The sequence below is a fragment of the Piliocolobus tephrosceles genome, chromosome 5, assembly GCF_002776525.5.
Source record: "Piliocolobus tephrosceles isolate RC106 chromosome 5, ASM277652v3, whole genome shotgun sequence".
Classification (NCBI taxonomy): Eukaryota; Metazoa; Chordata; class Mammalia; order Primates; family Cercopithecidae; genus Piliocolobus; species Piliocolobus tephrosceles.
In genome coordinates this window covers 75,860,283-75,932,371 of record NC_045438.1, presented here as the reverse complement: position 1 = coordinate 75,932,371, position 72,089 = coordinate 75,860,283, and the positions used below count along the sequence as shown (strand labels likewise).

Genomic DNA, 72,089 nt, shown 5'->3' with positions numbered 1-72,089 from the left:
ATATGTTTGTTAGCCATTTGTATATTTTCTTTTGAGAATTGTCTATTCATGTCCTTAGCCCACTTTTTGATGGGGTTGTTTGTTTTTTCTTGCTGATTTGTTTGAGTTCATTGTAGATTCTGGATATTAGTTTCTTTGTCAAATGTATAGATTGTGAAGACTTTCTCCCACTCTGTGGGTTGTCTATTTACTCTACTGACTGTTCCTTTTGCTATGCAAAAGCTGTTTAGTTTAAATAAGTTCTAATTATTTATCTGTTTTTATTGCATTTGCTTTTGGGTTTTTGGTCTTGAAATCCTTGCCGATGGCAATGTCTAGGAGGGGTTTTTCCAATGTTTTCTTCTAGAATTTTTATAGTTTCAGATCCTAGATTTAAGTAATTAATACATCTTGAGTTGATTTTTGTATAAAGTGAGAGATGAGGATCCACTTTCCTTCTCCTATATGTGACTAGTCAATTATCCCAGCACCATTTGTTGAAAAGAGTGTCCTTTCCCCACTTTATGTTTTTGTTTGCTTTGTCAAAGATCAGATGGCTATAAATATTTGGGTTTATTTTTGGGTTCTGTATTCTGTTTCACTGGTCTATGTGCCTATTTTTATACCAATACTGTGCTGCTTTGGTGACTATGATCTTATAGTATAGTTTGAAATCAGGTAATGTGATTCTTCCATATTTGTTCTTTATGCTTACTCTTGCTTTGGCTATATGGGCTCTTTTTAGGTTCCATATGAATTTTAGAATTGTTTTTCTAATTCTGTGAAGAATGATAATGGTATTTTGATGGAAATTGCATTGAATTTCTAGATTGCTTTTGGCATATGATCATTTTCACAATATTAATTCTCTCATCCATGAGCATGGGATGTGTTTCCATTTGTTTGTGTCATTTATGATGTCTTTCAGAAGTGCTTTGTAGTTTTCTCGTAGAGGTCTTTCACCTCCTTTGTTAGGTATATTTCTAAGTGTTTTTTTTTTTTTTTGGCAGCTATTATAAAAGGGGTTGCGTTCTTAATTTGATTCTTAGCTTAGTCACTATTGGTGTATACAAGAACTGCTGATTTGTATACATTAATTTTGTCTCCAGAAACTTTGCTGAATTATTTTATCAGTTCTAGGAGCTTTCTGAAGGAGACTTCAGGGTTTTCTATGTAAATGATCATATCATCAGCAAACAGCAACAGTCTGACTTCCTCTTTGCCAATTTGGATGCCCTTTATTTCTTTCTCTTGTCTGATTGCTTTGGCTAGGACTTCTAGTACTATGCTGAAGAGGAGAGGTGAAAGTGGGCATCCTTGTCTTGTTCCAGTTCTCAGAGGGAATCCTTTCAACTTTTCCCCACTCAGTTTTATGCTGGCTATAAGTTTGTCATAGATGGCTTTCATTATATCGAGGTATGTCCCTTGTATGCCAGTTTTGCTGAGAGTTTTAATCATAAAGGGATGCTGGATTTTGTCAAGTGCTTTTCTGCTTCTATTGAGATAATCATGTGATTTTTGTTTTCAATTCTGTTTATGCGGTGTATCACATTTATTGACTTGCATGTGTTAAACCATCCCTGCATTCCTGATATGAAACCTACTTGATCATGGTGGATTATCATTGTGATATGTTTTTGGATTCAGTTAGCTAGTATTTTGTTAAGGATTTCAGTATCTATGTTCATCAGGGATATTGTTCTGTAGATTTCTTGTTTGGTTATGTTTTTTTCCGGTGTTGGTATAGGGTGATACTGACTTCAGAGAATGATTTAGGGAGGATTCCCTCTTTCTCTATCTTGTGGCACAGTGTCAATAGGATTGGTACCAATTCTTTGAATGTCTGGTAGAATTCTGCTGTGAATCTGTCTGGTCCTGGATTTTTTTGTTGGTAATTTTTTAATTGCCATTTCAAACTTGCTACTTGTTATTGGTCTGTTCAGGGTACCTAATTCTTCCTGATTTAAGCTAGAAGGGTTGCACCTTTCCAGGAATTTATCCATCTATTCTATGTTTTCTAGTTTATGCATGTAAAGGTGTTAATAGTAGCCTTGAACAATCTTTTGCATTTCTGTGGTGCCAGTTGTAATATCTTCGATTTCATTTCTTATTGAACTTATTCGGATTTTCTCTCTTCTTTTCTTGATTGATATTGCTAATGGTCTATCAATTTTATTTATCTTTTTAAAGAACCACCTTTTGGTTTCATTTACCTTTCATAATTTTCTTTTTGTTTCAGTTTCATTTAGTTTCTGCTCTGATCTTGGTTATTTCCTTTCTTCTGCTGGGTTTGGGTTTAGTTTGTTCTTGCTTCTTTAGTTCCTTGAAGTGTGACATTCGATTGTTTGTTTGTGCTCTTTCAGACTTTTTGATGTAGGCATTTAGGGCTATGAACTTTCCACTTAGCACTGTCTTTGCTGTATCCAAGAGATTTTGATAGGTTTTGTCACTATTGTCGGTCAGTTTGAAGAATGTTTAAATTTCTATCCTGATTCCATTTTGACCCAATGATCATTCAGGAGAAGATTACTTAATGTCTATGTATTTACATGGTTTTGAAGGTTTGGAGTTGATTTCCAGTTTTATTCCACTACGGTCTGAGAGAGTGCTTGATATGATTTCAATTTTCTTAAATTTATTGGGCTCATTTTGTGGCTTATCATATGGTCTATCTAGGAGAAAGTTTCATATGCCGTTGAATAGAATGTATATTCTGTGGTTGTTGGATGAGATGTTCTGTATATACCTGTTAAGTCCATTGTTCCATGGTATAGTTTAAATTCATTGTTTCCTTGCTGACTTTCTGTCTTGATGATATGTCAACTGCTGTCAGTGGAGTATTGAAGTCCCCCACTATTATTGTGTTGCTTCTATCTCATTTCTTAGGTCTATTAGTAATTGTTTTATAAATTTGGGAGCTTCAGTATTAGGTGCATATATATTTATGAATGTGATATGTTCCTGTCAAACAAGGCCTTCTTTCACTATATAATGTCCCTCTTTGTCTTTTTTAACTGCTGTTACTTTAAATTTTATTTTGTCTGATATAAGAGTAGCTACTCATACTCACTTTTGATATCCATTTGCTGAAATGTCCTTTTCACTCCTTTATCTTAAGTGTATGTGAGTCCTTATGTGTTAGGTGAGCCTTTTGAAGGTAGCAGATATTTGGTTGATGAATTCTTAAAATTCTCTAATTCTGTATCTTTTTATTTAAATTGAGTTTATTTATTTATTTATTTATTTTTAATTTTTTATTATACTTCAACTTCTAGGGTACATGTGCACAATGTGCAGGTTTGTTACATATGTATACATGTGCCAAGTTGGGGTGCTGCACCCATTAACTCATCATTTACATTAGGTATATCTCCTAATGCTATCCCTCCCCTCTCCCCCTACCCCACGAAAGGCCCCGGTGTGTGATGCTCCCCTTCCTGTGTCCAAGTGTTCTCATTGTTCAGTTCCCACCCATGAGTGAGAACATGCAGTGTTTGGTTTTCTGTCCTTGTGTTAGTTTGCTCAGAATGATAGTTTCTAGCTTCATCCATGTCCCTACAAAGGACACTAACTCATCCTTTTTTATGGCTGCATAGTATTCCATGGTGTATATGTGCCACATTTTCCTTTTTTTTTTTTTTTTTTTTTTTGAGATGGAGTCTCGCTCTGTCCCCAAAGCTGGAGTGCACTGGCGCAATCTTGGCTCACTACAAGCTCCACCTCCCAGGTTCATGCCATTCTCCTGCCTCAGCCTGCTGAGCAGCTGGGACTACAGGCACCTGCCACCGTGCCCAGCTAATTTTTTGTATTTTTAGTAGAGACGGGGTTTCACCGTGGTCTTGATCTCCTGACCTTGTGATCCGCCCGCCTCGGCCTCCCAAAGTGCTGGGATTACAGGCGTGAGCCACCACACCTGGCAATGTGCCACATTTTCTTTATCCAGTTTATCATTGATGAACATTTGGGTTGGTTCCAAGTCTTTGCTATTGTGAATAGTGCCACAATAAACATACGTGTGCATGTGTCTCTATAGGAGCATGACTTATAATCCTTTGGGTATATACCTAGTAATGGGATGGCTGGGTCAAATGGTATTTCTGGTTCTAGATCCTTGAGGAATCGTCACACTGTCTTCCACAATGGTTGAACTAGTTTACAGTGCCACCAACAGTGTAAAAGTGTTCCTATTTCTCCATATCCTCTCCAGCACCTGTTGTTTCCTGACTTTTTAATGATTGCCACTCTAACTGGTGTGAGATGGTATTTCATTGTGGTTTTGATTTGCATTTCTCTGATGGCCAGTGATGATGAGCATTTTTTCATGTGTCTGTTGGCTGCATAAATGTCTTCTTTCGAGAAGTCTCTGTTCATATTCTTCACCCACTTGTTGATGGGGTTGTTTGATATTTTCTTGTAAATTTGTTTAAGTTCTTTGTAGATTCTGGATATTAGCCCTATGTCAGATGGGTAGATTGCTTCTCCCATTCTGTAGGTTGCCTGTTTACTCTGATGGTAGTTTGTTTTGCTGTACAGAAACTCTTTAGCCCATTTGTCAATTTTGGCTTTTGTTGCCATTGCTTTTGGTGTTTTAGACATGAAATCCTTGCCCATGCATATGTCCTGAATGGTATTGCCCAGGTTTTCTTCTAGGTTTTTGTGGTTTTAGGTCTAACATTTAAATCTTTAATCCATCGTGAATTAATTTTTGTATAAGGTGTAAGGAAGGAATCCAGTTTCAGTTTTCTGCATATGGCTAGCCAGTTTTCCCAGGAACATTTATTAAATAGGGAATCTTTTCCCCATTTCTTGTTTTTCTCAGGTTTGTCAAAGATCAGATAGTTGTAGATGTGTGGTATTATTTCTGAGGGCTCTGTTCTGTTCCATTGGTCTATATATCTGTTTTCGTACCAGTATCATGCTGTTTTGGTTACTGTAGCCTTGTAGTATACATTGAAGTCAGGTAGCGTGATGCCTCCAGGTTTGTTCTTTTTGCTGAGGATTGTCTTGGTAATGTGGGCTCTTTTTTGGTTCCATATGAAATTTAAAGCAGTTTTTTTCCAATTCTGTGAAGAAAGTCATTGGTAGCTTGATGGGGATGGCATTGAGTCTATAAATTACCTTGGGCAGTATGGCCATTTTCACTATATTGATTCTTCCTATCCATGAGCATGGAATGATCTTCCACTTGTTTGTGTCCTCTTTTATTTCATTGAGCAGTGGTTTGTAGTTCTTCTTGAACAGGTCCTTCACATCCCTTGTAAGTTGGATTCCTAGGTATTTTATTCTCTTTGTAGCAATTGTGAATGGGCATTCACTCATGATGCGGCTGTTTGTCTGTTACTGGTTTATAGGAATGTTTGTGATTTTTGCACATTGATTTTGTATCCTTAGACTTTGCTGAAGTTGCTTATCAGCTTAAGGAGATTTTGGGCTGAGACAATGGGGTTTTCTAAATATACAATCATGTCATCTGCAAACAGGGACAATTTGACTTCCTCTTTTCCTAATTGAATGCACTTTATTTCTTTCTCCTGCCTGATTGCCTTGACCAGAACTTCCAACATTATGTTGAATAGGGGTGTTAAGAGAGGGCATCCCTGTCTTGTGCCAGTTTTCAAAGGGAATACTTCCAATTTTTGCCCATTCAGTATGATATTGGCTGTGGGTTTGTTATAAGTAGCTCTTATTATTTTGAGATATGTCCCATTTTACCTAATTTATTGAGAGTTTTTAGCATGAAGGGCTGTTGAATTTTGTCAAGAGCCTTTTCTGCATCTATTGAGATAATCATGTGATTTTTGTCTTTGGTTCTGTTTATATGATGGATTACATTTATTGATTTGTGTATGTTGAACCAGCCTTGCATCCCAGGGATGAAGCCCACTTGATCATGGTGGATAAGCTTTTTGTGTACTGCTGGATTTGGTTTTCCAGTATTTTATTGAGGATTTTAGCATCAGTGTTTATCAGGGATATTGGTCTAAAATTCTCTTTGTTTGTTGTGTCTCTGCCAGGCTTTGGTGTCAGGATGATGCTGGCCTCATAAAATGAGTTAGGGAGGATTCCTTCTTTTTCTATTGATTGGAGTTGTTTCAGAAGGAATGTTACCAGCTCCTCCTTGTACCTCTGGTAGTATTCAGCTGTGAATCTGTCTGGTCCTGGACTTTTTTGGGTTGATAGGCTATTAATTATTGCCTCAATTTCAGAGCCTGTTATTGGTCTATTCAGGGATTCAACTTCCTCCTGGTTTAGTCTTGGGAGGGTGTATGTGTCCAGGAAATTATCCATTTCTTCTAGATTTTCTAGTTTATTTGCGTGGAGGTGTTTATAGTATTCTCTGATGGTAGTTTGTATTTCTGTGGGGTCGGTGGTGATATACCCTTTATCTTTTTTTTTATTGCATCTATTTGATTCTTCTCTCTTGTCTTCTTTATTAGTCTTGCTATCAGTCTATCAGTTTTGTTGATCTTTTGAAAAAACCAACTCCTGGATTCATTGGTTTTTTAAAGGTTTTTTGGTGTCTCTATCTCCTTCAGTTCTGCTCTCATCTTAGTTATGTCTTGTCTTCTGCTAGCTTTTTAATGTGTTTGCTCTTGCTTCTCTAGTTCTTTTAATTGTAATGTTAAGGTGTCAATTTAAGATCTTTTTGGCATTCTCTTGTGGGCATTTAGTGCTATAAGTTTCCCTCTACACATTGCTTTAAATGTGTCCCAGAGATTCTGGCATGTTGTATCTTTTTTCTCATTGGTTTGAAAGAACATCTTTATTCCTGCCTTCATTTTGTTATGTACCCAGTAGTCATTCAGGAGCAGGTTGTTCCGTTTCCATGTAGTTGAGCCATTTTGAGTGAGTTTCTTAATCCTGAGTTCTAGTTTCATTGCACTGTGGTCTGAGAGACAGTTTGTTATAATTTCTGTTCTTTTACATTTGCTGAGGAGTACTTTACTTCCAACTTTGTGGTCAATTTTGGAAAAAGTGTGATGTGGTGCTGAGAAGAATGTATATTCTGTTGATTTGGGGTGGAGAGTTCTGTAGATGTCTATTAGGTCCACTTGGTGCAGAACTGATTTCAATTACTGGACATCCTTGTTAACTTTCTGTCTTATTGATCTGTCTAATGTTGACAGTGGGGTGTTAAAGTCTCCCATTATTATTGTGTGGGAGTGTAAGTCTCTTTCTAGGTCTCTAAGGGCTTGCTTTATGAATCTGGGTGCTCCTGTATTGGGTGCATATATATTTAGGATAGTCAGCTCTTCTTGTGAAATTGACCCCTTTACCATTATGTAATGGCCTTCTTTGTCTCTTTTGATTTTTGTTGGTTTAAATTCTGTTTTATCAGAGACTGGCATTGCAATCCCTGCTTTGTTTTGTTTTCCATTTGCTTGGTAGATATTCCTCCATCCCTTTATTTTAAGCATATGTTTGTCTCTGCATGTGAGATGGGTCTCCTGAATACAGCACACTGATGGGTCTTGCCACTTTATCCAATTTGCCAGTCTGTATCTTTTAATTGGAGCATTTAGCCTATTTACATTTAAGGCTAATATTATTATGTGTGAATTTGATCCTGTCATTGTGATATTAGCTGGTTATTTTGCTCATTAGTTGATGCAGTTTCTTCCTAGCATCAATGGTCTTTACAATTTGGCATGTTTTTGCAGTGGCTGGTACCAGTTGTTCCTTTCCGTGGTTAATGCTTCCTTCAGGAGCTCTTGAAAGGCAGGCCTGGTGGTGACAAAAATCTCCCAGCATTTGCTTGTCTTAAAGGATTTTATTTCTCCTTCACTTATGAAGCTCAGTTTGACTAGATATGAAATTCTGGGTTCAAAATTCTTTTCTTCACAAATGTTGAATATTGGCCCCCACTCTTCTCTGGCATGTAGAGTTTCTGCTGAAAGATCCACAGTTAGTCTGATGGACTTCCCTTTGTGGATAAACTGACCTTTTTCTCTGGCTGCCCTTAACATTTTTTCCTTCATTTCAACCTTGGTGAATCTGACAATTATGCGCAGTAGAGTTGCTCTTCTCCAGGCGTATCCTTGTGGCATTCTCTGTATTTCCTGAATTTGGATGTTGGCCTGCCTTGCTAGGTTGGGGAAGTTCTCCTGAATAATATCCTGAAGAGTGTTTTCCAACTTGGTTCCATTCTCACTGTCATTTTCAGGTACATCAATCAGACATAGGTTTGGTCTTTTCACATAGTCCCATATTTCTTGGGGGCTTTGTTAGTTTCTTTTTACTCTTTTTTCTCTAAACTTCTCTTCTCACTTCAATTCATTCATTTGATCTTCAATCACTGATACCCTTTCTTTCAGTTGATTGAATCTGCTCCTGATGCTTGTGCATGCTTTGCATAGTTCTCATGCCATGGTTTTCAGCTCCATCAGGTCATTTAAGGACTTCTCTACACTGGTTATTCTAGTTAGCCATCTGTCTAATCTTTTTTCAAGGTTTTTAGCTTTTTTGTGATGGGTTCGAACATCCTCATTTAGCTCGGAGAAGTTTGATTGTCTGAAGCCTTCTTCTCTCAACTCATCAAAGTCATTCTCCATCCAGCTGTCTTCTGTTGTTGGCAAGGAGGTGCATTCCTTTGGAGGAGAAGAGGTGCTCTGATTTTTAGAATTTTAAGCTTTTCTGCTCTGTTTTCTCCCCATCTTTGTGGTTTTACCTACCTTTGGTCTTTGATGATGGTGACGTACAGATGGGATTTTGGTGTGGATGTCCTTTCTGTTAGTTTTCCTTCTAACAGTCAGGACCCTCAGCTGCAGGTCTGTTGGAGTTTGCTGGAGGTCCACTCCAGACCCTGTATGCCTGGGTATCACCAGTATAGGCTGCAGAACAGCAAATATTGCAGAACAGCAAATGTTGCTGCTTGATCGTTCCTCGGAAGCTTTGTTTCAGAGGGGCACCCAGCTGTGAGCTGTGTGATGTGTCAGTCGGCCCCTCATGGGAGGTGCCTCCCAGTTATGCTATTCAGGGTCAGGGACCCACTTGAGGAGGCAGTCTGTCCGTTCTCAGATCTCAAACTCCACGCTAGGAGAATCACTACTCTCTTCAAAGCACAGTTAGAAATGCAGAAATCATCCATCTTCTGCATCGCTCATGCTGGGAAGTGTAGACTGGAGCTGTTCCTATTCAGCCATCTTGGAACCTCCCTTCTGTATCTTTTAAGTGGCAATTGGGTAATTTATATTCAATGTTAGTGTTGAGATGTGAAGTACCATTGCATTCATTGTGCTATTTGTTGCCTGAATCCCTTTTTAGCTTTTTGTTTTTGTAAATTGTATTTTTGTTTTATAGGTCCTGTGAGATTTATGCTTTAAAGATGTTGTGTTTTGATGTGTTTCCAGAATTCGTTTCAAGATTTAGAGCTCCTTTTAGTGGTTCTTGTAGTGGTGGCTTGGTAGTGGCAAATTCTCTCAGCATTTGTTTGTCTGAAAATGACTGTATCTTTCCTTTATATATGAAGCTTAGTTTCACTGGCTAAAAAATTCTTGGCTGATAATTGTTTTGTTTGAGGAGGCTGAAGATAGGGCCCTAGTACCTTCTAGCTTGTACAGTTTCTGCTGAGAAACCTGCTATTAATCTGTTAGGTTTTTCTTTATAGGTTACCTGGTGCTTTTGTCTCACAGCTTTTAAGATTCTTTCCTTCATCTTAACTTTAGATAATCTAATGAAAATGTCCCTAGGCAATTATCTTTTTATGATGAATTTCCCAGATGTTCTTTGAGTTTTTTGCATCTAGATGTCTAGGTCTCTAGCATGGCTGAGGAAGTTTTCCTCAATTATTCCCCCAAATATATTTTCCAAACTTGTAGATCTCTCTTCTTCTGGAATGCTGATTATTCTTAGGTTTGGTTGTTTAACATAATCCCAGGCTTCTTGGAGTCTTTGTTCATATTTTCTTATTCTTTTTCCTTTGTCTTTGTTGGATTGGGTTAATTCACAGACTTTGTCTTTGAGCTCTGAATTCCTTTCTTCTACTTGTTCAATTCTATTGCTGAGACTTCCCAGAGCATTTTGCATTTCTATAAGTGTGTCCATTATTTCCTGAAGTTTTTATTGTTTTTTATTTGTGCTATCTATTTCACTGAATATTCTTCCCTTCACCTCTTGTATCATTTTTTGATTTCCTTACACTGGGCTTCACTTTTCTCTGGTGCCTCCCTAATTAGCTTAACAACTAACCTCCTGAATTCTTTTACAGGTAAATCAGGGATTTCTTCTTCATTTGGATCCATTACTGGTCAGCTAGTGTGATTTTTGGGGGGGTGTTAAAGAACCTCATTTTGTCCTATTACCAGAATTGGTTTTCTGGCTCCTTCTTCTTTGGGCTGGCTCTGTCAGAGGGAAGGCCTAGGGCTGAAGGCTGTTGTTCAGATTCTTTTGTCCCATAGGATGTTGCCTGATGTAGTGCTCTTCCCTTTTCCCTGTGCATGTGGCTTCCTGAGAGATGAGCTGTAGTGATTGCTATCTCTCCTCTGGATCTAGCAAGCTAGCAAGTCTACCAGGTTCCAGGCTGGTACTAGGGGCTGTCTGCACAGAGATCTGTGATGTGAACCATCTCTTGGTCTTTCAGTCATGGATACCAGCACCTGTTCCAGAACTCCCAAGAGTATATGCCCTTTGTCTTCAGTTACCAGGGTGAGTAGTAAGCTTATCTGGAGAACAAACTTTGCAGACCTGCAGAAATGCTTAGGAATTGGAGGGTGAAGTATCTCTGTTAGTGAAGGTATAAATGACATTCACAGGAAGACTGGATGAAAGTCTCTTATACCCTTCTTCACTCATCACATGCAGAGGTCCACTGTATGCCAGTACAAGACAGAACCATGAGAATCCAAAGATCTGGCCCACAGAGTTGCGTAATTTAGAGCTAACATCACAGCTGAGGGCAAGAGTGAGATGCAATACTTGAAACAGGAGAATCAGCCAAGTCTACATTATGAATGGTGAAATCCTTGTCTCCTTCACCTTGGATTAGAAAACTGACAATCCAGATCCTATCTACCACCCATACTTCAAAAGCAGGAAATTGGAGGATTCCTTTCTTGGGATAATCATCCCTGGATGAAAGACCTAATCAATTCATTTTTGCTAGTGTTCCACAGTGGAAATGCCAATTAGATTACCTTGCAGAGAGGCCACAGTGTACATACAGTCCAATCAACACATGCAGAGAGAGCTTCCAGTCAGTATTCAGTTTCTCTCTCTGAAATGAGGGCAGTCGAGGACCACCAGACTCTTGAAAAAAGGGTGCAGGATGAAGGATAAAGAGCAGAGAAAAGCACACACTGCACAAAAGGAATTTGTAGGAACAGAAAGACTGGATTAAAACCTTTTTGGAAAAATGTAATTAATGTCTTTATAGAACCAAGCTATTGCTTCTAAAATGAGATAAAACAAGAAATTTTAACTGAGGCACCAAGGTATGTAACATCAGATATTAAAATGAGTTAAGGGACAACATCCAGTAGTACTTACACATTTTCCAAGTGGTATGGCTGAGAACTAGTTAGACAACCCTAAAATCCATATGGTGAGTAATAAGGGGTTAACAATAAGACTGGAGAAAGGATTTGGAAGGTGGATTTCTTTGGTGAGAGTTGCCGGGGTGCTATGAGCCAAGGGAGAAAGAGGGACTGCACATGTAAGTGTCGACCCATACCATGGTGTTAAAAGGACACAGGGAACCTTTTCTCTGACTCTTGCCTGGGAACTTCAAGGGGCAAGTACAAGCTGGCAGGCTGCTTTGGTGATGACAAGAATGAGAGACGCTGTGGGGTCCTGGGGGTGAGGAAGGTGTGACTGGTTGAACAGAGTACATTAATTTAAGCCAAGTGAGCTACACCAAGGGGTTTGGTATCCAAAGGACCCATTACTCAGCTCATGATGGGAAAGAAGTCGGCATTAAAGCCTTTCTAGGCCCACTGAAATGAAATAACCTTGGAACAGGACTAGCAGTAAAACGATTGCCTAATTGCACAGAGAGACAGCCAAGGCATTGATGGAATTAATGTTATGACTGAGTGCTGCTCTTCCTTTTCACATAACTTTCTTCAAAGAATGATTAAAGTTTCGTGTCACTTTATGAGAAAGAGTGGGTGACCAAACACTTACTTAGCAGTTATTTATTTATTTATTTATTTTTTGAGATGGAGTCTTGCTCTGTCGCCCAAACTGGGGTGCAATGGTGCGATCTCGGCTCACTGCAAACCTCCGCCTCCGCCTCCCAGGTTCACACCATTCTCCTGCCTCAGCATCCTGAGTAGCTGGCACTACAGGCACCCACCACCACCCCTGGCTAATTTTTTGTATTTTTAGTAGAGATGGGGTTTCACCGTGTTAGCCAAGATGGTCTAGATCTCCTGACCTCGTGATTCGTCTGCCTCAGCATCCCAAAGTGCTGGGATTACAGGCGTGAGCTACTGGGCCAGGCCACTATTCCAGGCACTTTCTATGAACTTCATATTAATTCACTGAATCTTCACAACAAGCCTGTTAAATAGGTAATATTGTTACCATGATTCCACAAATGAGAAACCTGAGGCCCCAAAAGATGAAGTATTACCAAGGTAACATAGCTGGTAAGTGACACAGCCAAGGTTTAAGCACTTTAGACTGCTTCAGAGTCTGTGCTTTTAACCAATGGGTTTTAGAGTTAGCACTCTCACTCTAGATGAATAAATTATTCCCTGGCATACTCTGTTCATAACATGTGATAATAAGAGTATTATGATAGTTTTTCACCTCATTTTAAACCACATTTTAATGAAGTAGAACTCCAATGTTTATATTCCTTTATATTCATTACCTTTCTTCAACAATAGAACCAACAGAATCTACACTACTCAAGGACTATTGCTATCATGGGATTAGCCTGCAGAGTTCAGAAACATCAGCTCCCATATGTTGAACTAAGTCAGTAAGTGCCCTGTTATTTTGATCAACAGTTTTTGGTTGAGATAATATTTAGGTTCAGATGCATCAAAATTTGGAGTTAAGTTTGATGCAGACTATGTTTTAAACATGTAGGACACATTAAAAATAAGTTTGGTTTAAGAGGTCAATAAAAGAGCAGCAACTTTCTCTGAAAGGTCACTTTTTTTAACATGGTTGAGTTTGGTTTGATCTAAATAGTTCCCAATATTCTGAGGTATAAATTTCATTGTTTAGGTCATTCAAGACAGAACTGGCAGACCTTGGGAAAAAAATAAATATTTTTCCATGCCAGCTATCTCTAAAAGGCAACACTGTTAGCATTACCACTTAGATTTTTCAGGCTTCAGAGGATATATCTCACATCTGGTTCATTAAGACAGGTCTAGATTTCCTGATTACCTCTAATTAATTATCATTCATTTATTTGTTAAATTTTTCTTGTCCAGCTACTATATAGCAGGAATATGCTAAACACTGGAAATCCAAAATAAAATAAAATAAATATGGTCTCTGCTCTCATGGAGTTTATACTCCAGTGGTTTTCTCAGGATTACCTAGATATACACATTCCATATACCATCTGAAGCTCAAAAAGTCAATAATTAGGCATGTAGGAATTTTATATAAAACACAGTGAGTAGGCTCTGAATCAGGACTTAAGGAGTTTCCTATAAAATAAAACCCACGGGATTTATGATGCGAGTGTAAACACTGAGATGCTTATTTTGCATTCTTTTCAGAGTGGTTGTTTTTATTTTATGTTACTATCATTTTGTAAGGAACAGTAACCTTTGCCGCATTCATAAATAAAAACCTTATTTCCTTTAACTATATTCTCAGCAAGTATGCTTCTGTTTGATTTTCAGTTTCTCTACATTCGGTCCTGCCTTTTTCTAAGGCAGAAATCAAAGCAAGCAATAGATGAATGAATGCTGAAGCAGCATGCTATCAAGAGATTAGCATCTGGCAACTGGATGAGTTGAAACTAGTAGCTTTCTTGAGCTTCCTAGAATTGAGTTGCACTAATGAGCCTAAGAGATTTTTGTTGAAAGAAATCTCACCAAATTTCTTGGCTCTGATAACAGTTTAGTCAGGCCTAAAATATACTTCATTCTAACATTCAGTCTTTTGAAACAAATACCACAATAATAAAATAACAATAGTAAACAATAATAAAATAACAAAATGAAAGTATTGGCAACCTATGAAATCCTCAATACCAAACTAAATGCAGCAGCTAAGTTAAACAAGCCTCTATATTATAGCCTCTATATTATCTAATGTTCTTTATAAACTCCTCCTGAGGGGTTAGCAGCCTCCAAAGGAGTGTTGCTTGCCAAAGAGCTGTAAGAGATACGCCAAGAGCAGTGGAATCAGATCAACTCCTGTTTCCCTTGACTCAAGGCACTTTCCAAGCCTAACTCACTCCCTAAACCATTTTTGGAGATTCTCTTTCTCCTCATAGTCTCCGAATTTTACCATTTTAAAAAACTTTTTCTTGTTTACCTTTTTCAATTCATTTTACTTTTTATTATTTTAGATACCCATCATTTCTCTTTATTTTCTCTCTTATTTCAGGATCTCCTGAACCAAATTAATTTTTTTCCATGCTGGGAGTGAAATCAACAAGGATTGCTCATCCATACTTAATTTTCTTCACAGCAGGTGCTATGGAGCAGCAGCGATTCTAGACAGAAACATGGTAGGGCTTTTGTTGCAGCTGCTATGCTGGTTACCAGAAGGTCAATAAATGGTTAGAACACCTAACACAGTGAATGATTCCAGTAGCACTGAAATAATGATATAGGAAACCACTTAAAATGCATACATGCACTTGTTCTTTTGCTGTCAGGAACTCAAATTGAACATGCTTAGCACCTAAACAATTTCTGAATATTTTGCTTTAAAGAGTTATAAGGTTGATTAATCGTTTTTGGTTTCTTACTTTGATATATAGATTTGGAGGAAAAGAAAAACAATTTAACTTTTTTGCCAATCAATTTAATCAGGTAATAGGTAAAGAAATCCAGGAAGGGTTCATTTGTTCAGTGTTTATCCATTTAAATGAATTTTTTTATAGCTAATGTTTATTCTTTCTGGAATGAAAACTTTACAATTTTTAATCATTTCAACTTCAACAAAAGTTTTCAGAATTCTCATGTGCAATTCATTCTTCCTTAAACTCTGAATATTGAATGAAATTTCATCTTTTTCTTGACATAAGAGTTTTAGTTACATATTTGCTCTTGCTCTAAATGTGCCTTCAGTTGTAATTGTGGATTTTAACAGCTTCTTCATCTTTCCAAAGTTGACAGGAAATGCCACACAACCTCACAGAATAAATATCATTCAAATTATCATGTCCATACTTGTGCTCTCAACACTGATCAGCTGTCCTACTTTTTCTTGTTTAATCTTCCTTTGATTCGAAGTGCAGAATGAAGAATTCTTTTCTGAGATTCCTTTCTTATCTATCTCTTTTAGATTCTCCATGCAGAATGTACACTTTTTACCCATGTCCTCAAGCTTCCAATTAAACTAGCCACTCTCACTTCCTTTACACTACCTAATACAGTGAGAAAGGAGAACTACCATTTGTCTCAGCAATCCCATTACTGGGAATATATCCAGACAAATATAAATTATTCTACCATAAAGATACATGCACGTGAATGTTCACTGCAGCACTATTCACAATAGCAGAGACAAGGTATCAACCTAAATGCCCATCAATGAGATTAGATAAAGAAAAGGTATATGCATATACATGGTGTATATGTATAGTATCCCATATACACCATGGAATACTATGCTGTCATGGAAAAGAATGACATTCTGTTTTTTTCAGGAACCTGAATGAAGCTGGAGGATATTATCCTTAGCAAACTAACACAGGAACAGAAAAATAAATACCTCATGTTCTCACTTATAAATAGAAGCTAAATGATAAGAACTTAGGAACACAAAGAAGGAACAGACACTGGGGTCTATCAGAAGGGAGGACGGTGGGAAAAGGGAGAGGAGCAGAAAAGATACATATTCGGTACCGGGGTTAATAGCTTGGTGATGAAATAATATGTACAACAAACCTTTGTGACGTGTGTTTACCCATGTGACAAAAATTTACAGTACCCCCAAACCTAAAATAAAAGTTAAAGCATAAAATAAACAAATAAATAGAAAATTGGGCCAAGAGTCTTTAAAGTTCCTGTCTGCTTTTTTTTGTTTTGTTTTGTTTTGTTTTTTAATTATACTTTAAGTTCCAGGGTACATGTGCAGAAGGTGCAGGTTTGTAACATAGGCATACATGTGCCATGCTGGTTTGCTGCACCCATCAACTCATCATTTACATTAGGTATTTCTCCTAATGCTGTCCCTTCTCCAGTCCTCCTTCCCCTGACAGGCCCCGGTGTGTGATGTGCCCCGCCCTGTTTCCAAGTGTTCTCATTGTTCAATTTCCAGCTGTGAGTGAGAACATGCAGTGTTTGGTTTTCTGTCTTTGTGATAGTTTGCTGAGAATGATGGTTTCTAGCTGCATCCATGTCCCTGCAAAGGCCATGAACTCATCCTTTTTTATGGCTGCATGGTATTCCATGGTGTATGTATGCCACAATTTCTTAATCCAGTCTATCATTGATGGACATTTGGGTTGGTTCCAAGTCTTTGCTATTGTGAATAGTGCCACAATAAACATACGTGTGCATGTGTCTTTATAGTAGCATGATTTATACTCCTTTGGGTATATACCCAGTAATGGGATGGCTGGGTCAAAAGGTATTTCTAGTTCTAGATCCTTGAGGAATCACCACACTGTCTTCCACAATGGTTGAACTAATTTACCCTCCCACCAACAGTGCAAAAGTATTCAAAAAAATCCACGATAAACAATAGGGTTATATCCTCTAACCTCCAATAACATAAATGTTGACCAGACAGTATAAAATAGCTATCGTTAGAATAAAAACAGAAGAACTATGAAAGAAGTCAAGACATAATAACAGAAGAAGAATCTATTTTAAAAGAAGAAAATTTTTAAAAGAAGAGAATAGAACTTATAGCTATCAATATCTTCAATTGCTCCTGACTTCCAGTAATTGCAAACAAAGTAAATCAGATCAAGCTTCAGGCTCAGAGCAACTATTAATGCTTGCAAAATAATTTTTTAAAAATCTGTCCTATGTCATTTGAACATTAAAAAGACAGGGGTGAATTAAAAGATCAAGATATTGAGGGGAGAAAATGAAAAAGAAGAGTTCTGCAAATGGTGCCTTTTTTTTTTTTTTTTTTAATGTCCATGCTCATACCAGAAGAGGCACCTGAGAGAATCAGGAGCTTTGCAAAACTTTGAACAGATTCATAGTGCCAAGGGAACAAAAATTGGAGTTCATTGCCTGCCTAGGACAGGTAAGTGGCAAACATCTGGGGCTTTATTTGATTACCTCTAGATAGAAGGAAAGTCATAATGATTGGAAGATGACATGAGGGAACTTCTTGGCAATGACAGAATTTTATTTATTGACCTAGTTACAGCATGTGTTTACTTTGTAATAGTTGGTTGAGATTCACCCTTGTGACTTGTGCACTTGGAGTAGATGAGTTAAAACTGTAAATGAACTGGATGTGATCTGAACAAAATATCCAGAGAGCAACAAGAGGAAACAAAGAGATGGATAAAATGAAAGACAGATTTAAAGACACTATGGCTAGAAAGTCCAGTAACAGTTACAAAAGGAAAGAATTGAGAAAATGAAGGAGGCACTATATTCAAAGAGATAATGGCTAGGGAAATAATAAAAGAAAAGCCAAAAACCTCTCTAAAGTGCTGAAAAAAATAGTCATCAAACTAGAATTCTATACTATGCCAATTTACCCATCAAAATAAGAGTGAAATAAAGACATTTGCACTAATTCATTCATTCACACAGTTTGTCATTGCTCAACAATTCTTATTGAGCACTTACACTGTCTAGGCATAGGTACAAATAACGTTCCCACTCTCACAATTCTAGAGGTCAGAGCCTGAAATGGAGCTCATGGGATTAAAATAAGGGTGTCAGCAGTGCTGATTTCTTTTGGAGTCTCCAGGTGGAGTCTGTTCCTTGACTCTTCCAGCTTTTAGACTTAGTATTCATTGACGTGTATGGCCACATCACTACATGCTCTGCTTGCTTCAGTCATCAATTGTTTTCTCTCTGACTCTGACTTCCCCTGCATCCCTTTTATAAGGATCCCTGTGATTACATTGAGACCACTCAGATAATAGGATAATTGAGAATAATCTTCCCATCTCAATATCTTTAACTTAATCACACCTGCAAATTTTATTTTGTCATATAAGGTAACATTCACAGGCTCTGAGTATTAGGAGATAGACATCTCTGGGGGAAGACTATTCAACCTGCCTCAATATGTATGCATTTCTGTTGGATTTTACCTTGGGGTATAAGACGTTTGTTATGTTCAACATTAGTTAATAATACCAAATAATGTTTCCAAATTGTTGTATTTACTTATATTTCCACCAGCAGTGTTTCACATACTCATCAATACTTGTTTCTGACAGTCTTTTAAATTTTAGCCATTCTGATAGATTTGATGCTGGACAAATATAGACTATAATAGTTTTACTACTAATAACCTTTTGCAGAAAAAACTACTAACAAGTCCACCTAATTTTTTTACAATGAAAAAATGGAACCAAGAAAGAAAGAAATAGTAGATGAAAGATACAACTCAGAGGAAAATAGATGTTAAACTTTGGATAAATTTATAATGCATTTGGGGAGTAAAAAAATAATGGAATAAAGTTTAAAAATTATTTAAGTGGAAAGGTTAAAATTTTCCAAGATTCTTACATTGTTTAAGAGGAGAGTAGATAAAGCCTAATGAAAAAATAAGAGGAAGAAACTAACTTTGTCAGGACTGAAGAAGAAGGAAAGGGTATTTCAGAAAGGTAAAACATTCTTTGCAAATGTTCAGAGCCCTGAAAGAATCTGGCACATTTCCAGAAAGGCAACAATGTGGCATGTGGCTGAACGCCAGCCTTCATGAAGGGTGCTGAGAAGATTAGGCTGCAATCGGGACACTAATTTGGGGATAGATTGGGTTGGGCTATTTCAGGAGATTTTTCAGAGTCCTACACTTCATTTATTTGACCACTAAGGAGTCATTAACATTTTAAAAACACACAAAACATTTTAAATGATTTTAAAAGCACAACTGGCATCACTTGAATTACATTCAATATAATTATGGTTTTAATTTAAATATCTTATAAAACGTAAACTGGAATCCACAAAACAGTTAAATAGCAATTGTAATAATCCATGTATAAAGTGGCAATTTAATATTTCACTTCAAGGTACTATGCTATGTATATCTGTCGGTATAAAAATTAATGACATTGGCCAGGCACGATGGCTCACATCTGTAATCCCAGCACTTTGGGAGGCTGAGGTGGGCAGCTCACCTGAGGTCGGAAGTTCAAGAGCAGCCTGACCAACATGGAGAAACCCCGTCTCTACTAAAAATACAAAATTAGCCAGGTGTGGTGGCACATGCCTGTAATCCCAGCCACTCAGGAGGCAGAGGCAGGAGAATCACTTGAATCTGGGAGGTGGAGGTTGCAGTGAGCTGAGATCTCACCATTGCACTCCAGCCTGGGCAACAAGAGAGAACGCCATCTAAAAACAAAACAAACAAAAAAACTAATGACATTGTACCTAAACCCAAGTAACATGTAAGTCAAGTTGTTGGTGGTTGCAAAGAGAAGGGAAAGGAAGTGAAGGATGTCAGATACTAGAGGAAAAGAACCTTTGGGATTCAGGAAGTGCTAGGAGATTCCCCTGGTGGTTGGTTCTCCTGCATACCTAGCCCCTGCCCAACACACACACACACACACACACACACACACACACACACACACACGATGTCAGTTTCCATTATTTGGCTCGTATGTTATTGAACAAATATCTTCAGGAAAAAAAGAGTCTGGATTTAGAACATGATTTCATGCTGCCTGTTGAGAGTATTTCCCTCTCTCTCTCATTTTGTCTGTCTGTCTGTCTCCTCTCTCTCTCTCTGTCTCTTTAAAGACAAGATCTCACTCTGTCACCCAGGCTGAAGTGCAGTAGGCTGATCATGGCTCTCTATAGCCTTGAACCCTTGGGCTCAAGCAATCCTCCCACCTCAGTCTCCTGTAGCTACGACTACAGGCACATGTTACCATATCCATATCCAGCTAGGTTTTTGGGTTTTTGTTTTGTTTTGTTTTGTTTTTGTAGAGATGGGGGTCTCACTATGCTGCCCAGGCTTGTCTTGAACTCCTGCCCTTAAGCAATCTTCACTCCTTGCTCTCTCAAAGTGCTGGGATTACAGGTCTGAGCCACTGTACCTGGCTTTCCTTTTTTGTTTAAGATGTTAAAGTTTCAAATTTCTGAAATCAATCCCATAAATAATTAGTAATACGTCTAAGACTTCTAAAGATGTTTTTATTTCATGTTGGTTTTTTCTACCAAATTATCCAAAGAAAGCTGTTATAGACAGAAGTTAAATGTGTCAACCCCTATACCCTTATTATGACTTTTCCTGGTACAGTTACAGACTTGAATCTCAATCCTGCCTCTAGTATTGGAATCATGGGTTCAAATAGAACCACTGAATCTTTTTCCCACTATATTCTTATCTATTGTTACATGTATCATTTGTTTGAAAGATGATTGTCTCATATTGCAAAATAGCACAGATGTGCCTCCTCTTTCTCAGTTATAATGATGAAAATCCCCAGTAAGCAATTACTTTGTGAATGAATTTTATGGAATGCCAATTCATGCTGCAAAACTAATTTATCCTTCTGTTAACAACAATCATCATCCAAATGTCTCCCCACCTGCCAGAATAAGTACTATGACAAATACAAGATTTTTAAAAACAACATGTTTACCAAGTTCTGAAGAAGTATTCAATCATAGCAGTATTACAGATTTTTATGAGGAATATCCATTAGGGTTTAATATGTTGCAGTATATCACAATCTAGAACATTATACTCTTACAGTATTTCAAAGAAGCAATCTTGTTATAAAGTTGTTTCCATTTCAGAAAAAGCAATTTCTAACTTAACTTATGAAACATTATGCGTACCTTGAGGAGTTCATTATGTCATTATTGGCCCTTTGTTCCCTGATTCATTATTTATAGCTAAATGCTTAAAGATGTAAAAGAAGCTTTACGGTTGGTTGGTATAAATGGTCAAAAGTTTTTTTTAAAAAACTCAATGTTTTCTATTATATTCTGGGTTTGGCCTAAACTCTGAGTTTTCTAACAAATACAAAATCAGAAAAGTTCTTGATGCATTATTATGTACAAAATGAATAGTCTGTAATTACTTTACCTACACTATCACCACTACCACCTCCACCAAGATAATCAGTGTGCAAACATCTTTACTTTTCTACCCCATGTCTGAAAGGAAGAAATTTATTTTCTGATATCCAAGCTCAGTCCATCTGTATTAGTTCTCTGTGGCTGCTGTAACAAATGACGATAAACTTGGTGGCTTAAAACAGCAGAAATTTCTTCTCTTCTTGCCTCTTTCAGCTTCCGGGGGTGCCAAGTGTTCTCTGGCTTGAGGCAACATCATATCACCTTCTCCTCTTCTGTGTGTCTGTCCTCTGTGTGTCTGTCTTACAACTGTCTCTCCTTTCTTATAAAGATACACATGATTGTGTTTAGGACTGACTCAGATAATCCAGGATAAACATTTCCTCTCAGAGTTTTGACTTTATCCCATCCTTTATCATATAAGGTAAAAATCACAAGTTTCGGGAATTTGACATGGATGTCCTTTGGCACTTTTGCTTTATTTATTTATTTATTTATCTATTTATTTATTTTTTGAGACAGGATCTGGCTCTGTTATCCAGGCTAGAATGCAGTGGGACAATCTTGGCTCACTGCAACCTCTGCAACCTGGGCTCAAGCCATCCTCCCACCTCAGCCTCCCAAGTAGCTGGGCCCAGCTACAGGCATACAACCCCACGCTCAGCTAATATTTGTATTTTTTGTAGAGACAGGATTCGCCATGTTGCTGAGGCTAGTCTCAAACTCCTGAGCTCAAGCAATCCACCCACCTTGGCCACTGAAAGTACTGCAATTACAGGCGTGAGCCACCATGCCCAGCCTGGTGCTATTTTTTAGGCCACCACACTGATATGGTTTGGATTCATATCCCCACCCAAATCTCGTGTGGAATTACAATCCCCAGTGTTGGAGGCAGGGCCTGGTGGGAGGTGATTGGATCACGGGGCTAGATTTTCCCCTTGCTATTCTCATGATAGTGAGTGAGTTCTCATAAGATCTGATTGTTTAAAAGTCTGTAGCACCTCACACTTCCCTCTCTCTTCCCCCTGCTTCAGCCATGTGAGACATGCCTCCTTCCTCTTCACCTTCTGCCATGCTTGTAAGTTTCCTGAGGCCTCCCAAGCCATGCTTCCTCTACAGCCTGCAGAACTCTGAGCCAATTAAATCTCTTTTCTTTATAAATTACTCAGTCTCAGGCAGTTCTTTATATCAATGCAAGGATGTACTAATACAGAATATTGGTACCAGAGAGGTGGGGCATTGCTAAAAAGATACCTGAAAATGTGGAAGCAATTTTGGAACTGGGTAATGGACAGAGGTTGTAACAGTTTGAAGAGCTCAGAAGAAGACAGGAAGATGAGGAAAAGTTTGGAACTTCCTAGAGACTTGTTAAATTGTTGTGACAGTGAAGTCCAGGCTGAGGTGGTCTCAGATGGAGATAAGAAACTTATTGGGAACTGGAGTAAAGGTTACTGTTGCTATGCTGTAGCAAAGACTGGTGGCATTGTGCCCCCACTGTAGGGATCTGTGAACTTTGAACTTGAGAGAGATGATTTAGAGTATCTGGTGGAAGAAATTTCTAAGCCGTAAAGTGTTCAAGAAGTATCCTGGCTGCTTCTAACTGCATATGCTTATATTCATGAGCAAAGAGATGGCCTGAAATTGGAATGTATATTTAAAAGGGAAACAGAGCATAAACGTTTTGAAAATTTGTAATGTGGCCAAGTGGTAGAAAATAAAAACTCATTTTCAGGGGAGTAATTCAAGCTGGCTGCAGAAATTTGCAAAAGTAAAGAGGAGCCTAATGTTAGTAGCCAAGACAATGGGAAAAATGCCTGAAAGGCATTTCAGAGAGCTTCATGGCAGCCCCTCCCATCACAGGCCCAGAGGCCTAGGAATAAATAATGGTTTTGTGGACCAGACCCAGGGCCTTGATGCCCTGAACAACCTTGGGACACTGCTCCCTGTGTTCCAGTCACTGCAGCTCCAATCATGGCTAAAAGGGCCCCAGATATAGATAAGGCCACTGCTTCAGAGGGTGCAAGCTGCAAGCCTTGGTAGTTTCCATGTGGTGCTAAGCCTGTGGGTGCACAGAGGGCAAGAGTTGAGGCTTTGGAGCCTCTGCCTAGATTTCATAGGATGTATGAAAACACCTGGATATCCAGGCAGAAGTCTGCTATAGGGGTGGAACCTTCATGGAGAATCTCTACTATAGCAGTGTAGAGGAGAATTGCAGAGTTGGAGGCCCCACACAAGAGTCCCCACTGGGCAGTGCCTAGTGGAGCTGTGAGAAGAGGGCCACCGCCTTCCAGACCCCAGAATGGTATATACACCAACAGATTATACTATGTGCCTGGAAAAACCACAGGCACTCAACACCAGCCTGTAAAAGCAGCTGAGGTGACTGTACCCAGCAAAGAGATAGAGGCAGAGATGTCCAAGACCTTGGGAGTCCACCCCCTGCATCAATGTGGCCTGGGTGTGAGACATGGAGCCAAAGGAGATTATTTTGGAGCTTTAAGATTTAATGACTACCCTTCTGGGTATTGGACTTGCATGGGGTCTGTAGTGCCTTTGTTTTGGGTTGATTTATTACTCTTGGAATGGGTGTATGTACCCAATGCCTGTACTCCCATTGTATACTGGAAGTAAATAACTCACTTTCAATTTTACAGGATCATAGACAGAAGGGAATGCTTTGTCTCAGATGAGACTTTGGACGGTGGACTTTTGAGTTAATGCTGGAATGAATTAAGACTTGGGGGACTGTTGAGAAGGGAGGATTGTATTTTGTAATGTGAGAAGGACATGGGATTTGGGAGGGGTCGGGGTGGAATAATATGGTTTGGATGTGTGTCCCCACCCAAATCTCATGTTGAATTCTAATCCCCAGTATTGGAGGCAGGGCCTAGTGGGAGGTGACTGGATCATTGAAGAAGATTTCCCCCTTTATACTCTTGTGGTATTAAGTAAGTTCTCAAGAGATCTGGTTATTTAAAAGTCTGTAGCACCTCCCCCTTCCCTCTTTCTTCCCGCTGCTTCAGCCATGTGAGACGTGCCTCCTTCCTCTTCACCTTCTGCCGTGTTGCAAGTTTCCTGAGGCCTCCCAAGCCATGCTTCCTGTACAGCCTGCAGAACTTTGAGCCAATTAAATCTCTTTTCTTTATAAATTACTCAGTCTCAAGTAGTTCCTTATATCAATGCAAGAATGGACTAATATACACACCACCTATCTATGACTTTACCCCATACTTTTCTGCCCCCCTCTGATATTTTCTTGCTCTGATCCCCACCTCTCCCCTGCCTCCCTTTCCCTTTTCCTTGTATCTTTGATTGCTCACTCTTCAACAGTTCTTTCCCCTCATCACAGAATCACATGAGTTTGCTAGAGCTACCATAACCAAGTACCACAGACTGAGTAGCTTAAACAACAGAAATCTATTTTCTTATGATTCCAGAGCCTAGAATCCAAGATCCAGGTGTTGGCAGGCTTTGCTTTCTTCTGAGGTCTTACTCACTCCTTGGCTTATAGATAGCTTTCTTCTCCTTGTGTTTTCACGTGGTTTTCCTTCTGTAGGTGTCTGTGTCTTAAGCACATCTCTTTATAAGCACAACAGGCATATTTGATTAGAGTACCCTAATAACTTCATTTTAACCTACTTACTGTTTAAAAACCCTATCTACAAATATAGTCACATTCTGAGGTACAGGGAGTTAGGACTTCAGCATATACATTTGGAAGGACAGAATTCCATCTATAACACATAGCATTCTTCACCATTCTGGAAAAAAAAATCATCTAAAGAGCTACTACTTCAAACTACCAGCTATATCAGGCATTTACTACTTATCAAATGATCTGTGCTCCCTGACATTTCTCAACTCTCTTGCTATAAGGTGAAGCCCTGGGACTAACTTTGGGTTGGTAGTACTACATTTTTAATGGACCAGGAGGGGCTTATACTATGAAAACACCGATGTAAAAAAGAAAGGTAGTTTCACTTTAGAATCACAGTCTGATAATATTGGCAACAAATGGATTATACTTTTGTTTTCACAAAAATTAATTGATATACTATTCTCAGAGGCACTTTATTCTCATGCCTCTTTAACTTTCATTAATGAAGACTATAAGAAACAGCTTTATAAAGTCAATTAGGAAATGTACTATAAGAAAATTATTTTGCATATCTCCAAAACTCTTTGCTTCCTCAGAGTACTCCATTTAAGATTTTTGTCAATGACCTTTTAACTCATATATTTGTTTGGTTAATTTTTGGTTTTGGTCATTTGTTGTGCCTAAAGCCATGAGTGGGGATGCATATGTTACAACTACAATATAATGTAACCTCAATGAGATAACAACTGGGGCAATTGTAGTCATCCATGCATTTCCTATGTCTAGAACAGGTTCTCAGTAAACACATTAGCAAACTTTACAGGACTATATAGGCTGAATATCTGCATTGCTACTTTTTTCTAACCTTGATGTTCTTTTCTTTCTTATATTTTTCTATACCTAATTATTTTATGTGTCCTTGATAGAATAATTAGTTCTATTTCAATAAAAATTCTGAAAATATATTTAATAAACATTTAACTAAATGAATTATATGAATTGATATATATAGTGTCTGAAATTTTGTGAATGAGGCAATGCTAGGGGGACCCCTAGCAAGAGACTTTCTGCATTCATCTTAAATCAAGTCAGCAGTCATCACAGAATGGGTTAAAGCAGTAATTTTCAAAGTGCCAATCAGGAAACTCTGGTGTCCCCAAAATCTTTCAAGGGATCTGTGAGATTAAATATTATTTAGGTGAACAGGCATTTACTATTTTCATTTTCAATAACTATTCTAACATTTTTCCATTTTAATTTAAATATGATCAATATTGATAGATATAGCCATAGGAACAAAAGCCCTTTGGGGGTCTTCAGAAGATTTAAGACCACAAGTTTCTCAAAATCAAAGTGTGAGAACCAATGGGTTAAAAGAAGGAGCTCATGCCTCTATGTTGTACAAAAAGAAATAGTTTCCTTTTCACTATTCCATTGGTTCACTAATCACAGAAAAGACCCATGATGTCACAATTAGGTACCACTGTGAAACTTTAAAAAACCACTCTATAAAATGAGAGAAATCTGAGTAATGGCTACCCAAATAAACAATTTATAGATCTAAGGACCCAGTCCCAAAGTATGTTTTCTTTTTTACTTCCATCCTACATCTACCTTAAGTCCAAACCAGAATTATCCACTCTCAGTTATTGGCTCCTGAGAAATTAGGATCTCTCTCTGTCTTACATTCCTGACATACTCCATCAGTGACCCTTATATTTCTGATGCCACTGCCCAGAAGTCTTTTTATTAGGCTATTTTCGGGGCGAGGGTGGCCTTACTCTGGAATGGCAGCTATATTTCTCATCAAGTGCCAACTCTGACATATTAATAACAGCTGTCTGAAACATTGTTTGAGAAGGATTCCGAAGCTGTTTCCTGGCTTAGCAAGACAAACGCCATAATTGATTAGAGGTCTACCCTGGTTACAAGAAGGAAGAGTGTTAGCTTATGTGCTGTGTATTTGCTGACCCTGTGAAATCAATTGGAATTGCAATGGTCAAACAGATGTAGAGCAAGACCATAAATGCCTAGTCCATGCAAAAATTACATAGAAATATAACTACTCTGATGTATAATAATGGGTATCAGCAATAATCGCTTCTTCATAAACAAACTCTATCTGCTTAAAATATAAGCATTAAGTTTTATGATTAAAAAAGCAAATAAATACATAAGAATATAAGAATTGCCTTGAAAGTTTGTAACAACATAGCCTGTATATCTATGTATCTAAGTATCTGAAAACACTTTTAACTTGCACATTAACTAGGATAGATGCCAACTACCCTTGATTTTGCCTCTTTTAGGAACTTGACCAGGCTTTCCTGCAGACACAATCTTCTCAGAATGGAATCCAGGCAGGTGAATTTTAGGGATACCAACTGTGGCTCTTGACAAATTCCAGATGTCACTGCTGTGGCTAAAGTGTGGCATCTGCTGAAAGTATTACATTTCTTTACAACATATCATCTTACTGGCATAATTATTAATGCATAAGGAAGAAGATGGGGAGGTGAAAGAGAAGGAGAAAAAGAAGGAGGAGGAAATTGTGAAAGCAGGAGGAGGACATGGAGAAAGAAGAAAGAAGATGAAGAAAAGAAAAGATATAAGAGATAAAGAAGGATACAAGTCGATTCTAGAGTAAGAGATAAAGAAGAAGGATACAAGTCACATCTGGAGATTTGAGCCAGTCTGGGTTTTTCCTTGCTTGACAGGAAGCATAGATATAACTATATATTTCTTTAGAATGTGTTCTTGTGACTATTTGCTCTACAGTGACACACCACTGTTTAGCAGTGATACAAGCTGGCAATATATTCCTTTGAATCACATTCTGTTGATGAAATAGAAGACTTTTCAGCTCCTCTGAGAATGGAACCCAAGCACTGACAAGAACACTCACTTGTTCCTTTGTGAATTTGCCTTTTTGTCATTTTGCCTGAGAGTTATACTGTGAAGAAGTAGACACAAGAAAGCAAGAGATGCCTGGGGCTGATAAATCTGGCTCTAAATATAATATTGTGAAGAGATTGAAAAAAACAGAGCCAGAAAAGACTCATATAGTATTTGCTTTCTTTGGAACAAAAGAATATACGTAGTGCTTTAAAATAAACAAATAAATATATTTGTAGCACAATGTTCACAAAAACGTGGCTCTACAATGGAATTCTGATAATATAATCACAAGTAACATTAATGAGAAATAAGTGGGGCAGAAATATATATAAATGGAGAACTTTATAGTTTACAAAGCATTTATATGTATTTGACTTCATTCGTCAGACTACAAACATGATGTATAAATGATAAAACAATACAAAGCAGAAATGATGCTAGTTGTTGCTTTACTGCTGCAGGGCAAGGGTCACAGTGAGCAGAACCTTGCTCCCTACACCCCGACAAAACCCAGAAATATCAAAAGGGATGTTTAAACCTTGTTTAAAAGTAAGAAGAAAAAGAAACATATAGGAAAGCAGGAAACATTCTAAAACAAATGATTAAATGGATGGCTTTGTGGGATTTAGGTTAAGAAAATGATGATTATTAGGAATCAGTATGAGTTCCTTTAAGTCTTGAAAAATTATTCCCTGTAAAACTGATAGATTTGAATTCTAAAATTCCACAAGCAAGGCAGCATTCTGTGATCTTCCCCTGGGACAAAAAGAGAAATATGGTATTTAAGACAATCAAACTCTAAGTTATATATTAACTCTCTTCTATAAAATAAATGCATCACACTGTTAAATGTTCTCTATATCCAAAAACTTTTAAATCTAGAATCCTAATGATTCAAAATCACCACCTTATCACAATATGTCCTTGAATTTTTATTAATCAATCTTGTTATTAATTAAGTAAAGATATAATCATATTTATGAAATTTATAGATGATTGGTGATGCAGAAATAACAATGTTGAATATTAGCTTTACATTTTGAAATGATCTCAAATTGTTCACCTAATTGGAATAACTTGTACTTTGTGGTAATCTCAGGGCATAACAAAGACTGCCACACTGCTGACCTCAAAAAGTATTGGTTGAAACAATTAATGAATAAATGAATGAATAGGTCAAAACTAACAAGGTAAAATTTATCAAATAAAATTAATTTTTTCAGCTACAGACTAGACTAAACCTGGTTTGATGGTAATTTAGATAAATACCAGACAGGTACAGTTCATTACTGGTTCAATTTAGGCCGAGTCCAATTAACAAGGGTAAAATATCTAACAAAATTAATCTCACTGTCTGTTATCTGTTCCAGTCAGACTACATGTAAAATACAAAATTCCTTCTGGGCATTACTTTTTAAAATTGACACTGGCAAACTAGAGTTCAACAACTTTATTCTGATTGGGCAGCCAGCATATTGAGAGGTCTGACAATCTTGTCAGGACATACAATTGAAGAATCTGGGATGCTTAACTTTAAAAAAGAAAACAGGTAGGAGGGATATGCTTCAGATATTTGGAGGGCTGTCATAGGAAAGATATATTACAGTCAATCTGTTTATCACTTAAGGAAACCATATGGGAAACAGACCTTGTTTTAGCAGTACAAGGAAGAAATTTCTAAGAGTTACATCTGTCCAAAAACAGATTCATTTACCTTGCTAAAAAGGGAACACTTCATCACCTTAAGGATCCAAGCAAAAATAAATAATCTTCCAGGAGCTTTGCAAAGCAATTATTCCTGTGTTAGGTAGAATACTAGCATAAATAACTTGAAGAGCCTTTCTGGGTTTAGTATTCTATTTTTCTATGGCCTTGGAGGGTCTTGTTGCCTCCATCTTCAACATTATCATAACATTTCTTTTCATTAATGTGTCTTCTTCCAATTTAATACCTGATGAGGTCTATCTTTGTTCTAAGCCCCCATTGTTCTTAGTTGCTAATGAGGTAGTCCTTCTGTGACAGTTAATTTCATGTGTCAGTTTGACTGGGCTAACGGATGCCAAGATACCTGGTAAAACACTATTTCTGGGTATGTCTGTAAAGGTGTTTACAGAAGAGACTAGTATCTGAATTGGTAGACTGAGTAAAAAAGATGCTCTCACCCATTTGGGTGGGCATTATACCATCCGTTGAGGGCCTGAATGGAACAAAGAGGCAGAGAACAGTGAATTTGCTTTCTACTTGAGCTGGAACAGCCATCTTCTCCTCCTCTCGGACATCAGCACTCCTGGTTCACAGGCCTTCAAACTCCGACTGAATTACACCACCAGCTTCTATGGTTCTCCAGCTTGCAGATTCTGGGACTTCTCAGCCTCCATAATCACATGAGCCAGTTACTATAATCTCTCTGTTACTCTGGAGAACCCTGACTGTTCTGGAAAGGGCCACCATATATGCAAAGTCCCCCCGAAATGCCAGAGGAGCTGAGAAATCAAAGAATGAGGTAGAAAAATCCAGTTTGTCAGTAATGGAGGTAACTTACAGATGGAAGTGTGGTCTTGGGCAGCAGCAAGACAGATAGATCTTTAAACCTGTTACCTCCCAACCCAGAGCTTATATACTACAGTGAAAGGGTGTAAGTGCTCTCTACGCAAGACAATTAAAGGCAATCCTCCAGAACAGGCAACAATGCTATATATTTGTCATAGCCTGTAAAATGTGGGATAACATCAAGGTTGACATGCTTTTTTCTCCAGGGACAGTAAATAAAGCAGGAATCAGGAGGCATTCATGAGACTGAGGATACTCAAAAATCATTATAGCAGATTACCATTTCAAGTGGAGTCACTTTTGTCTCCATACTAATACAGCTTCTTTATGTTCCTACAATCTGACTTCTATTGCAACCATGGCAGGAAAAAAAAGAAACAATCCCCTGTTAAAAGTCACAGCCTGGCTGGGCACAATGGCTCACACCTGTAATCCCAGAACTTAAGGAGGCCAAGGGGGGAGGATCACTCGAGGCCAGGAGTTTGAAACCCGCCTGGGCAACAGAGCAAGATCTCATCTCTATTTTTAAAAATAAATAAATAAATAAATAAATAAAGTAAAAGGCATAACCTTTTTGCTGTAATAGCCAGTGGTCCCAAATTATTTTCCTTCTCCTTGACTCTGTAGAGTTATTGTTAACTATCCTTCCTCTATAATTTTTGCTTCTCTAATTACTTTCCTCTTTTTCAGTGGCCTTTTTCCTCTCCTTCCACTCATGAATCATAGTGTTTTCCTAAGGCACTAATACTTGCTATGTTTAGATTTTCACTACCATTTTTGATTATGGGATTAGAATAATTTTTAAATCCTTTATTACAATAGGATAATGTCAGTGATACAATTAACACTATGTCTTCGTAATTTCCCTATGTGACAAACAGTGAATACTGATTTGTTTGACAATATCCAATTGTAGTTACTTAGTTTTATTTTCCTAGTTGACCTGGGGAAAGAATTTCAAAGTTTACAGTTGTATTTTCCTGACAGACAAGGAGAAAATGCTTCAAATTTTATTTTTTTTAAGTTTATCGTGGAGGAACTTTACCAGATCACACTTGATAAACTATCAGGGTGGCCATCAATTCAAATTATACATGAGGCAATACTTTATTGCCCTTCATATTTTAAAGTGAGTCTAAGGATAGTGTCACAAATCATGTACAGAGCGCAGCTGAAGACATCATCAATCCTCCCCCATCATCTACATATCAAAATTCAACTTAAGTTTGTAGACACAACCACAACTATTAGAATATTTTGTAGAGAATGGAAGTTCTATTTCCCAAGTCTACACAAAGCTTGCTCTTCAAAGGAATCTCTCATCTGTTATTAAATAGCCACTTGGGATTCTTACCATTATTCTAGGCATGCACTGTATTTATTAAAGCTCTGCTTAATTTCAGATATTAGCCAACACTGAAATATCCTCCACTCAAATGCTTATTACCCATTCAAAATAACTGAAAGTGTAGTTAGAGTATATGGTTGCCAGGCGGAGATATTTAAGTTATATGATCTCTGAGTCTGAACAAATTGTGCGTCCCATCAATGGTCTAGACCAGAGCTGTACAATAAAACTTTCAGTGAAGATGAAGATATTTTTCTAAACTATCCCATATGATAGCCATGAGGCACACATGACTACTGAGAATCTGAAATGTGCCTAGTGCAACTGAAGGAACACATTATCAATTGTATTTAATATTAATTAATTTACATTTAAATAGTTTCATACGGCTATTGAGTACATATGGGATGAAACAAGCCTAGTCTCTAGAAAATATAACCATCAATTATTCTTACAGTTTCCTTTCTTAGGAATAAATGTACATGTTAGTAGCACTAACATAGTAGTATTGTACCAAAGTATACTGCTGCACCAAAACATCTACACTGACTTACTCATATAAAGGACATTCACAGAATACAACAGGTACCATGTACTAGTTGTCATGCTAAGTGCTGAGGAACTTTCAGGAGTTCCTTTAGGAGCTCAGAATATTGAGAGATGCAGTAAATAAGTTAATATATAAACTACAATTCTTGCTATTAAAGTCATCTAAATAAAGAATTGTGGAAACACAACATATAGAATAACTCTGTAGGAGTTTAAAAGGTTTCCTTGAAGACTTTTAAGCTGGGACACCATGAAGAAATACGTTGCAAAATAATATGCGGGGATGAGGGTTGGGGGGGATGAGGAAGTGGACAGGCATTCCAGTAAAGACATGGGGTCCTGAAAGGGCTTGGGGAGGCTAGGATATAGAAGACTATTCTCTATGTGTTGTGCAGCAGCAGAGATATTGCCAGAAAGTAGGCTCCAGTGTGATTGCGAAAGTCTTATATCGGAAGCAAGAAGTTTGGCTGCCAAGCGGTCACATACTGCCCTAAACTTCCCCTACTGTTAGAATTTTTACACTTTTATTGTACGTACTTATCTTTTTAATCTGCTTCATTAGATTTCTAAATTGTTATGGCCAGACCATATCTTCCTTATCCACACTGTGCTCCATGGCATCTGATAGAGAATTAATAAATACGTGTTTTAGGAATGAACGTTTCTGCTTGTTTTGAAGTTTGATTCTCTCCGGAACCACACTACCTACCATCTTCCAAACTACCTCTTTGACTTCTGGTGTTTTCCCTCTTGGTCCATAATCAGGTAGCCACTGTCATTTTCTAGCAGTACTTAATGAAATGTTTTATGACTGAGTTACCTGTCTTTTAAATAAAGCTGGGGAATTTAATAGACAAATACGTTTATGGCATTGGATTTGAGTTGCCCACAGTAATGTACTTAGATGGAAAAGAAATTGAAATAACTCCCCTTTACCAACTCTATCAATATATGATTAAAAGGAGTATTTTTATTTTCGTTTTTATTTTTTGTGGCTACATAGTAGGTGTATATATTTACGGAGTACATGAAATATTTTGATACAGGCATACAGCACGTAATTATCACATCAAGGTAAATGTAATATCCATTACCTCAAGCATTTCCTTTGTGTTACAAACAATCCATTTGTACTTTGTTTTTTACAATGTACAATTGAATTATTACTGACTATGCTTCCAGAAAGGTGCCCCAATCCAGACCCCAAGAGAAGGTTTTTGGATTTTGCACAACAAAGAATTGAAAGCAAATCCATAAAGTGAAGCAAGTTTATTAAGAAAGCAAAGGAATGAAAGAATGGCTATTCCAGAGGCAGAGCAACGGCTTGAGCTGCTGGCCTAAAGATACCTACAGTTATTTCTTGATTACATGCTAAGCAAGGTGCAGATTATTCACAAGTTTTCCAAGGAAAGGTGTGGGCAATTGCCAGCGCTGAGGGTTCCTCCCCTTTTTAGACCCATATAAGGTAACTTCCATAAGTTGCCATGGCATCTGTACACTGTCATGGCACTGGTGGGAGTGTCTTTTAAGATGCTAATGAGTTATAATTAGCATATAATGAGCAGTGAAGATGACTAGAGGTCACTCTCTTCACCATCTTGGTTTTTGGTGGATACACCAAAAAAAATAAAAAATTTTAAAAAAAAGGTGGATACCGGTTTTATCAGCAAGATCTTTATGACCTGTATTTTCTCCCTGCAGACCTCCTATCTCACCCTGTGACTAAGAATACCTAACCTCCTGGGAATGCAGCCCAGTAGGTTTCAGTCTTATTTTACCCAGCCCCTATTCAAGATGGAGTTGCTCTGGTTCAAATGCCTCTGACAACTACAGTCACCCTGTTGTGCTATCAAATACTTGATATTATTCATTCTTTCTAACTGGAACAGTATTTTTTAAATAGTAAAGAGTGAAACATATGAATTCCAAATATCTGAGACAGGTCCCAATCAACTCAGAAAGTTTATTTACATTTTAGGGAGACATGGGACAGCAATCAGTACAGGTAAGATAAACATTGGTTTGAGCTGGAAAGGCAGGACGACTCCAAGTGGGGAGGAGGGTTTCAAGTCATAGACAGTTGCATTCTCTGATGAGCCTTTCCAAAGGAGGCAATAAGACATGCATTTATCTCAGTGAGCAGAGGGGTGACTTTGAATAGAATGGGAGGCAGGTTTGCCCTAAGCAGTTCCCAGTTTGACTTTTCCCTTTAGCTTAGTGATTTTGGAGTCCCAAGATCTATTTTCCATTCACAGATATAAAAAAGAAAGAGAAAGGTACATCCCAGTCAATATCTACTCAACAAGGAAGCAGGATACGTGTTCTCTTTGCTTTCCCTGTTTCCTTGATAGCCATGCGCACTTATGTTTATTTTCCTCATTGTTTGATGAAGCTAATCATCGAAATAAATAGGAAAGACTCTAGAACTCCACAGGAAAGCAATTATACAGCCTTTATGACATGCAAATTTATTCACTCTGCAAAAAAAAAAGTAATTACTTTCTGTAGTGTCTCCCATGTATCTCCCAAAAGGCACATGTCTGGGTGCATGTAAAAATTAACAAGAAACCCTATACAAAAAGGAGTTCTCAGATTTAACAGCTAGAGAAGAGAGGTGCCAATCTTTGCCACAGGATTATCCCTCCGCACCCTCCCCCAAAACAAATGGCAGACAGAAGAAAAAAAAATTGTAGTTACTACAACTATTACTCTACGGAAATATTAGGGGTAGTGAAAACAAAGTTCTGACACTAAACTTTACTGAGCCCTGCATCCTGCCCACGACCCCTTAGCCACCCATCTAGCTGCTCGCCACCCATCTAGCTGCGCACCACCCACCTAACCGCCGCAGCCCCATCAGCCGGGAGGAATCCCCAACGCCGCGACAGGACCAAGGCACTTCGGCGCGCCTCCGCACCTCGGAGGCGCAAGCGTTTGGTGTTGTCTGCGTCGGGGGCGGAGCCTCTTGTCCCTCTGCGCGTCCCGTTCCGCCTTTCTTTTCTCCCACCGCCTGTCGGCTGACGTGTCTGCAGTTCCTCCGCGTCTACTGCGAGTCAGGCCGTGATGGCGGACGCCTGGGAAGAGATTAGGCGGTTGGCGGCCGACTTCCAGCGGGCGCAGTTCGCCGAGGCCACGCAGAGGTGCCTGACCCTCCCTCTCTTTTGTGGAGCCCAAATTAGGCCGTGGGCGGCGGACACACCTGTATCTGGGACTTTAGACCCGCGGCCCTGCATCCCGGATCTTCTCATTGCTGGTCACCATTCCCTCCTCCTCCCTCCGCCCCGAGCCTGGATCGCAGTTCTAAGTCCAACGCTCGGCGGGCAAGTCCGCAGCTAGGAGCCCCCCAGCCGCAGCGAGACGCTGGCGCGCCCCGCCCACCGTGGACGGGGCAGGTGATTTCGAGGTGCCTTTATTGAGCGTTCCTGTGACCCTCCCTCACCCACCAGCCATTAAATCACTGTGACATCTTGGCTATTATACACTTCCTGATCTAGAATGAGCTCCAAAGGAGAGGCTAATTTCCCACCACCCCCCACCGCAGTACAGTACGTGGCAAATAGTATGTTGACCCTTAAAAGTTTTTGCCTTTTTATCTCTCGTAACAGACCTAGGGCTAGACCCATGACCCCATCTGTCATTCAGGTCACTGACATTTTCTACCAGCCCACTAACCTTTGAAGGATGTGTCCAGAGCAGCCTAACTCTGCTTTTTTAAAATAACGCTAATAGAAGCCTTTCTATTCTTTGACTACTTCCTACCTGCGATGTTTTATTCCTTTTGAGCCCGAAGACAGCAATCCCCTTATGCTGTATTTTCTACCACTGATAGCAAACTCGTAACTGCATGGGTAACTTAACAGTAGCAGTTATGGTTTCATTAGGCCACATCCCCGGCCTGCTTGCAGACCGTGTGTGTAAGTGAGGCAATTAGGCACTTAATTTAAAAGAAAATTGTGATTAAACTGGAAATTAAAGTAGGGCATTCTTTTTGTTTGTTTTTTGTTTTTTCTTTTTTCCTACCTCAGCAAATGTCTTCAATTTTCTATTCAGATTTGAAGATTGGAAGCAGGCCTGTAAGAGACAACAGACTTGAAATTTGTGATAGGATGATGTGTACCAATTAAATAAATGATTTAAGCATATGTAAACCTACTTACTCTGAAAGGTGTTTTTGTAACTTATTGAATCAGTTAGTGAAAAACATAGATTTTGTGATGTAGAAATTAGTGACTACACAAACTTTTTAAAAGCCAGTTTTCATACATTGTGTTAATTTTATTGAGCACTAGTGTATCAAGTGGACTTTTGAAACTTAACTGTTTTTCTTTCCCTCAGGTTGTCCGAGCGGAACTGCATTGAGATTGTTAATAAGTTGATTGCTCAGAAACAGCTAGAAGTAGTTCATACACTCGATGGAAAGGAGTATATTACTCCAGCCCAAATTAGTAAGGAAATGAGAGATGAGCTACATGTCCGAGGTGGTAGGTAATTCTTTAGTGTTTTTTTTTTTCTTGAATTTTTGGAAGGGGCAAAACAAATAAACAAAAACCTGTAAACATGTCATTGCATACTAAATTATAGATTGTAAGATATCCTTTTCAATTGTTGATAATCAGGCTTAATATTTTTGGGGTTCATGTAAACATGGTCATATAATTTAAATGAACTCAAATATTATCACTTAACAAAATATTTTACCGTTTTGAGTTATGTGTACTATATGTGAATTGTTTCTTTTTACAATTCCTTAATTTATTGCATGACTCAGGGAAGAGTATTCAGCTGCTTTTAAGGCTTACTTGTACTTACAAATTAACTCAATCCAGTGTGGTACGACGCCAATCATATTGTATGAAATACTATTAAAAGCATATGCAAAGTTGGTTTCCTTTGTCTTCTTAAAATTTGAACAGACTACCAGGCATATTTGAATACTATTTGATTAAAATAGAAGCAACTATGAAAGCATCTTTTCATATTATCAGAGGGTAACATTGGTCTTTGTTTTTTTTTTTTTTTTAATCAATTTTTCTTCATAGTCCCTTTAAAATATGAGCTATAATTTGAAATTCTTAACAGATATTCTTATGCTGATATGTAGAAACCTAATGTTTGGTATCAAATAAATGAAAAAAGTTCATCTTAATTTAGTGATCACAGAAGATAAATTCTGAGTTGTGAAGAGAAATGAATACCCTCCATAGATACAGCCAATTTGTGTGCCAGTTGGTGCTCATAATTGGCCTGATGTTATTTAAAAAAAAAAAAAATTTTTTTTGAAAGTAAATTATTGCTTATGGCTTCAGCCATGAAGACTTACTCAGCCATCAGCTAATGGTGTGTATTTGAAGACATTAATTACTCTGACTCTGTTCTATGCAGAAGGACTTCAACCAAAACTTAAATGTTAGAATTTATAGCTTTGGGTTGGTATGTATTCATATGTCATTTAAAATAAATGAATGTCTTTTCTTCAAAGGTCGAGTAAACATTGTTGATCTACAACAGGTAGGTTTTAAATTTATAAAATTTTTGCTTTAATTTCTCAATTTTTTGATACTGTGAATTTGTTCAAGTATTCACTAATGCTGGTATCATATTTTGTATAGTGTTTGTAAAGAAATAGTTATATAAGTCTCACTGATACACTGAATTGATTTAATAAGTTCTGATATATTGAAATGATTTAATAAATTTTGATTTATTGAAATTATTTAATAAGTTTGCCTTATTAAAGAGTTGGCCAACTCTTCCCCAGTTGGCTTTCTTATTAATTTTTTACCATATGAACTCATAGTTATCATCTTATGTAAGTTTATGTAATTTTGGGAGAAAAATCACCAGTTTCAGGTTTATATGTTTTTAGTATATGAAACTAATAGAGAAATATTTTTAAAAGCAGAAGCTACTTTCAAAAAATACAAATATATATGTCATTACCAAGGTACACTATAAACAAGAAGCCAGAAAATTTTCTGTAAAATGCTGTCTGTTATATAAATATGTAATTTACTGCTTTATATAAACTTACTAGCAAGTGACAGTATAATTCTTTAGAACTAAAAATAAATAAGCAATACACCTCTAATTTTTTATTTGGCCAATGCTTTTTGTATTATTTCAGATTGATTCAAAATTTAAGAATAAGCAATTTCTTTCTTTTTCTTTTTTTTTTGAGACGGGGGTCTCCCTGTGTTGCCCAGGCTGGTCTCAAACTCTTGAACTGAAGGGATCCTCCCGCCTCATCCTCCCAAAGTGCTGGGATCCAGGCATGAGCCACCATGCCTGGCCAGCAATTTCTTTAAAAATATAGTTCTAAGTTTATAATGTCAAACTTAAGAAACAATACAAACTTATCACTAATAGAATTTGTATTTGTTTTCCAGGTAATTAATGTCGACCTGATTCATATTGAAAATAGAATTGGTGACATTATTAAATCAGAAAAGCATGTTCAGTTAGTGTTGGGACAACTGATAGATGAGTAAGTATAATAAAGTACAAATTTAGGAGCACTTCGTTGATTTTCTTTTTTTTTTTTTAATAGTGTTTAAATTTAGGCCAATTCGGAGCTTGCAGTGAGCTGAGATCCGGCCACCGCACTCCAGCCCGGGCGACAAAGCAAGACTCCGTCTCAAAAAAAAAAATTTAAAAAAATAAATAAATAAATAAAAATAAATAAATAAATTTAGGCCAATTATGGCCAGTTAGACATTTCATTTAGAACTCTTACAGTGCTGATTTTCATGATAAGGTTTATTTCACTTAAAGAGTAAGTGCTTAAGCCACATGTGGTGGCATGTACCTGTAATCCCAGCTACTCAGAAGGTGGAGGCTGGAGGATTACTTGACCAGGAGTTTGAGACCAGCCTACGTAACAGCAAAGATCCTGTCTCAAATTAAGAAAAAAAAAAAAAATTTAGTGTTAATGTATGGAATACTTAGAAATAATATAGACTTCTGTGTTTTTCTTAAGAAGAAAATGCAAAACATAACTTTTACATTCTTTCCCATGTAATCTTAACTCTGAAAGCAAATTTGTTCCGAAAATGTTAATGAAAATCAAATACAAATTTCCACTTAAAAAAATCCCAGCATGCCAGCCTGACAACATGGCAAAACCCCATTTCACTAATTAAGTTTACTAATTAAAAAATTAGCCAGATGTGGTGACTCGCACCTATAGCCCCAGCTACTCAGGAGGCCGAGGTAGGAGGATTGCTTGAGCCCAGGAGGTCGAGGCCACTGTAAGCCATAATCATGCCATAGCACTCCAAGCTGGGTGACAGAGTGAGACCTTGATGCCAAAAAAGAGAAAGAAAAAAAAAATGTATTGTTTGATTAACCTTACGTTTAGTTACACTAATGAGAAAAAAATATTTTTTAAAATATGAGTGATGAGTGGTGTTCATGTACACACACATTTCATTACTTTCGGGGCATACTTCATTTCAACGGAAATTAAACATAAAACGAGTCAACAGAAAAAACATTCCTAATACTTTTTTCTATTCTTTTCTTTTTTTCACTATTAGGAATTACTTGGATCGGTTGGCAGAAGAGGTAAATGATAAATTGCAAGAAAGTGGTCAGGTCACCATATCAGAACTGTGTAAAACCTATGATCTTCCTGGAAACTTTCTGACACAGGTATTTTTTTTTTTTTTTCTTAATAATACAATATGTCTTTTTACCAAAGGATTTTAAACAAAGACTTTGAATGGAAGGGGAAAAAAACGAGACTTCCTTACCATCAGTTGATTTATTGCAGGTGTCTGACTTGATATATGTTGTAGCAGTATATTTGTGGGGTACTTCTTGTACATTAATGGTTCTGAGGAGGCACTTTAAAAATGATTGTAATCTTCCTGAACCGAGAGACATCCTGAAACTAATTTACAGACTAAGCTGTAGGGCTGCTTTGATGCAATTAGCAAATGTATAATAAGTGCATAGATTTATTTAATGCTTTTGATACCAGGTATATAGAAACTGTAACCAGACGATTAAATTTCTGATTGCCCAGTTAAATTTTAAGAAATAATTGATGGAGATAATAATTTATATGGGGTACTACTGGCATCTTGTGAGTAAAGGTCAGGGATGCTGCTAAACATCCTACAATGTACAGGATATCCCCCCAACAAAGAGTTTTTTTGTTCCAAATGTCAGTAGTGCCAACATCTTTTGATTTCACCATTTATCCTCTTCTAAACTGTCAGAATGATGGGAAGAAGAACCAAGGAATCTGACATTCTCTTAACTTTAGGTATTTGTGTCAATACTCAAATATCTTATGTGTAATAACAATGCTGCTTGAAAACGTAGGCTATTTTCTTGTTTACTTTTTTCTGTTTTTTTGTTTGTTTGTTTTTTTAGAATCATAGAAATTCATTTGGTAGAGTGGAAAGGACATAAGCTTTTCAGATTTTTAAAAGACCTTGATTTGAATACTGTCTGTACCACTTCTTATTTGATATTAGGAAAATCATGTCATCTCTTTTATGCTTCACATTACATATCTGTAAAACAGGAAATACTGTCTTTTTTATAGGCTTCATTGAAATCTAGTGAGATACCTAACACAATGGAGAAACTAAATAATGCTAGTTCTGTTTTATATTTACTGAAACAAGGGGAAATCCAAATCTCTCTTTAGGTATCTATCACTTTGAGAAATTCCAGCTTGCAAAATTTGCCAAACCATAATTGCATGAGATTAATTTATAATACAAGCAGATTTACTTACTCATATTAAGAAAATGAGCTTCCCTAACTCCATTTAAAATACTGTTTATAGTATAGATCTGTTTTATATAGTATTTCAGGACCTGAAGTTCTATTTTACATGAACAAACATACGTTAATCACAGGACAAAAAATGTATTTTTAAAATACTTCTTTAAAGTATCCAGCTCAAATCCAAATGATTTCTTATAAAACTGTTTCTGAATACATTTTAGTAACGTATCTAGTTTTTAATATTTTTCAGTTCCATTCTGAATATAGCAGTATTCTAAAAGCTCATTAAGTTGTTTGAAAAACATTTTTCTATATCATAAAAATTTGAGTTGAGCTGACTTGAGTAGATTTAACTTAGAATGTGAAATATGTCCAAACTTATTTCTGATGTACCTGATGTCAGTCGTAGTATAGCTGTAGAGAAAATTCTGCTGAACTTGAAAGAAGGTTACCAAGAAATCAGATCATCTTCCATAGATCTTCTGGAGAGGCATAAATTTGCATTAGAGAGGATAGCTTTTGAGGTCTTACATTTCCCTATGTTGCAGAATCTGAAATAACATTTATACTTCTGTTAGTATTAGAAGCTCCAGAAAGGGTCTTCTCCAAGACCCATTTGTCTGTCTTGGCTCTCTATATATTGGAGGCTGCCCATATCTAGAAACCGTCATATCAAATCATCATCATATTGATAGTCATTTTTATTTTATATTAGAAATAGCCCTCATTAACAAGAGCTAATATGACAGCTCAACCTTTTAATATGTAAGCAAGCAATTTAACTCATTTCTTGGCTCTGCTATGAGATAGTGAACTTTTCTAGATACTGAATCTTCACTTTAGTTGATATATGTTATAATTTATGCTTGTTGAAATTTCTCAGTCACATGATTGATACCTCAGCATGCAGCATGACTTGAGTATAACTATGCAAATGCATATGTGTAATTCTTTTCTTTTAAATTAATAAAAATTTACATCTTTACCCACAGGCACTAACTCAGAGACTTGGTAGAATTATCAATGGACATATTGATCTTGATAATAAAGGAGTAATTTTTACAGAAGCTTTTGTAGCTCGACATAAAGCACGTATCCGTGGACTATTCAGTGCCATTACCCGGTAAGTATATTTTAAAGTATATATATTTTCACATTTCTTTGATCATGGTTTGCATTTTTTTCCCAGCAGCTGAATCTTTTTCTTTGTTTTAATAAAGTCTCATTTAGGACCCCGGTTTATTAAACAGATTAAAGGGCAGTTTTTGTAAAATAGAAATTGAGATTCCAGAGTTCTAGAATGCAGCCTCTCTCTCCAGTCCGCATCTCCTTCCTCTCCCTACCTTCACCACCCTTGTGACCCCATGTACACTTCTGCAGAATGCAGTTTAAAAACTGCTGCCCAGATCAGTATATAAGTGTCACCCTTGAATCATGGAAAGAACATGCAATTTAAAGTCAGAAGAATTTGGTTCATAGCTTTATCACATAATAGGCACATGACCTTGAGCAGATAAGTCAGTCACCTAACTTCTTTGGGCATCATATGGGGCTAGAGAATTTTATGACATTTTTTACTTTATAGCATTCTATAATTGTAATGAATAACAGTGATATTTTCAAAATCACTGACTTTTCTAAAATAGAAATTTCTGAAATATTTGAGTCTGTGTAACGGACTCCAGCATAGAATTCAGAAAACCTGTATTCTTAATTATCTCCTCTGTCCTGTGTCATCAACTTCATCTCAGTGGCTATAGGCCCTACCAGCATTTAAGTATGTCCAAAAGTCTCCCATTTTAAAACAAATCTCTCTGAACCCCTTTATTCTATATCATCTATCATGCTGTTTGTTCCCTCCCTTAAAGTGAACCTTCTGGATAGTTGAAATCTACATTCAGTGTCTCTGTTACCTTCTGTCACTTCTTAACCCACCTATCTAGCTTCTGCTACATATATAGCACTCATGTCTCAATATCTGTAAGTCTAATGGATACTTTCTGTTTATTTGGCTTTACAGCAGCATTTAACTCCAGTTACAACTTCCTCCTTGAAATATTCTTTTTTTAAACATAACACTTTAAATTTCTTCTTATCTCTTTTGGCTGCATCTTCTAAGTTACCTTCTCTAGCCCTTTCTTTCACTATCCTTTAAAGTGTTGTTTCACGCCATCTTTTCTTCCCAGTTCTGTGCTGTCATCTTAGGTGATTTCACATGGCAGCCACAGTGATTTCTCTTTTTGTCATTCAACCAATCAACAAGCATTTGTTGAGCACCTAATGCATGTAAGTCACTAGGGTACAAAAGGGAGAAGGTTAGAAGGAGAGGTTGTATTCTAATGAAATGATTTCCTCCCTCCCTCCCTCTGTGCAAGAGAACTATTTTTTCTGACCAGTTTGAGAGGAAGTTGCTGACATGTTCTGTCACCACAGATATTACAATCTGTATTTCCTATAGAAAGGGGCATCATCCTATATAGCTATAATATAGTCATCAAAAACAGAAAACTAACATTGATTGATTACTGCCATCTAGTCCTTGGATCCCCTTTATGTTTTACTCGTTATTGTAATAATGTTCTTTGTAGAAAAAGGATCCAATTCAGGATCACAGATTGCATTTAATTGATCTGAGTCCTTAGTCACTTTCAATCTGGAATACTTACTTGATTTTTCCTTGACATTCATGACCTTGACACTTTTGAAGATCACGGGCCGATTATTTTATAGAATGTTCATTGTTGCTTGTCTGCTATTTATTGGATTATAATCTGCTGTCATTATTTACATGTTCATACTGGCCCTGATGTAGCTAGTGGTAGCGCCTGCAGGTTGGCTTTTTGCATGCCCCCGTCATTCTTGAAACTTTCTTTTCTTTCTGGCTTAAGATGTTCCAGGCTTAGTTCATACTTTCCCTGTCCCAAGCCTCAAATCAGCCATTTCTCCAGAGATCTCTGCTTTCTTTTAGTAGAGTATGGGATTTAGAAACCAAGATCTGGATACTACATTACTTACCACTATTGGGTTCTCACTGCTCCCAGGCCCTCTCAGAGTAGACAAGCTAGCACAAGGGCCCCCAATCCCCAGGCTGCCAACCAGTACCAGTCTGTAGCCTATTAGGAACCAGGTTGTGCAACAGGTGAGAGGGGGCAAGCCAGCATTACGGCCTGAGCTGCTCTTCCTGTCAGATCAGTGGCAGCATTAGATTCTCATAGGAGCGTGAACCCTATTGTAAACTGTGCGTACAAGGGATGTTGGGTGCATGCTCCTTCTGAGAACCAAATGCCTGATGATCTGAGGTGGAACAGTTTCATCCTGAAACCATCCCCTACAACCTGGGTCTGTGCAAAATTTGTCTTCCATGAAACCAGTCCTCGGTGCCAAAAAGGTTGGGGACCGTTGAACTAGGAGTTACACATACACATGTACATACACCCCTCTATACATCTGTATTTCTCTATCTTTATCTATGTGTATTGGAAACTGTGAGTTTGTGCTGATACTTCCAATTCTAGTCCAATACCGTAAGTTTCCTTTCATTCTAGTTTCCTCATTTTCCATGTTTGTAGCTTTCTTCACTGACTAGGAAAAATCTAATTCCTATTATCCTTAATGTATTTAGTTACTTAATTAATTCCCCTTGTGTGACTGGTTTTCCATTGCTACTGTAGCTCCCTTTCTCATGTGGGTGTTCTCTTTACTCCATGTAGGCTCTGACAGCCTGCACCAGATCACCCTTCTAACACGAGAAATGGGCGGTTGTTTCTGGGGAGAGAAACTGGGTAGCTGGGTGATAGGAATGGAGAGGGATTCTTCAGTTTTATAACTTTTTTGTACCCTGTTCATTTATTACTTTGTCAAAAACTAGAAACTAGAAATATCTTTGTTCCTATTTATAAATATTTACCTTTTTTCTTTGACTAATTATTGTGGTGATGGTAATTTTCATCAAAATCAGCTGTTTTTCTCATTCATAGTAGTCCTGAGTTTCGCTATATGGAGGTACCATCAAATAATGAGAGGAAAATAAGTTTTGAGCCTCAGAAGATGTTCTAGGTTGTGTGGCTTCCAGATAGTACCATTTAAGGCACCATATCTTCATATTTGTCTCTTAAAAATAAGGAAACATCCCACTTCTCTAGTCTAACTTTAAAGGAGACACTTGCATCTCAGACTTTTAAAAAGTTTTATTTCTTGTTTTTATGGATATTTCTTGTTGTTATAGATAGCCAGAGAGAAGCACAGGAAGCAGTTAGTGAGAAGAATGATATATGTAGGTATACTAAATACGTTGTATTCCAAATTGAAATAAAAACTCAGCTAGAGTTTCATGATACAAAAAAGCTAGAAATTTTGCACAACTCAATTCATTGTTTATTGAACACCCACAATAAGTTAGGTACCTAGACATTTTAAGATGAAGTCCTTCAAGGAGCCTTCTACATTTTTGTAAGGATGTGTTTGGGTTGAAGGGAACAAAAGACAAAAAAAATGAGCGGTTGTAACAATTATAAGGTAAACAGAGGAAAGCAAAATTCACAGAGGACCTAGACCTTGTTGGTTTGGAGGTTTGCTATGGTTTGGATGTGGTTTGTACCCACTAAAACTTATGTTGCAGTTTGATCACCAATGTGGCAGAATTGGGAGGTAGGGCCTAGTAAGTGTTTGGGTCATAGGAGTGGATCTCTCATGAATAGATTATTGCCCTCCCACCAGGGTGAGTGAATTCTTGTTCTCAGGGGAATGCATTAGTTCTCTAGAGAGTATATTGTTGAAAGGAGTATGTTTTTCCCCTTTGTTTCCTCTTTCACTATGTGATTTTTACCACTGCAAATTGGAACAGCTTGAAACCCTCAAAAAATGTAGCTGCTCAATCTTGAACTTTCCAGCCACCAGAATCATGAGCCAAATAAACCTTTTCTCTTTGTAAGTTACCCAGCCTCAAGGCTTTTGTTATAGCAACACTAAACTGACTAAAGCCCCTGCCGTGCTTCCAGATGCTATAGCTGAAAATTTTGAGTAAAACAATTTAATAAAAAGCAAATTGATCATAAGAATTTGGTAAAAATAATAATTTACTCAAAAACACAGTTTTAAATAGTCAATTCATTTTCATACAACTGTTTCTGCTTTCACAAGTTTGAAGTAGAAAATATTTACAATATCCTAAATCATCAACAATGGAGGATTGAAATGTTAGAATTACTTAAGTCATTTTGTTATATGCATTAAAAATGAAAACAGACTAACCTTAACTAGAAAGAACAAGCATACTGGCTTAAAATGAATAGGAAAAAAAATTGTAATCAGAATAAAAAGTCTAGATTATTTTCTTGTATCCTTTACCTTAAAAAAAAAAAAAAACTATAGGTATTATAAATGAGATACAGTCATAGGGGTCCACCCCAAAGAAATGAAAACATTCATCCATACAAAGTCAAAAACATACATGTTCATAGGAGCATTATCCACAATAGCCACAAACTGGAAATAGTTCACCCGTCTGTCAACTGATGAGTATATAAACAAAATGTGGTATATTCATACAAGGGAATGCTGTTCATCAATAAGAAGGAATGAACTACTGATGCATGTTTCATCATGGATGAATCTCAGAAACACAGAAAGGAGAGCACATATTAATTCCATTTATGTTAATGGCTAGACAGGCAAATTTATAGAGGCAGAAAACAGATAATTGTCTAGATTTAGGAGTGGCAGCAGGAATTAACTGCAGATAGCTATCAAATAACTTTTTGGCTGATGAAAACATTATAAACTGGATTGTATAGCAATGGTTGCACAACTCTATAAATGTGTTAAGATTATTGAATTGTACATTTATGATGGGGTAGATCTCATGTAATTTAAATTATACCTTATTGCAATAAAACTGGTTAACAAAAGAAATGCATAGTCATTGCAGAAAATAGAAAATACTCAAAAGAAAAAAAAAAGTTTTAAATGGATCCCTCTCAGTCAGTCACCCTAATCTAGCCTCATATCATTCCAAACATTTTCAGTGCACATGTGATCTCATTTTTCTTCGAAAATAGAATCATATGACATCCACTTGAATATTCCCAAGTAAGGAACGAGCATCCCAGACAGAAAAAACATTGAAGAAAAACCTAAAGACCAAGGCAGATAGTTATGTATCATGGAAATCTGAGAATTTAGAGGAATGGGAATGTAAACTGATCCTTAATTGCAAGTACAAGTTGATGTCCCTGATATTTTGGTAGCAACATTCCAATTAAGGATTTAAAATTTGGTGTAATTTTTGACTTTATTTTAGTTTTAAGCAGTATTTTTCTTAAATTCTAATTATCCTATTTTTTAAGTTCGCTAATCTATAACACTATAATGAGTAAGAAGTTTTTTTTTTTTTTTTTTTTTTTTTTTAACTTTCCATAAAGGCCTACAGCTGTGAATTCTTTGATTTCAAAATATGGATTTCAGGAGCAGCTTCTTTACTGTGAGTTTGGTTTAAATTATATTTACTTAATTAGCTGCTGAATAGGCTATTAATATAAAACTAACTTTAATGCTTTTTCCTCTTTGTTAATGTAACTAAAATATTTCCTGGTTTAAAAGAGTTTCTGTATCAAGTTTTATATATGTACCTATCTGTGATACTCACCACACATTTAATATTGGTTAGCCCTAGAGGAGTATAATGAAAAAAAGTAAGCATTTATAATGAAAATATATGTCACACACACTATTATACATGTACATATAGAGATTTAAAATTGTAAGATTAAGAATAGTTTTTACTTTGTTTCTTATGAGTTTGCTACATTATCTAATATGAAAGTAAATAATGTTTCACTAACAATTGTTACCAAGAGTTGATAGCAATAAAAGTGTATTCTTATCATTCAAACAACATATTATCTCGAAAATAATCTTTGTTCATTATCTTTGTTGTTTGTGAGGCTCTTGGGAGGTTTTGAGGGTTTTTTAATGCTTTGCTGAAATAATTTTTAAAAGCAATGATTTTGTCTTTCAACTCAGATTATCTGTGCAAATGTAAGAACTAAAATGAAAAATGGAAAAAAAAATCAAGTATTGAACCAAAAATTAATTTTCACTGTATATTCAGAATATGAACTTTAAAATTTTTGTTTGATTGATTTAAAATTAAACTGAATTTTTTGGAATCTATGTAATTAGGGGTTGGTGTAATTTCATTACAATGTAAAGTTCTTCCAATAACAGTGACTTCACAACTTTGGTCAGAATTTAGAATGGATTTACGTTGTACAGTCATATTAAATTGAGGATTGTGTGTTGTAGTCTATTGAGAAATCTGGACTTTTTTGATGTATTCTAATTTACTCAGCATTGCAATTTTAAAATTCATGCACAAACTAATTTTTATTTCTGTTACAGACTAATTTTCATTAGCCTTTCTTTTTGCCAATCATCTTTTGAATGTGCTTGCTGATTCACTTAGAAATAGCTCCCTTCCATCTGCTTTTTCCTTTTTAGAGGATTTTAATTTCTAAAACAAAATGTTAAATGTTATGGTTTAAATAAAGATATAAATTTGGTATTAATGGCAGCACCTTCCACTTCGTGGTGGTGGTGATGGTAGTGATACTTAGTTAATAATTATTATTGAGTCTTTATTACCTGCCAGCTACCATTCCAAGCAATTTACTTGAATACAACAATTCTGTAAGATGATATTGTTATTATCCCCATTTCACAGATACGAAAATGGAGAAATAAGGACAATGACTTGTCTAGTGTTTCATAGCTAGTGGGTGGCAGAGTTGAGGTTTAGACTTAGTCTGATTCCAGAATTGATCTTCTTAACCAAGGCATTATACTGTTCTTATAGGTAGGACTGAAATGTCTTACTTCAATGTAAACAGTGGAAATGTAATAACTCTTTAAAATGCTCATAGTTTTATTTTACACTGCTGGTGCCAATATAGTCTAGGTGTCTTGATTTTTTTAAATATTAAAAAACAGAACTTGTTAACACTAATAATTGTGTATTACCTGTTCTTCAAGTGTTTTATCATGTTTTTAGTGAATCATGAAATAGATAATGACATGCTATGTTTTCCCCAAAATTACTCAAACTAAAAATTTCAGGTTAATATTAACTAGTTTGAGTTACAAGTTCAACACCTTTAGCTAGTTGCCAAAATGCAAAATTTCCCTGAATTTATTATCTGAATATTCTCATAAATGGCAGGAAAATTTTGTCTAAATATACTACCTTTATTTTGCTATTTAAACTTCAGATTGGTTTTCTTAAAGGTTAAGAATAAGTAAATTATGACATAATAAAGTATTTTACTTTTTAAGATTTATACCTGCTCTGATTTATTTGTATTCATGTGGGTTTGTTTTAAGCTGTGCTTGAGGAACTTGTTAATAGCGGACGCTTACGAGGCACTGTGGTTGGTGGGAGACAGGATAAAGCTGTGTTTGTCCCTGACATCTACTCCAGGACACAGAGTACTTGGGTGGATTCCTTCTTCAGGCAGAATGGCTATCTAGGTAACTTTCTTATTTCTTTAAAACTAAAATTTCTTTTTAACACTAAACTCATTCTTCAAAAGTATTGTACTAACCCTAGAGTTCTCCTTTGATCTGTGGGTTATATTAAAAATAATAATAAATAAAAATTTAAAAATGGGAACCCTAGAGTCTGCATATACTGTCCTGTATGAGCAGAAGATGATAATGGTTCCCTTCGAGTATAAAGTAATCACACTGAGTTTCTGTGGGTCTTGGAACTGAGTTTAGTTCTATAGTTACTGAACAATTATAAAGTAAAAAGGCTAAAAGCTGATACTAATTGCTGCCAATCTTCCAGTTACATTTATTAAGATGGCACTATAAACTTAAAAGTATTTTTTAATTCATATAAGTAATTATTATATCTTACATTTTGTGAAGTTGCCCAGTTTTTCAGATATATCATCTTAGAAATATTTTGTTGACTCTCAGATTTACAATGTGTATTTTTATTGGTTACCTAATACTTTGGAAACATTGAAGTTATTCTAAATTCTGTGTCTGAAGTTCTGTCATTTGGATAAATTGGACTGAATTTAGTTATTTAAACAATTAGCATATATATAAGATATATATATGTATATATATACACACACACACATATATATGGCTTAGTTTAATCAATTTTATAATCCAAGTCAAACTGCATAACAGATTACTTTCTCAGTAATAAACCTGTATTTGTCCTTAGTATATAAACAATTTAAACGTATGGTATAATACTGGGTTTTCCTTATGTTTTCTTGACTTCCTAAGATGTACTTTTCAGTTTCTTCAATTATAATCATGGATTAGAACTTTATTATGACTAGTTTTCTTAACCATGATTATTTGGGGTGGAGTTAGAGGAGTTAAGAAGGTAGATATTTCTAATAACTTTATTGGCTGTAATTTTAAGTCTTAATTTTTCACTTTTGTCTTACATGTAATTGATAATTCTAATCCAACTTTGTGATGTATTTGTAGAATTTGATGCTTTATCCAGACTTGGAATCCCGGATGCTGTAAGCTACATAAAGAAAAGATATAAGACTACACAACTCTTGTTTTTGAAAGCAGCTTGTGTTGGTCAAGGACTTGTGGATCAAGTGGAAGCATCAGTAGAAGAAGCCATCAGCTCTGGAACATGGGTTGATATTGCGGTATGTTTTATCTTTTCCTCACTTTTCTTTAAACCAATGACAACTGATATTTTACTAATATTTAACCATTTAGAAATTAGGATACATAAAGATGGTCTTGGCTTTGGAGGCAAATTCTAATCATTGTTATAACAAAAGTAATCTTTAGGCTTAAAGTCTTTAGTGACCTACTACATGTGGACAGTCAACATCCAGAATTCTATAAATCTCAAAACAAACAAGCAAACAGTATAACACTCCTGTTAATTGTGATAAAGAATTGATGAGACTTCTCACATCTTTTCCAAGCATTTACAGCTGTACTGGCATCAGGCATTGTGTAGCATTTGTTTATTCCTTATCCATTAATCTCTTCTAACGTATTAACACAAGCTGCCTTGGCACTGCTAGTGTTTACTTCAGTGTTCAATGTTGACTTGCCCTTCAGTATGCCAAAAAGATAAGTGTAGGTAAAGATAAATAAATGAGGCCAATCCATTATTTTCTAGTCGAGCCCAGACCCTCTTTATAAAGCAGAAATTCTCTGTTTTGGATATGAAAGTCCCAAAGATTCCAGATTTAAGAGTTCTTTTATTCATCTAATAAAACTACCTTCTGTGTGCCAGGCACCATTCTATTAATACTTGTTGGGGATATGGTAGCCAGCCAAGCTTGCTGTCTTTAGGAGGGACACTTTCATTAGGGAGGGATAGTTAAAGAAAACAGTAAGATAATTTCAGATAGGAGAAAGAGTTATGACAAAATACATTTTGAAGGTTATCAGGATATTCTGGTGGACTGTTTGTGACATCGTGAGAAAGACGAACTATGTGTGCCTTGTAGGTTTCGGTGTTGTTTTGAACAATTGGAGATGTCTGTTAGGCATACAAGTGGGTAAGTTAGGCAATAGGATATATGATTTCAGAGCTCAGAGTGGTGATGAAACCAGAAATATAATTTGGAGGTTATCGGCATAAATATGGTTCCAAAAGCCACTGGACTTAATGAGATCACCTAGAGAGATCATATATGTATATAGCAAATGGTTTCACTGCATTATATTGCATTTATACTTTATTTTTATTTTGTTTGTAATTCTAGCCTCTGCTGCCCACTTCTTTATCAGTTGAAGATGCTGCCATATTGCTTCAGCAGGTGATGAGGGCATTCAGTAAACAGGCCTCAGCTGTAGTCTTTAGCGACACTGTTGTAGTCAGTGAAAAATTTATAAATGACTGTACGGAACTGTTCCGTGAGCTGATGCACCAGAAGGCTGAAAAGGTATGCCAGATTTCCTTTTATCTGCTAATCTTAATGATATTTTCAATTTAGAGTTATCTGATGTCTTTTGAAAAATGGGATAAGCAAAAGTGAACACTTGGTATCATTTATTATTTTCCTTTAATGTATCATTCCTTTTTATTTTCTCTCCCAGATTTGTTTTTTCTCTTATTCCCATCAAAACATCTGACTTAAAAGTTGGTGAACTGACTTTATAAATTAAAATAACATAAATGAAATTACACACTTTTCAGTTAAGTTTCCTGAGGTTGGTCCAACTTTAAAACATCAAAATGCACAAAAACAGTATCTGTAGATATGTAGAAATATACAGTGTATTTGTCAATCAATACACAATATATTAATCTAGCAGAGCCTCAGTAGTTTTTCCTATTTGGGGTACACAGACAGGGTAAATTACTGAAGAAAGAAATTTTGTTACCATTTATTAGTTTCTCAGAGCAACTGCTGTCAAAGTATTTTGAAATAGAGGTCCTGCCAAGTCTGTGTTAATGACTCTTTAGTTCATGTTTCTAGTTGGCAGCATCACCTCCTTAAGCCTGCTCTCAAATAGGTAAAATAGGCCTACTTATTTCAAACTGTTAATAAATTTATGAGGGCTTATTAAATATGTAAATTGTTTAGCTGTTCTCCTTCTAAGCTCTTTAATAGTCTAAAAATGAGATAAACTTCTGCATTTAACCTGATAAGCATCAGAGAAGATTAAAAAGTATACATGTTTGATGTCAGCAAACCTGAATTTAAAATGTGTATTCTCTGTATGACTTTGGACAAATAAAGCTCTAGTTTCCTTATCTTTAAAGAAAGGATTATGATGCCTACTATGGAAAGAATAAATATAAATAAGGGATATATGTAAAATATCCATTCCATGTTAACTACCAGTTATTAAATGACTCTTATTTTTATTTGGGATTTTTTACTCAAGTAAAAATTTAACATGGTCATCACTTCTTTCCTTGAGCTCCTCCCTCTAACCACAAAAATAAAATCAGAAAAAGGTGATTATCTCACGTGAACTGTCAACATTTTAAGCATTTTCCTTTAGAAAAACAAAAAGGAAATAATACTGTTTTTATCATAAATGTATACTTCTGTCACTAGAGATTATAGGAACCTATCCCATCAGAAAGAATCAGTATCCGAACTTAGAAATACTTCATCGTTGTTATAAACTTTTGGAAAGCAGAGATTATTAAGAATGAGTCCAGAGGGGAAAAAAAAAAGATTATATGACTTACTATGCAATTCACATATGGTAATTTGGGTGGAGTAGGGGATGGAGGGTTCATTATCTTTAATAACCTCAAGTATCCAGGTGGCATTGGAATTGGGAGTCTCAAAAAACGAAGGAGCATGGGGCATCGATTAAGCTGTGGTAAAACCAGCCAGTAACAGTTGGAGAGGATTGCATCTGATTGCCGCTGTGTAATCAGTTGTTAAGTGGCAGGATAGGATTTCTCATCAGTTAATAATGGGTACAAAAAAAGTCAAGAGCAGCAAGGGAAGAGACCTATTTTGGGCAAGGAGAAACATTTCCCTTAGAGTGACAGCTCTAAAACAAAGCTCTATAGTTCTTCTAAGCAACAAAACCAAACAAGAATAATTAGTGAGTATATAAACAACTTTTATGCTTTTGGAAATGCTATATGTTTTTCCTACCAAAAAAAAAAAATGTTTTGTTTTAGGAAATGAAAAATAATCCTGTGCATTTAATCACCGAAGAAGATCTGAAACAAATCTCCACTTTAGAAAGCGTTAGTGCAAGTAAAAAGGATAAAAAAGATGAACGAAGAAGGAAAGCAACAGGTAATAAATTGTTAACAAGGAATATTCAAAGATAAGTTTTATATTTGCTGCAGTGAACTTTGCATTTATCACATTTATTATGCCCTTTGAAATGCCTTTTATTTTATTGATTTACCTTTAAACGGCTAATACCAACCAAATATTTTGCTAATGTGTTAAATTTTGTATATTAAAATGGAAATATTGGTGATTGTTTTCTGTTTTGTGTGTGTGTGTGAAAACTTAATTTTATCATCATGCTCATCTCTTGTTTTTCCCCATCGTTCCAGCTCAGTAGCCCGTTTTTTTTTTTTGATTCTCAAACTTGCCAGGGTGATATTCACCTCAAAGCTTTTACACTAACTGTTCTTTTTACCTAGAATGCCTTCTCCCAAACTTTAGTAACTGGTTTATTCTTTCATTCAGAGCTCGACTTTAAATGCCACTTCCTTAGAGAGGTCTCCTAACCCTTCTGAGTAGTAGCCACAGTCACTCTCTGCCGCCTCATTTTGTCAATTTATTTGCATCACTTTATCACCATGTTGTGTTTTATTGTTTGGGAACCGTGGTGATCTCATTTATTGTTATACTCTTGCTACATACCCAAAGCACCACTTGATATATTTTAGGTGTCCTATAAACATACTTATTAAATGAAAGAATTTCTCAATGAAATATTTTTATATTTCTTTTTCTAAAGTCACTAGAAATTATTCTAGGTATCACTGGTATGCTTGTAATTTGCATTGGAAAAGTAACATGTATTTCCATAGTTTTTATAGTAGGAATAGTGTTATTAGCGCTTTATTGGAACTGAAGAAATTCAATATTCAGCATTTTTCATTAATAAATACACTCCTAATTCTTTGAGATAGTTTATTTCCTCATCGAAAATCTTTTTCTGTAAAACCTTTCAATAGCATTATGAAATTTCTCTATTCTTCCAGGAAAATTAATAAATTACTTAAATAAATCACAGTAATATTCATAGCTATGGATATTTTATCATATTATTTGAAGATACAGTTATAAATTTGCCTTAATTGATGACTTACGTCAGTATAACTAGTCTATTTAATATTTTATTTCTTACTAAAAGTTAAGGGTCATTTATTGTTTTATTTTCAGTGATAATGCTATTGTATTATAATTGTTTAATTACAGTGTGTGGAATCATGTAAATCATGAATGTCCCCCGCCATAGGAAACTTATTGCCAAATGTAAAAAGCTTGTTCACTTTAGACTTACGCTTTTGAAAATAGATTTTTTTTTATTTTCAAAGCAAGGGAAAATAAATTAATAGAAGTTTAATTCTAGGATATTATGAAATCTAAAGCAAATCTATTTAGAATTTAGAAAAAGATCTTTAGTGATTATTTTATTAAAAAGACTAATCTTATTTTATAGTAATATAATATAGTTGTAATATGTTCAATGGTTTAAACCCATTACCAGTATTCCATTTTGTAGAGTAGATATTTTACATGTAAATATCAAAGAGCAGGGAAATGCTGAAGTAGTATTTTTTATTTTTATTTACAGTGTTTGCATTTGTTTCATTTTTTTAAGTCTATAGTCAATAGGTAATGATACTTTTATACTTAACCAATTAATATTCATTGTCAACATTTATGGAGCACGTGTTATGTTTCAAGCATTTCTGTAAAGAATATATACATTAATGACACATGATCCTTACTCTTCAGAAGTTTATAATCTGGTTGAGTGGCAGATGAGTCAGGATGTCTCCTCTAAAAACAGGTAATAATCTTTCAACCAAGAAGGCAAAATAAGAATAATTAAATTTGTGAAGTCTTGTAATAGAAGGTTATTGATGAGGCTGTGGTAACACAGATGAGCAAAGGAGGACACATTTCTTTTGGGGAAGGTAGAAGAGGAAGTGAAGGAATGGATTTTTGTTAAAATATTGAGAGTTACAGAAAAGAGGTGACATTAGAGAAGGAGAAAGAGAATACATTTAAAGCAGTCAGTCTAAGTAGATTTCTCAAAAGATTTCATATTTTATTATTTTTTATTTATTGGATTTACTGAACTTTTAATACGGGAACTCCAAATTTAAAAAGAGTCTAAAGGTTTCTTTATTTTACCTTTATTTTTTCTGCTGTAAAGTTAAATACAACAATATAGCATCATTATTTTCTAAAAATGATGATTTAGTTAAGTAATGCTAACTAATGTCATTTTCCCACCAGAGGGCAGTGGAAGCGTGAGAGGAGGAGGTGGGGGCAATGCCAGAGAGTACAAAATTAAAAAAATCAAGAAGAAAGGAAGAAAAGATGATGATAGTGATGATGAAACTCAATCATCCCTCACTGGTAGGTAGCTTTTCTTTACTTTTCCTTGGTGTATGTGTGATATTTTTAACATATTTTCTTAAGTATATAATTAGGTATATATGCTAATACAGGAAGTCCTTGTTTTGCAGTTTCAGTGGCACAAATTTCAGTTACCACACTTTAGTTAAATAATATCAGTCCAGTAACAACACTGTTTATCTTAAATACTAGATACAAAGATACTTTCGTACTGAGTATTGTATAAAGTACAGATTTCACTGCCAGCTCTTCAGTCCACAAATCAGTACATAAATAACAGATGCATATCATGATCTGTGACAATCACACCACTCATTTTATAGTTTGTCAGTGATTGGACACTACACATTGGTTATTCTTTATGCACAAACAACAAAGCATGTAGCTGTATTGCCTAATTGTCTCCCAGTGATAAACGCTGTGATATTTTACAGAAATGGATAATCAAAAAGATAATTGGCCAACAAAGATAAAAGCGCAGCAAATAAATGAAAAGTGGTAACACTGAAAATAAAATTGGAATCAAGCATAAATGGAGTTATAGAGGGAATGGCTGACTGTGGGAATGTTGATACTGCCATTGTTCAAGAAAATGAGGAAAGTAGTTATGACAAAAAGGATGAAAACATCTTAGAAGATGTGAAATGGGCAAAAACTTTACAATTCTTGGAGATACTCCAAGACATTGAAAAGGCAAGGGATAAAACATTGGAAGCTGATTCAGAGTTAGAAAGTGGTATAACAATTTATAAGGCATAGGAAAGGTACTTGCTCCATACTGCAAGTTAATTGATAATAAGAGGAAAGCAAACACTGTTCAAACTATTCCTGATAAGTATTTTACACAGAAATAAAACACTTTCATTCTCCATGTTCTAATGTATTAAAATACAGCATATTAAATTATAAACACTAGTTTTACTTTTCATTTTCCTATACATTTATAACCAACAGTAAAAGCTTTTAATGTTTACCAAAAATTTTTAAAGGCCACAGACCAATTATAATTTTTCCCATTGATTATTAAGAAAGCTTTGCATGGTTTCACCTTACCATGATCATTTTTATGGTCTTCCACTGCCATGCAAAACAAGTATTAGGGTATTTTTGAAAAGTAGACTTTTGCAAATTTAAATAGGAAACATTAATTTTATGTACCTTTTACTTTCATAGTAACACCTAACAGGTTGGTTGCTTATATCTAAGAGAGAGAATTAATTATATGCATCTTTCTTTTCCTAGACCTGTTACTGCTTGGCAAAGAAAGTCTGCAAGAGACATCTTTTGTTTTTCTAATTAAAATTAAGATATTTTTAATTTTTCTGTTTAAAAAAGGTAAACTTAATGAAACCATGATACCACCCTCTTCCTTATCCCCACCTAAATGAAAATTAAAAAACAAAACAAAACAAAAATCTTTAAATGATAATAGCTTGAGATTTGTGCTTTCCCTCTTTCACAGAATTCATTACATATGGGCTGTAGCTGGAAGATATAGATATCAAGTGATGTACCTGCAGCTGTTAATGTTCTACTTGCTGTTTGTAAATAGCACAGTTGTTTAAGATGTGTCTTTAAAGTATTCTGCGATAGGTAGAAATAACTGCTGTTCCTCATGTATGTAAAACAGTGTTAATTAAAGGAAAAATATCTTTATAGGAACTACTAGCTTTATCCTTATTTCAAATAGGATTAAGACTATCCATTATGAATATTAATTTTACACTGGTAAATGAATATTCCTGTTGCCCAGGTGTACTAGGCATGTGGGTGAAGAGGCATTACAAAAAAACACTTCTCTAATATCTGTAATCTTAAATAATTGTTAAATGAGGCATGTGATACTCCTTTTGTGAATAGATTATTATTGAAAGGAGCTATAAACATAGTAAAACCATCCTACCTTAAAAATGTAATTTCAGTGCTTTTGAAAAAAAATTTGTGTTGTAATCTCTGAAATGGAGGATGAAATTGGGTTCTCAGCTAAAATATAGGATCAACTCGGTATGAAAGATTACTAGAAGAAAATATAATTTAATAACCTGTAAAACGCATAAAGGAATTAAATAGGGAAATCATAGATTATTTAATGTGAACATCAGGAATGGACAGCAGATCCCAGAAAATAATAGTACTGTCTGTCTACTCTAAAGCTAAGATGTTAACTCCTTAGATTTTTATTTATAGTGAAAATTGATTTTTGAGCCATTTTATTTTTATTTCTAAGGTTTTTGCTTGTAGAATCAATAACTTAAGCTAGAAATAATCACTTTTATACCTTTTCAATTTCTAATGGAAATATTGTTAGCTTGCTTTTGTCTACAACCCATGCTTTCCTAAGTAAATGGGTAGGCATGACATTTGCACAGTTAATTATTTTCATTACAGTAGCTGCATACAAATTTTCCATACTATAGACTTATTTTTGTGAGAGCAAAAATAAATTACAGAATTTTGAGATTTTTTTTATCTATGCCTTTTCTAAAAGATAAATTTTAGCTTAAACAATTATTGGAGTTGTGATTCACATGATTATAAAGACTTTCCAAAGATCTTATTTAAATTATAAGGATTATTTAATATCTAATAAATTTATATTTTTATAAAGGAGGAAAAACTGCCCAATATTCCTTGTTCAACAAAGATAAATTATTCTTTCCTTAAAAATTTGTTTTGAAATACTTGTTTTGATTTCTGGCTATTTGTATCATCCAGGTTTAACAAAGGGGAAAACCCTTTATTATTTTCTGATTGACTTGTAGAAAATAATTTTTAAATGAAGTTAGAAAATGATCACATAAGAAATTTTACCACTTCATGATAAAAACCTTCAATAAACTAGGCATCAAAGGAACATACCTCAAAATAATAAGAGCTACTTACGACAAACCTACAACCAGCATCATACTGAGTGGAGAAAAACTGATAGAGCCATTAAGAACTGGAACAAGGCAAAGGATGTCCGCTCTCACCACTCCTATTCAACATAGTACTAGAAATCCTAGCCAGAGCAGTCAGGTAAGAGAAAGAAATAAAAGCATCCATATTGGAAAAGAAGAAGTAAGATTATCTCTGTTCTCTGATGACATGATCATATACCTAGAAAGCCATAAAGACTCCTCCAAAGATTCCTGGTCTTGATAAACGACTTCAGTAAAATATCAGGATACAAGATCAGTGTACAAAAATTAGTAGCATTTCTATACATCAGTACCTTTCAAGCTGAGAACCAAATATTTTTTTTAATAGCTACAAAAAAAAAAAAAACCTAAGAATACATTTTACCAAAGAAATGGAAGATCTCTACAAGAGTAACTACAAAACACTGATGAAAGAAATTATAGATGACACAGACAGACATCCCAGGCTCATGGAGTAGAAGAATCAGCATTGTTAAAATGACCATACTCCCCAAAGCAATCTACAGATTCAGTGCAATCTTTATCAAAAATGAACATCATTTTTCACAGAATTAGAAAGATACACTCCTGAAGTTCATATGGAACCAAAAGAGAGTCTGAATAGCCAAAGCATCCTAAGCAAAAAGAACAAATATGGAGGCATCATATTGTCTGACTTCAAATTATACTACAAGGCTATAGTAACCAAAACAACGTGGTACTGCTAGAAAAATGGACACATAGATCATTGGAACAGAATACACAACCCAGAAATAAAGCCACATACCTACAATCAACTGATCTTGGACAGGATCGACAAAAATAAACAATGAGGAAAGGACACCCTATTCAATAAAAGGTGCTGGGAAGAACGAAACTGGATCCTATCTCATCATATACAAAAATCAACTCAAGATGGAGTAAATATTTAGAATGTAAGACATGAAACTATAAAAATCCTAGAAGAAAACCTGGGGAAAAAATCTTCTGCTCATTGGCCTAGGCAAAGAATTTATGATAAAAATCCCAAAAGCAAATGTACCAAAACCAAAAATTGACACATAGGACTTAATTAAACTAAAAAGTTTCTGCACAGCAAAATAGCCTTCAGAATGAGGGCAAATATTTGCAAATTATATTTCTGACAAAGGACTAATATCTAGAGTCTACAAAGAACTCAAGAAAAAACCCATTGAAAACTGAGCAGAGGACATGAACAGCTATTTCTCAAAAGAAGAAATACAAGCAGCCAACAAACACATTAATAAATGCTCAACATCACTAATCAGAGAAATGCAAACTAAAACCGCAATATATCATCATACACCAGTCAGATACACCAGGCTATTACTGAAAAGTCAAAAAACAACAGATGTTAGTGTTGATATGGGGAAAAGGGAATGGTTATACACAGTTGGCGAGAATGTAAATTAGTTCAACCTCTATGGAAAACAGTATGAAGATTTCTCAAAGAACTAAAATTAGAACTACTATTTGACCCAGCAATCCCACTGCTGGGTTTCTACCCAAAGGGAATGAAATTGTTATATTGAAAAGACACGTATACTCGTATGTTCATTGAGACACTATTCACGATAGCAAAGTCATAGAACCAGCCTAAGTGTCCACCAATGATTGACTTCATTAAGAAAACGTGGTGTATACCATGGAATACAATGTAGCCATTAAAAACAATGAAATCATGTCCTTTGCAGCAACATGGATGCAACTTGAGGCTGTTACTCTTAAGTGAACTCACTTGGAAACAAAACAAAATACCGCATGTTCTCACTTATAAATGGGAGCTAAACAGTGGGCACACATGGAAAAATAATAGAAGGAACTCCAAAAGGAGGGAAGTTGTGGAGGGTGTGTGGGCAGGGCAAGGGTTAAAAAAATTACCTAATAGGTACAATGTTCAATTTGGTTAATGGGTACAGTAGAAGCCCAGTCCCTACCAGTATGTCTTATATTCATGTAACAAACATGCATACGAAACCCCTGAATATAAAATAAAATATTTTTTAAAAACAGGTTTTATTATATATCCTAATTTCAAAATTGTTTTTACTAGTTGTTGCTATTTGACATTAACAATTGAGTAATGAATGAATTATTGTCTTACTAAATATATTAATGGAGTCCTGTTTGCCATTTGGTTGCATGTTATTTATTTATTTATGTATTTGTCATTGCTCATGTCTGTTATAGGAAAGAAGAAGCCAGAGATCAGTTTTATGTTCCAGGATGAGATTGAAGATTTTTTAAGAAAACACATACAAGATGCCCCCGAGGAGTTTATTTCAGAACTTGCTGAGTACTTAATAAAGCAAGTATAAAATGTATTTTTTCTGTTTTATGATAGAAATTCAATGGGTTATTAAATAAGATGTTTTCCAAGATCATAGAAAGCAAATGTATTAGATATTTTTGTTTCAAACTTGGACTTTAACCTAGCCACCAAATTCCAGATTTTGTTTGCCTACAGCAGCAGTTTAATTCAACAAATATTTGTTAAGTGCTTTGGGCAAAGCAGTATGGGAAATAAAAGGCAGGAGCTAGAAAGTGTCCTCACTCACCGATCTTACAGTCATAAGTCTTGGTTAGGGAGAAAAACACCGGCATTAACCACTGGCTGGTCTCTTCTATAGCACGAAAAATAACATTCAAAAGGAAGAAAAGATAATTTTCTATTTTAATTTGGCAGAAAGTAAACAGTGTTTACTTTAAGGAGAATATAGAGTAACAAATTCACTTCAAAAAGAACAAATTTAGGCACTCCTACCTTGTGAATGGCTAAGGGTATTTTTATATAAAAATGAAGAAATTATGTATAACTTGACCATTAGTAACTAACTAACCTGGTCATCCCTCAAGTTAGTTTCACTGTGTACGCTTCCATAAATACAATCCAGGAGAGCAGTGTATCTAACTTTGATTTTAGAAATATAACTTCTGTGGTGATAATTTTTTTAATATAAGTATTTTTTGTGCATAAATGTATTATAGAACTATATTTTTCACATGTAAAAAAGTGAAATAGTTACTAATCATTTTGCACTGCTTTTTAAAATAATTATTTTAAGTTAGGCATAAAATGGTTTTCTTTAAATGTATTTTAATATTTTAGAAATTGAGAATTTTAAGATGGAATTCCTGAAGATGAAGAACAGATTTATAGTCTACTATTCTCCAAATTAATTTTTTTTTTTTTTTGAGACGGAGTCTCGCTCTATCACCCAGGCTGGAGTGCAGTGGCTGGATCTGCTCTCACTGCAAGCTCCGCCTCCCAGGTTTACGCCATTCTCCTGCCTCAGCCTCCCGAGTAGCTGGGACTACAGGCACCTGCCACCTCGCCCGGCTAGTTTTTTTTTTTTTTTTTTGTATTTTTTAGTAGAGACGAAGTTTCACCGTGTTAGCCAGGATGGTCTCGAACTCCTGACCTCGTGATCCGTCCGTCTCGGCCTCCCAAAGTGCTGGGATTACAGGCTTGAGCCACCGCGCCCGGCCACTCCAAATTAATTTTAAAAAGCAATTTTGAATTATGGGGGTTTTGTTCTTGGTGTCTTAATTGCAATAATGTTGAATACTTTAAAATAGAGAAAATTAGTCTATTTCTGTTTTAATTCCTAGGGTTGGGGAACAAATTGTTAGTGAACTTGTCTCTAAATTAGTTTTATTTGTATAAAAAAAAAGAGATCTCTATTCTTAAGCCTTACTTCCGTAGAAACAAAATTCCTTTTCTACATACATACTCAGTACATTTTAGTGAACTAAATATATTTGTCTTGTGCACAGACCTCTTAATAAAACTTATCTCGAGGTGGTACGTTCAGTATTCATGTCTTCAACAACTTCTGCTTCTGGGACGGGCAGAAAACGCACAATCAAGGACTTGCAAGAAGAAGTTTCAAACCTGTACAATAACATTAGGTTATTTGAAAAAGGGATGAAGTTTTTTGCAGGTATACTTAATCTTTGTTAATCTTATTTTTTCATTGATTTTCATAATTTGGAGAATAAATTAGTCTTAATAAAGCTCCTTTATTTTCCAGATGACACACAGGCTGCTCTTACCAAACACTTGCTGAAGTCAGTGTGTACTGATATCACTAACCTCATTTTCAACTTCTTAGCTTCGGATTTAATGATGGCCGTAGATGATCCTGCAGCCATTACAAGTGAAGTATGTTAATGATCTGCTTACTGCTCTTGATGTGTTCTGTTTTGCATCTATACACATTTTATTTTATCTTATTTGGTTTGAGGAAAAAAATCTAAGATTTTTTTATTCAACTTTTGTACAATAATATATACAGTTGCTAGCAGGATTGGCAGTATAACTAGTCTTAAAAATAATGATGCTTAATTACTTTAGAATAAAGTTTTTTCCTAATTACTATGTCACATTCCCTCTTCCTAATGACTGGCAAATCCATAACATTCTGACCCGTTTCCTTATCTTTGAAGTTATTTTTCCTTTAAGGACATCTCATTTCAATGTTTAGACTAATTCCAATTTAATTTTTTAAAACTCTAATCTCAAACTAAATTCAAAAGCTCATCTATTCCCTTCTTGCGATGTAATGTAGAGCGACGGCTCCCAGTTGCCTAGAGGAAGAAAGGTGCGGTCTATCCCAAGATGACAACCCCTCCTTCTCCTCCTCTTTCTTCTCTGTCCTCCTCCCACCTCCTCTACCTCCTCTTCCTCTTCCTCTTTCCTATTCTTCCTCCTCCTTCCTCACCTCTCTAGGTCCACTTCAAGTTGGAGATTTAGGAAAAATGAGGGAGGAAGAAGTGTCTTGATGTGAGTGACTACATATCACTGCTTTGATCACGGTCAAACCAAATCAGTCTGATGTTTGTGGTCTTTGGTGATGTAGTTAGTCATTGCCTCATAGGCGATATAAGTTGTTTCCTTGGAATGTTGTTTAGTTTCATGTGACTTCTCACAGTAAGGACCATCTCTCAAACAGAGGAACAGTTATTTCTTCCTCCTACCCCAGCAAGGTGCTGGACCCTTCCCTTCTTCTTGAGCAGCAAATTCCCAATTGTCTGGACAGTTTCACGTCTCCGGCCTTTGTACCAACCTCTGCTGTGGAAAATACAGGAGATCCTGTTCCATGCCCTTTAAGGGCCACAGAAGGGTTGGTGTGTGATTGGGGCAGGGAGGCTAGACAGGAGCAACTAGCCCCTAATCTTCCCAGACATTATACACTTCAGAGCCTATTGTCAAGCCGTTCCAGCAAGTCTACTCCAAAATTTTATGCCAGAAGAAACTAAAAGACTCTGATCAAAAATACCATAAAACTTCAATGGAAACTTAACGTGTAGAGAGAGGTGCTGAAAAGATTCCTCACACCATAGAGCATAACAAGCATCCAACCTCGAACAAGAGCTCAGCCTCCCATCTTCTAGGCATCCTCGATCTTTATGAGTGGGGCCCTTCACAGCTGGCACTGGGGAGAGAAAAACACTCTCTTCCTGCTCCAATGGAAGAATTAGCCTCTTAACCCAAATATTCTGTTTCTCACAAGGTCAATGACTCTAGTCTTTCTCTTACATTGATGAAGCAGGTGGGAGCAGCAGGGCTGTATCTAGCCTGTTTGGCTGATTGGCTACTGACTCGAATAATGTTTTTGTCTCTAATTTGAGATCTAAAATTCAAGAATATGATAAATTCCACTCAGCAACTTGTTGTACAGTATTTTTTTCACTTTACCTTGTATCCACTGCATGTCAAAAGCACAGTACTGAAAGAATTTTTATTTACCCCTACAGATAAGAAAAAAAATTTTAAGTAAATTATCAGAAGAAACCAAAGTAGCTCTTACAAAACTCCATAACTCTCTGAATGAAAAGGTAAGTAAAGTTTTATTCTGTTTACATGTCAGGGCTAGCAGTTTGTTACAAAGATCTTGGAGTAGATTTTTTATCAGACTAATTGTAAATCCAATCTAAAACTAGTATTTTGCACTCAGCTGCCTCTTTGAAAGGTGAGGAGAAGACGAAGCTACTGGCATTTTACCATTTTTAGTTCTATATCACAATTTCTAATTTATTGAGAAAGTGACCCTTTTAAAAATTGTATTTAGGTTGTAAAATTACAAAACAGTTATTACATGGCTGTACTTCTTTAGGCAGTTATATATAGAAGTAAATTACGGTATTCAATGCCTTTTCAGAGCATAGAAGACTTTATTTCTTGTCTGGATTCTGCAGCAGAAGCTTGTGATATTATGATGAAAAGGGGAGACAAAAAAAGGGAAAGGTAACATTAAATTAATATATATTTGGTAGTGTTCTTAAATGTGGGACTTTTCATGTCTGAAATTTGCATTTGTCTAACTGTTACATAGAGAATATGTATCTAATGTGTCTAATATATCTAAATGGCTGTAGACCTTCAAGATATTTGAAGTCTTAAAATAGTTAGATATTTCTCTCTGACCCTCTGGATCAAGTAGCAGAATTTCTTTATCCTATAGTTCATCAAGCCCAGGAACTTTTTATTAGCTTGGGGACTTTCCTTACAGCAAACCTCATCTAAATCAGTGCAAATTTGTTTGACCTCCAGCAACTCAAAACAAAAAACATACTTTGAGTATTCCCACTCTATAGCTTTTTCTTTAATTTTGTAGCATACTAATCTATCCATGCCATTTAGGTTTTATGTGTGTATATCCCATATTGAAAAGTTAACTTAAAATATTTATGGAATTAGATAAACTAGAGAAGCTAAAAATGAACAGAAAGGGATGAATTGAAATTGGTGAGAACTTCTTAAATTACGGTAATGAATTTGTGTGCTTTTTTTTTAGACAGATTCTGTTCCAGCATCGACAAGCGCTGGCTGAACAGCTGAAGGTCACAGAAGACCCTGCTCTTATTCTGCACCTCACATCAGTCCTGTTGTTTCAGTTTTCAACCCACAGCATGCTCCATGCACCTGGAAGATGTGTCCCACAGATCATTGCTTTTCTTAATAGGAAAATTCCAGAGGTACTACGTTTTCAATACACTTGAAACTTTCAAAACTTTCAAAGTTTTAGATTCTGAATATTTTGAGTGGAGTGAGACGAATTATTGTCAGCACTCAGGTATAAAACATATTAACATCAAAGTCCATTTCCAAAAATGTGAACAGAGGATTAGGAGATTAATTTTTAAAAATTCCGCATAGCTCAAGAATCTTTCAAGAATGTTCCGAATTTGGAAATTAAGCTTTCAGAAAAGATACAGTCATGTCAAATCTCCCATTTCAGCTTCTTTAGGTTTAACTTATCCATCAACGACCCATTCAAAAGTCTTTTCCTGTCCCTTTTACGTAAAAAACCCCTCAACTAAAAGGAAACTTCCCTATCCCTTTGGCTGTATCTTTGGTGATAGAACCAGGCAATGTCAACTTATGGTAAAGTGATTTGCATTCATGTTTTATCTCTTCTAAATTGTACACTCCTTGAGAGCAGAAACTGCTAGATTAGACTTGCTACTTACATGGCCAGTTTTTTGTAAAGATGAGGACCTTCAATGTGTATTAGTTGAAGAAATTCTACTTTATCTGTTCCACAGAGAGTTAAATTGTGTTGGTTAACTTTTCTTTCCTTTTTCACAGGATCAGCATGCTCTTTTGGTAAAGTATCAAAGTTTGGTTGTAAAGCAGCTAGTCAGTCAAAATAAGAAGACTGGGCAGGGAGATTATCCCTTGAATAATGAATTAGGCAAAGAACAAGAAGATGTTGCCAATACTCGTAAAGAGCTTCAAGAACTTTCTTCATCCATTAAAGACCTTGTTCTCAAATCTAGGAAATCATCTGTGACAGAAGAGTAATGATCTTAGTTTACATTTGTCATATAGTAAGCATTTTCCCCCAAGATTGGAGGTGAGTGGTCACAAAAAAGTAGTCACTATACAACTCCCCTCTCCCCGCAAAAACCACCTCATACACACACAATTCAGTTAAAACAGTAGTGTTGTATTAAATGTAAATCTTAAAAAGATGTGAATTTTTGTAAATTGGGTTCTTCATGGAAGTTTTTTCCACCTTATTTTCACACAAACACTATATGAAATTTTTCACATAAACATTATTTTCACATAATTTTTAAAATTACATATTTCAGATTTGTTTTCTTTCCAGATGTTGAATGAAAAACAAATTTTCTGATCCATTTATCCCTGGGGAAGGATTCATTTGTTGTGAGTGCCAGTATACTTAAATGTATACTTTAAATACATTTAAGTAGAAATTTAAAATGTGGTCTTTTTAAAAAAAAAAAAAAAAAAAAGACACACTTCTGTGTCAGAAATGAAAATAAATCGTGTATTTTATTTTTAAATAGAAAACACTACTTCAAAACTAAAATATAGAAATTTACAAAAAAAGAAAAAGAAAAATTAGTAGTAAGCCCTTCCTCTTATTTTTGGCAGAATAAACATTGATTTTGGTTGGGGCCACAAGGATGCCTTTACAGGTGCACAAGAACGCTAGAGTGGCCCATGCATTGTTGTGTTCTAAAACAAGCTACTAACAAGAGAGAGAACACGTGCAATTTATTACCAGTAAGCATAAGTCATATTTAACATTGGAATAAGCATTTTATTCAAAGAATTTTCTTTGATCCAGTTTGCATTTGTACATTTTATTTTTTTAGTTCAGTAGCTGCTCTATCACATAATACTTTGTAAATACTAGTGTGAAAAACAGATAGGATGCCTTTTCCAGTGGTAGGAACATCTGTACGTGCATTTAAATCATTACAAGCTTTTTTCCAAAACTAGAAACCCTTATTAAAAAATAGGTATTTTTGTTTTCTGAAGATTATTAGTTAAAAATAACTTTAAAAGGTCCTTAGAGTAATCATTTCAACCAAATGAATTTCAAGCAACAACTTACTATTTATCAAAAAGGGATTTAATTATTTTTAATGTAATTAGAAATTAAATTTCAAATATTTAAAAATACTATTTTATATAATTTCTTATGACATTTTAAACTTTATATTTTAAAATATTTGAATACGAAAAGATCAGTCTACCTCTACTCCATTCTAGACAAATTATTAATGCTTAGTGAAAGTAATTAAATTGCTGACTTGGCATTATTATTAAAGTTGATAGAAATGCAACATTAAATTTGAAAATGTTTCCTGTGGGTAATTTTCTATTATATATTTTCATATGGGCAAAGGGAAAAATGATAAATCCTCTGTAATCACAAACCCCAATTTCATTTTGTTTATTCAGCTTCTAAAATATTGAACACCCAGACTTTTAATTCAACCTTTAAGAACCTTATCATTTATGTTTCAGTAGATATGAAAGTAATCCATGTTTGTGTCAAACGATCATAGAAAATAAATAGAAGAGACAGTGAAGCAAGTAAAAAGAAAAGCATTGTTTTAATTTGTTTGCATTAATTTTTTTCATTTGTCAAAATGCTTCTTTTGTTGCCACAGTAAAGAACGGTTTTTACTGTTTTGTAAGTAAAATTACATAGCTGATTTTGTGTGTAAAGATTAATTTCGTTAATAAAAATTATATGTTTACTGTGATCTTAATGGGCAGGGCTAAGAAAGTTATTTAAAATAAAGTTACCTATTCTACTAAATTTTATAGTACTTTGAAGCTTCTATTAACACAAAGATTAATTGGTGCATGTATTTTATGTATATATATTTTGAATTCTCATTTTGAACATTATTAAAGGATTTTATTTTTCTCACACAGAAATAGTTCCATAGCTCTCAGCGTCTTTCATTCCTTGAGAGTTTGCCATTCTAGAACCATTTTATCTTAGTACATGATTTCTCAATTAACTAGATTTCAGCAAATGTGTAGCTATATTCTTGCATATGCTAATTCCTGCTATTGCAGTTGGGGTAGAAATATTGGAAAATGTGCTTAGGTATTCATGTTCCTGTGTTCCAGCTCTAGACTTACATGTTTTTCAGGAGTCAAAGGAAACTCTTGGCCATCAGAAAGAGCCAATGAAGAGTGGCATATAGTATCAAAATTGCAGTGTATTTTGTGAAAAGACCTTAATGCTAAATTAGGACAATAAATGTAATAGTTGCTTAACCTGAATGTAGAGCCATCTTGAACTTACTAGAGAATATGCTTTAGTCAGACCAAAAAGCACCAAGGATAAGGTCAGGGTGCAATGGTGATCTGAAGCTGAAATCAGATTGAAAAGGAACAGTTCATTCCTTCCTCAGAAACGACACTAGACCCAGAGTGTATTAGTCCATTTTCACACTGCTAATAAAGACATACCTGAGACTGGGCAATTTACAAAAGAAAGAGGTTTATTGGACTTAAATTTCCATGTGGCTGGAGAGGCCTCACAATCATGGCAGAAGGTGAAAGGCAATGTCTCACATGATGCCAGACAAGGGAAGAGGAGCTTGTACAGGGAAACTCCCCCTTTTAAATTCATCAGATGTCATGAGACTCATTGACTATCACGAGAACAGAGCAGAAAAGACCTGCTCCCATAATTAAATCACCTCCCACCCTGTTCTTCCCATGACACGTAGGAATTGTGGGAGTCAGAATTCAAGATGAGATTTGAGTGGGGACACAGCCAAAACATATTCCATCCCTGGCCCCTCCCAAATCTCATGTCCTCACATTTCAAAATCAATCAATCATGCCTTCCCGACAGTCTCCCAAAATCTTAACTCATTTTAGCATTAACTCAAAAATCCACAGTCCAGTGTCTCATCTGAGACAAGGTAAGTCCCTTCCTCCCATGAATCTATAAAATCAAAAGCAAGTTAGTTATTTCCTAAATACAGTGGGAGTACAGGCATTGGGAAAATACAGCCATTTCAAATGGGAGAAATTGGCCAAAACAAAGGGTCTACAATCCCTATGCAAGTCGAAAGTCCAGCAAGCAGTCAAATCTTAATGCTCCCTTTGACTCCATGTTTTGCATCTGAGTCACACTGATGCAAGAGGTAAGTTCCCATGGTCTTGGGCAGCTCCCCCTCTGTGACTTTGCAGGGTACAGCCTTCCTCCCGGCAGCCTTCAGGGGCTGGCATTTAGTGCGGCATTTCCAGGCACATGGTGCAAGCTGTCAGTGGATCTACCATTCTGGGGTCTGGAGGATAGAGGCCCTCTTCTCAGAGCTCCACTAGGCAGTGCCCCAGTAGGGACTCTGTGTGGGGTCTGCCACCGCACATTTCCCTTCTGCACTACCCCAGCAGAGTTTCTCCACTACCCCAGCAGAGTTTCTCCATGAGGACCCCGCCCCTGCAGCAAACATCAGTAGGGACATCCAGGCATTACCATACATCTTCTGAAATATAGGCGGAGATTTCCAAACCTCAGTTCTTAACTTCGTGTACTCTCAGACTTAACACATGGAAACTGCCAAGGCTTGGGCTTGCACCCCTTGAAGCCACTGTTGGAGTGGTTGGGATGCAGGGCACCAAGTCCCTAGGCTGCACACAGCACGTTAACCCAGCCCATGAAATCATTTTCTCCTAGGCCTCCCGGCCTGTGATGGGAGAGGCTGCTGTGAAGATCTCTTGACAGGCTGTGGAGACATTTTCCCCATTGTCTTGGTGATTTAACATTAGGTTCCCTGTTACTTATGCAAATTTCTGCAGCTGGCTTGAATTTCTCCTCTGAAAATGGGTTTTTCTTTTCTATCACATTGTCAGGCTGCAAATTTTCTAAACCTTTATGTTCTGCTTCCCTTATAAAACTGAATGTCTTAAATGGCACCCAAGTCACCTCTTGAATGCTTTGCTGCTTAGAAATTTCGCCCACCAGATACCCTAAATCATCTCTCTCAAGTTCAAAGTTCCACAGATCTCTAGGGCAGGGGAGAAATGCTGCCAGTTCTTTGCTAAAACATAACAAGAGTCACCTTTGCTCCAGTTCCCAACAAGTTCCTCATCGCCATCTGAGATCACCTCAGCCTAGACTTTATTGTCCATATTGCTCTCAGCATTTTGGGGAAAGCCATTCAAGTCTCTAGGAAGTTTCAAACTTTCCCACATTTTCCTGTCTTCTTCTGAGCCCTCCACACTGTTCCAACCTCTGCCTGCTACCCAGTTCCAAAGTCACTTCCACATTTTCGGGTATCTTTTCAGCTGCACCCAATTCTACTGGTACTAATTTACTGTATTAGTTCATTTTCATGCTGCTGATAAAGACATATGCAAGACTGGGCAATTTACAAAAGAAAGAGATTTATTGGACTTAAACAGTTCCACATGGCTTGGGAAGCCTCACAATCATGGCAGAAGGTGAAAGACGCATCTCACATGGCGGCAGACGAGAATTTGTGCAGGGAAACTCCCCTTTTTAAAACTGTTAGATCTCGTGAGACTCATTCACTATCTCGGGAACAGCACAGGAAAGACCTGCTCCCATATTTCAATCGTCTCCCACCAGATTCCTCCCATGACACGTGGGAAATGTGGGAGTTACAATTCAAGATGAGATTTGGGTGGAGGCACAGCCAAACCATTTCACAGAACCAAATGGAATTTTTTCTATCAAGAACTAACTGATGTGAGTTGGGAGGGAGTAGGAGGATGGAAGATTTACTTTCTTTCACTAAGACCAATGAAGAATTTTCCCCAATACATGGGAGATGCAATAAAAGCACACAAAGAAACTCCCCTGGGATGTACATTTTCCACACAAATCTGGGAGCACTGTTCAAGTGGCTATTTAGATGACCTACAAATTCACACAAGTTGCTCTATCTTGAGGACCCTACTAAGCATACAACAGAATAAATACAGCCAGGAGAGACTTCTTTCAAACCATCTAAGAATGAAACTCTGACTTTCAGGCTTTCAGAAAAACAATTTGTATTCCACTTACATCATAAAAAAGAAGAAATAACAACTGTAAACACGTATTCAATGTTTATAAGTTCCCAGTGTTATATTATTTGTTTTATCAAACTTGCCCCTAGTTGCATCTTTATTTCTCTTAAGTGATTACTAGTAAGACAACCTGGCTGTTTGTTTTAAGGAGCAGGAAAAGCAGGATTACACTGATGGTAAGATGGAAGAAAGGGAGGACATGGTGCATTTATGGACTTGGCCTAATTTACTGGATCTTGTATGACAGGTAAATACTA

The 72,089-nt window shown here is 36.1% G+C and overlaps 1 protein-coding gene across 1 annotated transcript; it reads left to right on the top strand.

The window, feature by feature from the left end:
* Positions 1-35,240: 35,240 nt before the first annotated feature.
* On the top strand, positions 35,241-68,708 carry UFL1 (UFM1 specific ligase 1). Its single transcript, XM_023205869.3, has 19 exons — positions 35,241-35,385; positions 36,581-36,726; positions 37,725-37,753; positions 38,632-38,729; positions 39,781-39,895; positions 41,980-42,110; positions 47,407-47,465; positions 49,364-49,510; positions 50,498-50,673; positions 51,754-51,933; positions 53,643-53,763; positions 55,957-56,079; positions 61,191-61,308; positions 62,778-62,944; positions 63,035-63,165; positions 64,761-64,841; positions 65,165-65,250; positions 65,801-65,981; positions 66,595-68,708. The coding sequence occupies exons 1-19, from the start codon at positions 35,309-35,311 to the stop codon at positions 66,808-66,810; spliced, it is 2,382 nt and encodes a 793-aa protein (XP_023061637.2). The 5' UTR covers positions 35,241-35,308; the 3' UTR covers positions 66,811-68,708.
* The last annotated feature ends 3,381 nt before the right edge of the window (positions 68,709-72,089 follow it).

Excerpts from the sequence above, each read along its gene's own strand:
- UFL1 (XM_023205869.3), top strand. The coding sequence starts at position 35,309 with ATGGCGGACGCCTGGGAAGAGATTAGGCGGTTGGCGGCCGACTTCCAG. Across the intron at positions 36,727-37,724 it reads TGAGCTACATGTCCGAGGTG|GTCGAGTAAACATTGTTGAT; the intron begins GTAGGTAATTCT and ends TTTTCTTCAAAG. Across the intron at positions 64,842-65,164 it reads ATAACTCTCTGAATGAAAAG|AGCATAGAAGACTTTATTTC; the intron begins GTAAGTAAAGTT and ends ATGCCTTTTCAG.